This window comes from Glandiceps talaboti, chromosome 23, assembly GCF_964340395.1.
Source record: "Glandiceps talaboti chromosome 23, keGlaTala1.1, whole genome shotgun sequence".
In the NCBI taxonomy this organism is placed as follows: Eukaryota; Metazoa; Hemichordata; class Enteropneusta; family Spengelidae; genus Glandiceps; species Glandiceps talaboti.
This window is the reverse complement of record NC_135571.1, coordinates 321,666-393,754: the sequence shown is the minus strand read 5'-3', so window position 1 is coordinate 393,754 and position 72,089 is coordinate 321,666. Positions and strand designations below refer to the sequence as shown.

The 72,089-nt window shown below is 35.5% G+C and overlaps 4 protein-coding genes across 4 annotated transcripts in view; 2 read left to right on the top strand and 2 right to left on the bottom strand.

Annotated features, from left to right (window-relative positions):
- Positions 1-1,579, top strand: part of LOC144452634 (nuclear pore complex protein Nup205-like) — a 38,196-nt gene extending 36,617 nt beyond the window's left edge. Inside the window, exon 37 of the mRNA XM_078143759.1 lies at positions 484-1,579. Within this exon, the coding sequence (XP_077999885.1) occupies positions 484-639 (156 nt within the window). The 3' untranslated portion in view covers positions 640-1,579. The remainder of the gene's footprint in view (positions 1-483) is intronic.
- Positions 1,580-4,192: 2,613 nt separating this feature from the next.
- Positions 4,193-7,056, top strand: LOC144453100 (uncharacterized). The gene is made up of 3 exons (XM_078144377.1): positions 4,193-4,442; positions 4,733-4,839; positions 6,806-7,056. The coding sequence occupies exons 1-3, from the start codon at positions 4,193-4,195 to the stop codon at positions 6,845-6,847; spliced, it is 399 nt and encodes a 132-aa protein (XP_078000503.1). The 3' UTR covers positions 6,848-7,056.
- A 19,820-nt stretch (positions 7,057-26,876) lies between these two features.
- LOC144453099 (receptor-type tyrosine-protein phosphatase beta-like) lies at positions 26,877-55,556 on the bottom strand. Its single transcript, XM_078144376.1, has 23 exons — positions 55,544-55,556; positions 54,272-54,541; positions 53,139-53,408; positions 51,970-52,239; positions 49,951-50,226; positions 48,867-49,133; positions 47,381-47,653; positions 46,420-46,713; positions 44,813-44,965; positions 43,101-43,241; positions 41,847-41,967; positions 41,174-41,241; positions 40,291-40,408; positions 39,850-39,951; positions 38,579-38,660; positions 37,711-37,801; positions 37,112-37,194; positions 36,671-36,805; positions 36,036-36,158; positions 35,119-35,267; positions 34,261-34,396; positions 33,635-33,806; positions 26,877-28,273 (listed from the first exon to the last, which is right to left on the bottom strand). Exons 1-23 carry the CDS (start codon positions 55,554-55,556, stop codon positions 28,242-28,244), a joined length of 3,639 nt encoding a protein of 1,212 aa, XP_078000502.1. The 3' UTR covers positions 26,877-28,241.
- Positions 55,557-65,273: 9,717 nt separating this feature from the next.
- Positions 65,274-72,089, bottom strand: part of LOC144453098 (tenascin-N-like) — a 10,290-nt gene continuing 3,474 nt past the window's right edge. The window contains exons 3-5 of the mRNA XM_078144375.1: positions 70,720-70,989; positions 66,785-67,060; positions 65,274-65,290 (exon numbers count right to left, since the gene is read on the bottom strand). Coding sequence (XP_078000501.1) covers positions 65,274-65,290; positions 66,785-67,060; positions 70,720-70,989 — 563 coding nt within the window. The remainder of the gene's footprint in view (positions 65,291-66,784; positions 67,061-70,719; positions 70,990-72,089) is intronic.

Here is a 72,089-nt window from a genome sequence, read left to right as displayed (position 1 = left end):
CTTTATTTCCTGGAATGACATTTCCCTGCATACTTCTGAGAGAACCACTGTAAATTTGAAGAGAATAGCTTTGTTGTGATCATACAACCAGTGACAGGCAAGTATTGACGAGCAGAACTTGTTACAAATAGAGAAAGTAAAGAACAGAATTGGATTAATAACACTTAGCACAGAGACATGTATCCTTTATTAAGATCAGTGTTATGGCCTCTGAGTCTTTACATGTTACACATACATGAAAAAACCAACTTCGTATGTGAATGTGAGCTATTTTGTAAAGAGGCCACAAAACTGTCAAATGATGGAATGTACATTGCAGTAATACAAGTCTCTGTACGTACAACATGTTGTGCCAAGTGTTATTAATACAATACATTGTTATTTTCCCTGGGTGTAACAAGTTGCACTTGTAAATGCTTTCCTGTCACTGGTTCTAATTCCTTCTTGTATTTATATTAACATTTATTTGTTTCTTTTTTTTAGCTAAAACTTGATGCTGTTGCCTGTTTGAATGAAGCTCTGTTTGAAAAACTCCAGAAGGTTGATTCATGTTATGGAAAATCTCGTACTCTGTATGGATTTGTTCCGGCAGTTGTGAGAAGACTTCAGCGACTTCTGAAACTACACACTGGAACATAGTGATATAGATGAAGACTTCAATTACTTCTGAAACTACACACTAGAACATAGTAATATAGATATAAATAAACCCACATAATTATGGAATTTATGATATTTTGAGAGACTTGACATCTGTGTGAAACATTCTTGTCTATTGTGAACTGCAATGATCTATTGAGTGGACTCTCTGACTATAATTACCCGTAACGTAGCAATATGTATATTTGTATCTCATGTGATTGCATCTGGCCAATGAAAATAATCGATATAGTCACTACCCCTGTCCAGAGTGACCAGCAGTACTGCTCATACTATCGAAGTGATCATGACCTCTGACCTAGCTTCAAGTTTTGGGTCAACTCACACGCAGTCAAATAATAAATCTTACTATTAGACATGTCTGCTTATATTGTTTTACACTTTCAAGTGTGGTGGTCGAAAGTAAATAATAATGTGAGTGAACTTTTGTGGTTAAATGGGTTGAAAAAATGATTACATTATTAGTACTACACTCAAAGTTGTATTCACCAATGAAATGACTTTATGCAAACATGACAGCCATATTGCTTTTCATACAGCGAGTCATATCCCAAATATGCACGCCACCATTAGCTTATGTTATTCTAAATACGGGAACCGTTAGCAGTTCAAGAAGAAATGTTACCTAACAGATTGCTAACGGGATGTATCTTGAATGTGACTTAACAGATTGCTAACGGGATGTATCTTGAATGTGACTTAACAGATTGCTAACGGGATGTATCTTGAATGTGACTTACATCAAGATCATACAAAACCAGGATTCCCACTCAAACTGTTATTAGAGAAGATTATCGTAACTTTTTTATCAACTTTAAAGTTTAATCATGGACTTCACTTCACTTTTTTTGTCTTTTTGTATTCAATACAAATATACTATTCTGAAAATATTTTGCCATGTTTTGCAGTTGCCATGGAAACAATGAGTTTATACATCAGAAAATATAATAAAAAGAATTTATGAAATGTTGATGTACATTGATGAGAATAACATGTTATGTATTGACTATCCTTGTCTTAGGTTTAGTATCATGGCTGTTTAATCCTAGTCTTAGGTTTAGTATCATGGCTGTTTAATCCTAGTCTTAGGTTTAGTATCATGGCTGTTTAATCCTAGTCTTAGGTTTAGTATCATGGCTGTTTAATCCTAGTCTTAGGTTTAGTATCATGGCTGTTTAATCCTAGTCTTAGGTTTAGTATCATGGCTGTTTAATCCTAGTCTTAGGTTTAGTATCATGGCTGTTTAATCCTAGTCTTAGGTTTAGTATCATGGCTGTTTAATCCTAGTCTTAGGTTTAGTATCATGGCTGTTTAATCCTAGTCTTAGGTTTAGTATCATGGCTGTTTAATCCTAGTCTTAGGTTTAGTATCATGGCTGTTTAATCCTAGTCTTAGGTTTAGTATCATGGCTGTTTAATCCTAGTCTTAGGTTTAGTATCATGGCTGTTTAATCCTAGTCTTAGGTTTAGTATTATGGCTGTTTAATCCTAGTCTTAGGTTTAGTATTATGGCTGTTTAATCCTAGTCTTAGGTTTAGTATCATGGCTGTTTAATCCTAGTCTTAGGTTTAGTATCATGGCTGTTTAATCCTAGTCTTAGGTTTAGTATTATGGCTGTTTAATCCTAGTCTTAGGTTTAGTATCATGGCTGTTTAATCCTAGTCTTAGGTTTAGTATCATGGCTGTTTAATCCTAGTCTTAGGTTTAGTATCATGGTTGTTTAATCCTAGTCTTAGGTTTAGTATCATGGCTGTTTAATCCTAGTCTTAGGTTTAGTATCATGGCTGTTTAATCCTAGTCTTAGGTTTAGTATCATGGTTGTTTAATCCTAGTCTTAGGTTTAGTATCATGGCTGTTTAATCCTAGTCTTAGGTTTAGTATTATGGCTGTTTAATCCTAGTCTTAGGTTTAGTATCATGGCTGTTTAATCCTAGTCTTAGGTTTAGTATCATGGCTGTTTAATCCTAGTCTTAGGTTTAGTATCATGGTTGTTTAATCCTAGTCTTAGGTTTAGTATCATGGCTGTTTAATCCTAGTCTTAGGTTTAGTATCATGGCTGTTTAATCCTAGTCTTAGGTTTAGTATCATGGTTGTTTAATCCTAGTCTTAGGTTTAGTATCATGGCTGTTTAATCCTAGTCTTAGGTTTAGTATTATGGCTGTTTAATCCTAGTCTTAGGTTTAGTATCATGGCTGTTTAATCCTAGTCTTAGGTTTAGTATCATGGCTGTTTAATCCTAGTCTTAGGTTTAGTATCATGGCTGTTTAATCCTAGTCTTAGGTTTAGTATCATGGCTGTTTAATCCTAGTCTTAGGTTTAGTATCATGGCTGTTAAAGCATGACAAACTGTGTACAGTGTCATCCTATTTCAAATACAATTATATCATGGATATAAATATATGCTGTATCTTCTTTGTCGACCACTTCTTTAATAAATAAACCGTAGTGTTTTGGACTTAGGTGGAAAACACCACATTACCCAATTCTAGCCGTTATCCTATTCTTCAGGATCACACAAGAGAAAGCATTGCAGCCTTGAAAGTTGAACTCTTTTGTCTTTGAGCAAGATTATTATGGTCAATTTTCTCATGAAATTGGGAGCAAAATACTCCCACAATTTAAAACTGAAGAGCAAAGTAACATAATACATGTCAAATATTCACTGTAACAAGTACCATGTTTGTCTGTTGAATACAAATAATTGCAAATGTTGTCATGAAAATAGTCAATATGCAAGTGGGCTTCAAAATGTGTCTGTCAAATGCAGCTAAAGTTAAAATGTCACTGAATGCAGGTATTTACAGAAATTCACCACAACTTCCTAGGCTATATTGTAGCTGTGTGAACTGCGTTGCTTTGCATTGTGTGTGACTTGACATACGTCAAGTATTGTTGCCAGGAACGTCCGTACTTCAGGTAAATATATGTATTTTATTGTTCTTGCAGAGCACCTAGCACCTCTATTAAGCAGGGTTCATGCAGTTTACCCAGGGTTCCAATTTACTGGCATTCTATTTTAACCAGGGTTCTATTTTAATCAGTATTCTAGTTTAGCAAGGGTTCTATTTTAGACAGGGTTCCGATTTAACCAGGATTCTAGTTTGACCAGGGTTCCAGTTTAAATCTTCACCTTGAACTCTGGAAAAAGCTTGCTTTTAAGTTTTATAAATAGTTTCTGGTCTAGATAGAATTATTCCCATGTTAACACAGATGTGAATCTATTATTACCAAGAGGCTTGCTATGCGATTAGTAATATCGTACGAAGTTATTCATTTATTTCCCTTAGTTCTTGTCAGACTTTTTTTGTCAAAAATTATATAGCAAGTGGTATTTAATCAAGAGTAGTGGAAGTAAAATTATGAATAGTCTAAGAAAATAATCAACTACAAAGAATTACCAACACAAACTAAAGATTGCAAGACTTCACACCTTTCCTGATCAATTGAATTATCTTTTTGAAATGAATTACGTTTTGCTAACTAAGAAAATCTCTCGTTTTATATTTTCAAAATGCAAAGAAGAAGAAGCCGAGATGGAAAGAGCAGCACAACAGAGGAGCGATGAACAACAGCGATGGGAGGAACAGGCACATCAACAACAACAACATCAACAACAGTGGGAGAATGATCAACAACAACAACAACAGTGGGAGAATGATCAACAACAACAACAACAGCAGCAACAAATGGAACAGCAGTGGCAAGAAGCACAGCAACGGCAAGCAGTGGAAGACAGAAACCAAGAAGAGGAGGATGAAGATGAAGATCAAGGTCAAGCACAGGGTATGTTAGCTTTGTATTTTCATTGTGTGTGTGTGTGTGTATGTATCATGTATATGTGTATATGTATATGTGTGTGTGTGTGTGTGGATGGATGGATGGATGGATGGATGGATTGAAGTGCGTATAAAAAAAAAACCCTGTAAATTTTACTGTGTTAGATTTCACTTTACTCTAACAGGATTCTTAATTGTTAGATTTAATGACCCAAAGCTAGTAGTGAATGAATCATTTAATATCTACACATAATTAAACTTTTGAGAACTTTTTTTTTTCGGGTATGATCATTCAAGATGAATTAGAGAGGAGGCAGAAAATGATGCAGCAAGATGCAGAGAGAAGAGAACAAGAAGCTAGAGATGAGGTCCTACGTCAACAACAACAACATCAACTATGGCAGGTAGGTGAAACTAGGCTTACAATCATTCAACTTTGGAGTTCTGTTGTCAGTGCATTGCAAGTATGATTATGAGTAAAGTCCAATTTCTGAAATTCTAGCAACCGTGATAATCTGTTTCATACACAAGTTTTCTTCTTCCACTTTTGATTGAGAAACAGACATGTTTTTAGCACAACTGAACTGAGGTTCAGTAGTGCTATAGGGATCGCCCGGTGTCTCTGTCTGTGTGTGTGGATGTGTGTGTGTGTGTGTGTGTGTGTGTGTGTGTAAACAACTTAAAGTCAAAAACTGCTGAACCGATTGCCATGATATTTGGTGGGTCCATTACCTTGGGTGTCTAGTTGGGAAATTGTTCAAATCAAAATGATTGCATCACAGGTGTGTGATTTGGGTCAAAAAACTTTAACTCAGAATTACTGGGCAGATTGGTGTGAAATTTGGTGGGAACATTCTTAAGGGGGTTTAAAGTAAGATTTGTTCATGACATGATGATTCCAACAGTAATATGCAAATTAGGGCTAAAATGTGTCTTTTTGGTCAAAAATCTACAATTCCAAAACTACTGAGCAGATTGGGCTGAAATGTAATGGGAATGCATCTAGGGATGTATGGACGAAGAAATATTAAGCATACAATGATTCCATGAGTGATATGCAAATTAGGTGTAAGAATGTTCATTTTTGGTCAAAAACTTATATCTCAAAAAGTACTTGGTCAATGAGTCTGAAACTTGGTGAGATGTTTCTGAAAGTGTTATTCTGCAGATTTTCTTCAAAACATTTTGACAAAATTGTCCCTAGCAACCATGACCACACCCTTAGCAACAACCAAATGGCAGTATATTTTGGTCAAATAGGCAAGTGAGTAAACATTCAAAAAATTTATGCAAATACCCTAGCAACCATGACCACACCCATAGCAACAGCCAAACGGTCGTGTATTTCACAGATAACAGGGATTAACAGACAATTGAATAAACATTTCAAAAATTTATGTAAATTTGCCTAGCAACAAGTCCACACCCATAACAACAGCCAAATAATCACGTATATTGCAAAGATAACAGGAATAGAAAGACAAATGAATAAACATTCAAAAAATGTATGCAAATGTGCCTAGCAACAAGACCACGCCCATAGCAGCAGCCAAATGATCACATATATTGCGAAGATAACAACGGGGATTAATAGACAATTGAATAAACATTCAAAAAATGTATGTAAATATGCCTAGCAACAAGACCACGCCCATAGCAACAGCCAAATGATAGCATATATCATAAAGATAGCAACATGGTTGGGTAGGCAACTAGTCATTCAGCAAATGAACACCTATTGCTAGCATGGACTAGCATATGGATAAAGATTTTATAAACTGTACAGTTGTGCTACAACGCCATTGGCGGCATTTTTATCAAATCACTTGTCTATAAACTAGATCTGACAGAATGATCCAAATAATAAAATTGATAATCTGGATTGCAACTAAAGAATCCAAGAAAGACCAAGGTTTACTGTTTACACTGCTGCACCAGTAAAATAAAAAAATATTTGTAGTAAATTTTTGGCTATATAAAAATATATAATTTGATTATTGAATTCAAATCAAACGTCTTTAATAATCTCCCAGTAATGTCAAACTAGTCAAAAGATTCATGTTGATTTTGTATTCAGTGTCTGCATATTATACCTTGCACAAGCCAAGTTGAAGACATTCAAACAAAAAATGTGGAATTTATACCGTGGTCTTCCTTACATCGTGGCAGTTCTTCATTGCTCAAAATCAAATGTTCAAAGTCGCCACTATTTTGTTTTGATTTTTCATAAATTATGCTTTCCTCAGCTGGAAATTTTGAAAATACTTTATAGAATTTGGACAATGGTGTTTCACTATTCATCTTTCGGCTTGAAAAAAATTCATTTAGTGCAAAATACTAAACCTTTCATTTGTTTATTATTTTGTACAGGGTGAAGACGATGCTGACATTGATAAAAAGGATCCAGACTGACATTGGCTTCCCAGGGATCATCAGCTAAAGGAACTGGAGCCAATCTGAAATTGGACTTGGAAAGTACTTTATTGTATATAAAATGAGATTGGGTCAATAATATTGGTCATTAGCCTACACACAAGCCAAATACGCCATATTCCAGATACCAGGTAAGCACCACAAGAGGGCGCCCCAGATTTGGCAAAGTGAAAGCTACAATTCTTCATCATGGCCGTTGATCGTTTGGCTGTGCATGAAACTCGGAACAAATTTTTCAGAAGTTCTTAAATGAGCAATACAATATATGAATATCAGGTGAGAACTAGACGTCACATGGAGACATGATTCAGTTAGTCTTAAGAAGCTTGCAACAAATAAGCAACAGGATGTACTTCAGTCATAGTTATGTTACCATGCCAATTGCAATAATGTTGTCAAACTTAGCATTCTAAAAATGCTATGAAATGGTTATGTAGGATGAATAACATTTATTTATCTATTGTCAAAGATATTTTGATCAAAAGTGTTATCTTCCGAAATATGATATACAGTGAACTTTTGAAGTGCGCCCTCGACGGTGATTACATTGTGTTCTTTTGTTTACTAGTAACAGTGAGAGGTGTAACTTTACAAGGACACTATGCCTTTGTATGTAAATTTTAGCTCTCCCTGCATCTCCTTACAGCATCCTCACTTAGTCTCCAGGGACCAGGGTAAAATAGGAATTAAGTATAGCTTCTTCACAGTACACAATGGTGTTCTCATCCTTATCAAATTGCAAAGCAGTGACATCTCATACAAGCCATTCATAGGTGAAACTGGGATATCACTGTAGGTTCCAAAACGGTGACCAATTTAATTCTACATCTCATCATAACAACTTAATGCAGTCAGGGATATTTCTACCTTTAGTACAGTTGTATCCATTACTGTTAAGATTTTAGGTGATAAAATATCCCCTTAGTAATTTACTGAACAGATTGGAAGAACACTTTTATATTTACCACTTAAAATGTCATTCTATGAACAGTCCTAACAGAACGTATATGTCTTCAAAGAAGACACAGCTTTTCAATGAATAATTTCTGAAAATTGATAGTACATTGACCAATAGGATACACTTAATGGTATTATTATTATTTTGATGAAATTACAAAATGTACTCTTTTAGAAAATTGGGTTGACATTTATATTTTTATTTGGAATGTATTCTTAACAACCTTAGAGTTGGTTACAACAATGCTTTTCGCATTTTGATTGGTTACTCGCGTGATTGCAGCGCCAGTCAAATGTTTGTACAGCACACAATCCCCACGTAAACTGATGTACAACTTTTTTGAACGTCTTGGAAACAGTCATAATAGTTTAATTGCAACAGTGCTCAATTCCGATACAATCCTCTATTCGGGGATTTTTAATTTGTATAGAGATTTGTTGTTTATTTCTCAGTTTGTCTTTTTAAAGTCTTACTTGTTTTAAAATGCTGTTTTTTATGTATAGTTTTTATCTATGGGATGTTTATGAGTGTTTTTGCATTCTTTTCTCTCCCAAAATAAAGTTTAATAATAATAAAGTCTTGTAAGAATTATAGTAGTCTTTATTTGGTGTGGTACATTCTGATTTGTTAACACTATCAAAGTTAAGTTGTGTCATTTATTTTGAAATTAAGTCAATAAAAATTTTTTAACAAAAAATACTACTCCTACTCCTACTTTTTATTCATACTCATACTCATACTCATACTCATACTCATACTCATACTCATACTCATACTCATAGATTTATAATGTATATGTGTATATATATATACCATGCAATTTTATTCAGCTACTGCAATTGCTTGCTCTGGGAATTGAACTCGCGCCTGAGCCTTGCCAGTCCACTTACTTACCCACTACTCCACATGGGAGTCACTACATGGCCATCTAATGTTTGTAGCTTATATATTTTCAAATAGTGAAAAAAATTGTTTATAGTATTAATATACATTACTATAAACAATTTTTTTCACTATTTGAAAATATATAAGCTACAAACATTAGATGGCCATGTAGTGACTCCCATGTGGAGTAGTGGGTAAGTAAGTGGACTGGCAAGGCTCAGGCGCGAGTTCAATTCCCAGAGCAAGCAATTGCAGTAGCTGAATAAAATTGCATGGTATATATATACACATATACATTATAAATCTATGAGTATGAGTATGAGTATGAGTATGAGTATGAGTATGAATAAAAAGTAGGAGTAGGAGTAGTATTTTTTGTTAAAAAAATTTTTTTATTGACTTAGAATTTTGAAACAATTTCAAAATAAATTCGAGTCTGGATCCTTTATCAATGTCAGCATCGTCTTCACCCTGTACAAAATAATAAACAAATGAAAAGGTTTAGTATTTTGCACTAAATGAATTTTTTTTCAAGCCAAAAGATGAAAAGTGAAACACCATTGCCCTATTCTCTAAAGTATTTTCAAAATTTCCGGCTGAGGAAAGCATAATAATCAACATGAATCTTTTGACTAGTTTGACATTACTGGGAGATTATTAAAGACGTTTGATTTGAATTCAATAATCAAATTATATATTTTTATATAGCCAAAAATTTACTAAAAATATTTTTTTATTTTATCACTGGTGCAGCGGTGTTAAAGCCCATTATACCATGCACATGCCATTTAGAACAAAAAATATGAAATATGCACTATGGTCGTTCTACGTAACAACAATGCATGTCTAGCTACATCACTGGTTTTGCTGTGTTCGAAATAAGAGTCAAAACGTTTAAAATTGCCATTACTTTCCCCAATATTTTTTGGACATGGTGTGATCAAAATCTGCAGATAGCTCAGGTGTGAATGTTTACATTTGGCCCCCATAAGTAGGAGATACACAACAACACCTTTACATACATGTACATGTATACCAGATGTCTATTGGCAACAGAAGGTGAGATTCTTTTGATTTGATTTCCACCACACTATCCTAATGTGCACATACAGTTTTAAGGGAAGAGATGATAAGGTAGCTCTCATAGATGTAGTTTACACAATTTTTCTAAGGTTTTTGAGGTTGGGCATTATGTAACATAAATCAGCACCATATTTACATATATACCAGACGGCTCATAGCAACAGCAGGTGATTCACTTGATTTGATTGCCACTGCACCATCCTACAGTATGCCTGCAGTTGTAAGGGGAAATATGATAAGGACACCCCAGCAACCTATTTGACAGTCTAGATGTGGACTAAATCTGATATAGTGTACACTTCGCAATTTCTTTTTGGCTGTTACTTTTACTGTCGTTTGATTAAAAGATTTGATGTGCACTATGACTTACCAATTTGTTGAAATTCATTCCACCTTCAGGAGCTTTAGGACTTGTTTCTAGGTTGTTCACTTTTAGCAGGCCAGGTAGGGAAATCAGATTCATTTATTGGTAGATGTGATTCTTTGAAATATTCATGTTCTAATGCTGTCTGCAGTGATACGTCTTGTAGGGTTGTATGTTAAAAACCTAGAAAAAAAATGTTTTTAAATTTAGTTTTGAATATTGATGGGTTTTGCTTTTCACTCTGTGTATCTTGGTTCTCCCTTGAAGAAACGTAATCAATTTTTACGGAGGAAGTATACCCCTCTTTGCCTGAGATGATTGGTTACATCAAATCATTGGCAAAACATGAAAATCAACGACAGATTATGGTGGCCATCTTGGATTTTCAAATGTCCAATCAGAACCATTAAAAAACATCCATCAGGAATATTCAGGCCATGTTTTATGCTCATATCACACCTGTGGTGACACCATAATTTTAACACAAAATACTGTAATGGGATTTTGAACATCAGTCACTTTATAACCAGACATGAAAACAAAAGATAAACACACATGGATATGTGGGGGCACTGTTCAATTTATTTTGACCTTAGCAATGGTAATAGTCACCAGTCATTTTTGATTCTTACTGTTTACAAAGTCCAAGTTGTCCACGTTGACAGTATTATATGTAGTTATAAGCAGCTTTTTCATCTATAAATGTGACCAAAAATTAAGTTAATACTTACTTGTTCATAAATTCAAAACCTATATATATCAGTAAGGTAGGCGCCAAAGTGATTTCTAAGATTATTGTAGGGATATTCAGCAAACGTAACTTTCTTGACAGCTAGTAGTTCACCATATCCAGGCCAGATTTTCTCACTGGGTTTTCCCAATTCCTATATTGTGTAATGTATAGAAAACATCAGTTACAACAATGGAAAATTAACTATTGGAAAGCTAACAAAGACAAACTAAAACTGTCTATGCAATATGTTGGTATAAGTTGTCAAATGGATGTTGATATAGTTTTATTCAGAGTAGAGCAACACATATCCACCAAAGCCTACAATGTGATATAGTTGGATTCAGAGTAGAGCAACACATATCCACCAAAGCCTACAATGTGATATAGTTTTATTCAGAGTAGAGCAACACATATCCACCAAAGCCTACAATGTGATATAGTTTTATTCAGAGTAGAGCAACACATATCTACCAAAGCCTACAATGTGATATAGTTTTATTCAGAGTAGAGCAACACATATCTACCAAAGCCTACAATGTGATATAGTTTTATTCAGAGTAGAGCAACACATATCTACCAAAGCCTACAATGTGATATAGTTTTATTCAGAGTAGAGCAACACATATCCACCAAAGCCTACAATGTGCACGTGCTTTAGCAGTACTACTGAACAGAACTTTTCTGTGGCGATTGGCACTATACAAATTTGATTGATTGATCAATCTTTGATAGCGAGGATTTCGAACTTTTATCTTCTAGTGCACATTTACGTGAACTTCAAGTATTTACACTATCTTTGTATCCTAGGTGATGATATCTACATAAGTCAGTTTTTACATTGTGAATCGAATCAATGCCTCACCCATACATATTGCTAGCTATGAATCCATAGCAAAGGTATAAGTTTAACTATCTACGTCACTGGAGCATATGCTACAGTTAGCTTGTCAGTATCCTACTAGCATTCGTACTTGTGGCAGTTATTGCTAAATCACAACGCCAAATACATAATATCATGTGTGAAAATTGTTATACCCAATCAAAATATGAGGAGAGGTCATATCTGGAAGGTTAAAGGTCAAAGATCATCACATCCTCTGAGTACTCTGAACTCTTACCTTGAAAATTCTGTTGAGTTGATCTATTTCAGATCTACCTGGGAATAGCGCCTTCATTGTCAGCAAATATACACTCTACAGACCACAAGTCTATTGGACAAGAATATTCCTAGATACAGAAAGGAAAACAAAACATTTCTCAATAAAGTTTTATGATTATTGATGAGAAATGAGAAATCCTGTCTCAGTGAACCGTTACAATGACAAGAAAACATACAACCTTTTCGTATGAAATCTTACAACTATACATAATACAACCTGTTTCAATGAACTATTACATCTATAGTCTTGTAGTAAGACCTCAGATCTGTGCTTTGAAGGTTACTAAACAAAAGCGAAGAATGGATAATTATATGCGTTTCAAAGATTAGCATATAATTACTATCTATTCGTTACGTAAGTGAATTCCTGTCATTGGTTGGTTGTTGTGATTCACAGGTGTTGTGTTGGGGTATATATGTGTTTAGAAGTCCTTTGTTCGTCAGTCTCGGTTGTCTCTGCACGATGGCAACAACAGCAATTTTTTCCTTTATGTAATATCTTATAAAGTTTGATGTCAACTGTAAATCCTTCACCTTCAAGTATTAATATCAGATTTTTCATGGATGCTGTATTTCAGTTTATAATTCAATTGTAATTTATTTGTAACTGCTTCTGTAAGGGGGGAATCATGAAATAAAAGTGGTGGATGATTTCGGGGGTACATAGTGTACATCGTGGGGTGTTCGACAACCACCGCATACTACCGCATATATTCTGTCTTGTCTTTATTTATTAGTATGATACAGTTTAGTATAGATTGACAGTACCTCTGTTCACAGTTCCTATTGGCAAGCCCTCAGGTATGCGATTTATGTGTACCTCAAAAAAATACAACCTTTTCCTATGAACTCTTATAACTATGCAGAATTCTATATGTTTCAAAGAACTGCTACATCTACAGTAATCATTGTAGTAAGAACTCAGATCTGTGCTTTGAAGGTTATTGAATGAAAGGCAAAGAATGACAGTACTTATGTTCACAGTCAATATGAGCAAGCCGTCAGATATGCAAAGAATGGTTACTTAAAAAAAAACCACACTTTCCTATGAAATCTCCTAATTCAATGAAATGTTAAGTCTGTTGTAGTAAGAACTAAGATCTGTACTCTGATGGCTACCAAACAAAAGGTAAAGGATGACATTCCGGAAGCCACAACATTATGGAATACCTTACCACAAAGTACTGTTGACATTCAATCTTGAGAGACATTCAAAACCCACATAAGAAACCAGCACCCCACAAGGTCCATCTAAACGCCCACCACCACTTGTCTGAACCTTCCAGTTATAATCCCTGGTGGACCAATTTTGGAAGTGAACACTACAAAGGTACAAGGGTACCACTGTTCACAGTCCGTGTTGGCAAGCCCTCAGATATGCAACCTATGGCCACTTTAAAAAATACAACCTTTTCCTATGAACTCTCATAAGTACACTGTTTCAATGAACTGTTACATCTAAAGAAGAACTCAGGTCTGCACTCTGAATGTTACCCAACACAATCAGAGAGTCCATCCATACTGGCAAGCCTTCAGGTATGTAACCGTCACTGACTTATGTAATTTACCACATGTACCTTTGTATCAACAATAGTTTTAGATTGATCATGTATTTGAATTTGCCTATACCTTGATTTCCACACTAGAATGTAGAATGAATCTCCTTCTTACCTTTGCTCCTAGCAGTAGTTCAGGAGCTCTATACCATAGAGTCACTACTATAGGCGTGTACTGTTTGAGAGGGGAACCATACTCCCCAGCTAGTCCAAAATCACCCACTTTGAGAACACCTTTATGACTTAACAACAGGTAAGAGGTCTTGAGATCACGATGAAGAATCCAGTTATCATGGAGATGACATACAGCCTGTAGTAACAGACGTAGAAGACATTTCACTTCACCTACATGGATATAATAGATAATATCAATATATGCATGAACACTCATTTCATAAGACAGTACTGCTAAAAATTTAGTTTCTGAAACAAAGTTGAACAAAAGAAGTGACAGGAAAAGGACAATGTGATTTAAACTGTAAATATTTTTGCTGAAAAATGATATTTGACCGCCTACTTGAATGCAAAGATCAAAATGTTTTGATTTTTACCGGTGCACTTTTTACCGGCGCCAGCAGACCAGAAGGAGTGTGCTCTATGGCTTACGATATTTTTCAGAAATTACAAGCTCCATAATAAGGTCTTTGACGAAACACGCACACACACGAATCATACATATATGTAAGACTGTAATAAAGAAGAATAAATAAACACCTACACGCACACATATATATTTTTATATAATTATATCCTTTAAATGTGTATGGTTTAAAGTAATTGAATCTGAACCTGAAACTGTATAGGTTAAGGGTTTGAAGGCGAAAATTAACCCACTGTGCCACATGGGTCTTGTGATAATATACATTACTTTAAACGCTTTATATATATTTACAATCATTACCAATTAGTGAAAACAAATTTATTACTTTAAACCATACATTTTAGCTCTTTCTACATGTACATCCTTACCTGTTCATCATTGACATCGCTATCCTGATGCATTTGATCTACAGAAAGACACAAAATTTGGTCCATTAAGAGATAAATAACAGCAAAACTATCATGAAGCATCTGTTATGAACAACACACCATTGTCTCCTTATCAGAAAAACAAAAGATTGAACAGTTTGGCCACTAAGAGTGCTGTTGGGAATCTGAGGTTGCGCGATCTCTCACTATGTAGTGACTCACACGAAAACCTTGTTTTATCATTTTTCCCACCAACAACAGAAAATGTTGTCTTTCGATAGAGGACACACTGGTTTGCAGTATAAACAAGTCACAAAATGACACAGTGCGTTTGCTTGCTTGGTCATCACAATCAGGAATGAGACAAGTTTCATGCAAAGACACGCAATGCAATTAGTGTTAGTAACTTATCAAAGTATAAACACCACAGGACCCTGGATTCCATAACCTTGTTTACTGATTAGAATGCTACATGTTATAACAATTGAGTGTGATTGTTAGTGTTAGTAACTTATCAAAGTATAAACACCACAGGACCCTGAATCCATAACCTTATTTACTGATTAGAATGCTACATGTTATAACAATTGAGTGTGATTGTTAGTGTTAGTAACTTATCAAAGTATAAACACCACATGACCCTGAATCCATAACCTTATTTACTGATTAGAATGCTACATGTTATAACAATTGAGTGTGATTGTTACTGTTAGTAACTTATCAAAGTATAAACACCACAGGACCCTGAATCCCATAACCTAGTTTACTGATTAGAATGCTACATGTTATAACAATTGAGTGTGATTGTTACTGTTAGTAACTTATCAAAGTATAAACACCACAGGACCCTGAATCCCATAACCTAGTTTACTGATTAGAATGCTACATGTTATAACAATTGAGTGTGATTGTTACTGTTAACTTTATTAACTGAAAGGTTGTGTCACTGCCAGAAGACAAGAATTAAGGGAAATAAATGAATAACTTTGTACGATATTACTAATCGCATAGCAAGCCTCTTGGTAATAATAGATTCACATCTGTGTTAACATGGGAATAATTCTATCTAGACCAGAAACTATAAAACTTAAAAGCAAGCTTTTTTCCAGAGTTCAAGGTGAAGATTTAAACTGGAACCCTGGTTAAACTAGAACCCTGGTTAAATCGGGGCCCTGCCTAAAATAGAACCCTTGCTAAACTAGAACCCTGATTAAAATAGACGCCTGATTAAAATAGAATGCCGGTAAATTGGAACCCTGGGTAAACTGCATGAACCCTGCTTAAAATAGAAAACTAGCTTAGTTGGAACCCACACTGGTACCCTGGTTAATTACCCACTCATACTTACACTGCATCATACGGATCTGGGTTGCCCATGGTTTGATCTTCAAAACCATAATAATCTCACATCATGTTGACATCAGGGAGTGGCATATAGTCTTGTTTCTTGTCACAGCCATATGGTTCAAAGGTTTTCAGTCTGGAGAATAATACTGATACAGCCATGTTCTTGGATCCGTATGACAATACTCTGTTCTCGTATCCTTAAATGGCAAAACATTAAAAAAAAGTTTGGGGAAATAAGTTTGGGTTAAAAGTTTATGACAAAATATAAATTCTACAAAAAAAAGAGATGATGAAGATGTCCATTGATAGGTATGTAAAATTCACACACACACACACACACACACACACACACACACATACATACATATATTAAATGGTATTATAAAGTACATGTCAGTTGAATTTTGAGTTTCAAATAATTTGAGTTTAGTAAAATACTATGAAACAAGATTCAATTACAATTCATATTGACCATATGGAAGAAACAGACAATCTCCTGGTGGTGTGATATTAGCATACTGCCATGGTACATCATAAACCTAGTATTAATAGGAATGTAGAAATACTGACTTTTCTGTTTGATGAACAATACAAGTAAACTTTGGGTAAATAAATATGGAAATGATGATTTATCCCAACAACTTTGGCTAATGAAGACACCCTATTGGGTTATACTTCCATGATCTATGATACTCACGTGGACTGCCAAATACCAGCATTCAGGAGTTCCAACCATCAAAACACATACGAACACACCATGAAATCCCTTGTGAATTACACACGTTTATTCCGGAACACTTGTTTTCCTAATACTAGCACCTGCTGTCACCATGCCTCTCAATAAACCCCGTAAAAACTGGTAAATACGCCGAGCTGCTCACGACGGCAAGTTCAAAATCAGCGCCATGTTGTCCTTGGTAAACTAAAAATAACTTTCTGACTATAACCGCGAGGGGGCGCTATAACAATTAAATCAATGCTTACTTTGAAATCGGGCGTCTCTACATACGCAATAAGTAGTTTTTGCAGTCGAATGTACCCCAATTTCGCCTTTTTTGACCTTTGTGAAGAAATCGCACTTTTGGGCTGTATACTGCAATCTACAGGTGACCTTATGTTTATCTTCGTTTTGCTAGAGTTGGATTCAGCTCGAGAGCCAATTATAAATGTTCAGACAACAAAATTATCCTTTTTTTATTTATTCTTGAAATTATAATCTCACACAGAACTCATACAGGTGGCCAACTTACAAATGATAGGTGGATAACGTAATAAGAATGCAAAAATTAATAGAAACAAAGGCAGAAAATAAACACACGGTGAGGGCGCCCTATAGATTAAATTCAAAACATTGATAACCAAATGTTTTGGATCTTGTTTGTCAAGAAAATTATTCCACTGCATCCATGGGCCAGCTCAGTCCATGGTGTTTGTTGAGGGTACCAGTAATGTGTCACTTACCTGACTCAACAATAACATAATACATATAGATATACAGATATATAGATAAGACAGAGATAGATAGATAGATAGATAGATAGATAGATAGATAGATAGATAGATAGATAGATAGATAGATAGATAGATAGATAGATAGATAGATAGATAGATAGATAGATAGATAGATAGATAGATAGATAGATAGATAGATAGATAGATAGATAGATAGATAGATAGATAGATAGATAGATAGATAGATAGATAGATAGATAGATAGATAGATAGATAGATAGATAGATAGATAGATAGATAGATAGATAGATAGATAGATAGATAGATAGATAGATAGATAGATAGATAGATAGATAGATAGATAGATAGATAGATAGATAGATAGATAGATAGATAGATAGATAGATAGATAGATAGATAGATAGATAGATAGATAGATAGATAGATAGATAGATAGATAGATAGATAGATAGATAGATAGATAGATAGATAGATAGATAGATAGATAGATAGATAGATAGATAGATAGATTAATATGAATAAAAAATCCAAAATAAATACCCGATTCTCATCCATATGACATTGACCACTTTAAAACCACAAAAGCTATATCTGGAACATTTTTTTGAGAATTGTTTTATTCCATAATTATAATGACTGTACCTCCATATATGTGTGTGTGTGGGGGGGGGGGGGCAAGACTACAAATTTATACTCTGGAAAGGACTTTTATCATTCAGTTACCAATTATGTGTGTGACATGTGTTAACACTCCAAATACACAAATTACAGTGGATTTTTATTAAACCTGTCACCGAACATGTGTGTGTCTGGTTTATTCCCGCAAGCCAGCTAGAGCCCATTTTTCTGCCAACACAACGAAAAATGTACAGGGTGTCTGTCAAGTTAGTACTGCTGTTAAGACAATTGTGGTTTGGTGTGGCTTAGACTCCTAATAAATACACTTTACAAAGGCGTTTTAATAAATCTGTTACCAAATATATGTTTGTGTGGTTAGACTCCAAATTTCTATACTTTCTGGAAGACCTTGATAAAACCTGGTGTGTGTGGTTAATAAGACCCACATTAATAAACTTTACAGGGTATTTTCATTAAACCTGTTACCAAATATATGTGGTGTGACTAGACTCCAAATCTAAATACTTTACAGAAAGTAACACTTCACAAGAGGATTTTATAACCTGTTACCAAATATGTGTGTGTGTGTGGCTAAGACCCACAATTATATACTTTACAGAGGATTTTCTTTAAACCTTTACCAAATATTTGATGGCTAGACTCTAAATTAATACACCACAGACAAATGTCCTCCTACTCTCACATGTTGAAAACAAGTTATTAATTTTCATAAATTATGAGGGATGACATTGTTGTCATAATCTTGCACACTACCATTGTGAGTGACGTACCTCAGCAGTATATATTCATTAAAAGGTTATGTTACTAATGGCCCTTGATCACATACATCCATAACATGTCAAACTATATATTATTTTGGTCTGGAGGCTATTGGTGGATTTCATTTTCCTTCCATGTCACACTAAATGGATGGATCTACAACCACATTCAATTCTGTTATAAAATTTGAATTAGTAAGAGTACTTTTCTATATATATCAAACATCACACAAATCATGACATTATTAAAACTGTTTATTGCTTTCCAATATATATCATATGACTTAAGTACATAGCACATAAGAAAGTAAATAAACATGTAGTACTTGACTAAATTTTACAAATAGTGAAATGAAAGATAAAGAAATTATTGACATTTCATATCAGATTTTGTGAGCACTGTTCCATTCATTGTAGACATAATTACAATACATGGTAGAAATACATGCAAAGAGATAGGTTGTTGGTAAATGACAAGTATAAAGTGTAGGATGTATTTTGTTCAGGGTTCTTAGGAGAGAGTGTATTTAGGACTGAGATGTAAGCATTTTAATACTTGACTATACAGTAGTTTATCTTTAAATTCAACAAATGTCTGACAGGTGTTTATGGTCAAAGAGACACTTTCAAGAGTCTACTGATTGCAAAATATTAGACAAGCATAATTATTAAGAATGATGGAAAGCAATGTCACGTTTGATATATTCAGGATGACCCTATGAAAGGTTCCAAATTATATCCAGACTCAAATTATTGCTACATATTTCAATTATGTACAATGCCCTCTCCCACATACAAGAGAGAGAGAGAGAGAGAGAGAGAGAGAGAGAGAGAGAGAGAGAGAGAGAGAGAGAGAGAGAGAGAGAGAGAGAGAGAGAGAGAGTACATGTACTGTTTAGCTTAAAACCTTTCATGTATATTAATCAATGTCTTCTACTGTACAACCGTATTACAAGAGAAAAGAGATTTGTTGAGATTCCATCAGTTAGAAAACTCCATCACAATATTGTCATGTTCAGCATTATAAGTGTTATTATCTATGAAGTAATACAATGTCAATTTGATTGACAGTCAGCTTTGATCTTAAATGTATTATGTTGCATTCAGAGTTCTCACAAACACTTCCTGTTTTAGCTGTATAGAGTATTTCTAATCATCAAGACAATTTATTTGGCAGTATAACTGTTATATTACTGTGAACCTTTAGACACCTTACACTCATTAGAGATTGAATTATTAAGAATAATTATAGATGACAATTAATAGAATAACCTTTTGTCTTGAAAGGAATGTCATACTGAAACAGTGAATATTCACGACTGTCAAAGTTAGCACTTGTATAAAATGTATAATAGCGCCACTATAGTAGTAATTAAGTACAGAGCATCTTAAATGGTAAAAAAGTTTGCCAGACTCAAAAAAAAATCTGGAAACAGTTCAAATAAGTAGCACAACAGTACAGTAACTGTAATTAGTTATACTGATAAATGTATGCTCATCTGAGCAGGTATTGACACAGACAATTACACTTTTTGAGACACTACACACAATGGATATTTAGAAAAAGCAAAACTTATTCAGAAACTTGGACTTGTTCACAAGTCTGATGTTCCAGTTTGGCTACCTGACTCATCTATCACTTGATTCATGTGACAAAAGAATGGAAAATACCATAGTAGTAGGAAATCTAATCCTGATCTGAAACGAGACAAGGGGTCGTTTTCAAATTTCAAACATCTGGGATTCCATTTTTTTGTCACATGATTTCAGTGATGAGTCATGTGACCAACCCAGGACATTAGACTGGTGAACAAGTCCACAGGTGTGGATAAAGGCTTCAGTTTTTTCTTTCACTAAATATCAATTGTGTGAAGAGTCTCATAAGTTTTAAAAGTCTATTTTAATTATTAATACTTGTGTCACAACTAAGATTTCTAATTACTTACGTAGCAGTAGAGCCAGTAAACAAGAATTTGATAAAGCCTGCCGACCTGAGCAGGTGAAACGTTATTCATAAGTAATTACAACCTTTTGATCATGATACAAGAATTGGTATGTTTTAACAATACCGATATGTAGCACATTAGAATAAAACCACCACCATATCATATATACACACTTGAGTTATTTATTACAAATATTTTAAGTGCACAAACATTGAGTTACTTGATTACAAAAAACATTAAATATATATAAAAAAAAACATACACCAGTTTATAAAAAAATTACACCCAATATTAGAACAACCATTGAAAGAAATCAATACCAAAATATACTCTCTGCTTAATATCAAAAATGGTAATATTTCCAAAAATACTGTCAAAATTTATTTTCTTCAAATACATTTATAAATATTGCATGGTTTGTTGGAAGTTTTCAATAGCAATTTCACGGCATATTGACTGTGTTTGTTGGCAAATCTATCACTTCACTCCATACATGTATAGTGAGTTTTATTTGATTTGATTGAGAAATAAAAGCCTGACTATCTTATCAAATGTGTTCACAGAACAAATGGTATTGCCTTGGTGTTTCACTCTTAGTGACATGACATTTTTGACACTCTCAGACAACTTCAAATTCAAATAAACTCTTGTAGAGGTGTTGTCCAGAGTTGGGATGTAGTACAATAAACATGTTGATTATCAGTTGGAAGTAAACAATTGAAGCCATTCAAATCATCAAGTAATGAGTAATGTTTTCAGAATTAACGTTTTTTCTACTACATTGTACAAGAATAACAATGCTTCTCACTTTTCAATGTGATTGGGTAAAAGGATCCTAGTGTGTGTGGTCTCTCTGTTATTGTTAGTTTGGAGTTGAAATTTGTATCAAAATCCTGATGTCTCACGAGTCAAACACCGACTCGGAGGCAACACCGTTTGTACTGTAGTACTAACAAATCAAAATTTGTCCACTGTTGACAGGTTCTAAAACACCTTTCATAAAACAGGAATAATACATTCATTACTAAAACCCAACAACCTGATTGGTCTTTAAGTGTGATAACATAAAATGGTAATACCATACCATACACTAGATTAAATAATTAACATATGATTATTCTGTTTACAAGATACTTTGATGTTGTATATGTTAGGACATCATTTGAACATAATATGGACTTCACATAACTTTTATTTTAAGCAAGTTTGTCGGTCACATTTAAGAATACATACATATACTAGGTTTGTTTTAGTGAATCACTTAATATCAGAACATAGGTTAAGTAACATTTAGTCTGCCAGCTAAAATCACTGAAATATAAATGTTCCTTTGACATACAAATTGTATTTTAGGTTAAGTAACATTTAGTCTGCCAGCTAAAATCACTGAAATATAAATGTTCCTTTGACATACAAATTGTATTTTAGCTTAAGTAACATTTAGTCTACCTGCTAAAATCACTGAAATATAAATGTTCCTTTGACATACAAATTGTATTTTAGCTTAAGTAACATTTAGTCTGCCAGCTAAAATCACTGAAATATAAATGTTCCTTTGACATACAAATTGTATTTTAGGTTAAGTAGCATTTAGTCTGCCAGCTAAAATCACTGAAATATAAATGTTCCTGAGTATGTATATAAATGACAGTATTATATAAAAGAATGGGATAAAAGACAGAAAATCCAAAATTGTTATTACAACATGTATCTGTAGATTAGGATAGTTGTAAAGTAGAAAGGTTAAATGTATTGATTATGCCTTTAAAATACGGAAAACGATTTTGGTGAAATTATAGTTTGACATATCCTTCATATTAATCATTATATACAATTTTTAGACTTCTAAGAAGTATTAATCTAATAATTCAATATTTTGACTGAAATCCATCTAATATTTGAATACATTTCTCCAGTATCTATCTTATAAGGGACTATCGGCTATTAGAAATGGTAGACAGTGATAACAATGAGGGCTTGTGACACTAAGAATCCATATGTTGTATGACTTTATCTATTGTGAGAACAAAGTATTTGCCAAACTGAATACTACTGTATTCACAAAGATTGAGAAAGTCTTACCTACATTTCAGAGATGTGGCTGTCAGCTGCAGATCACTTTTAGGTGTTATTTTCTTGCAACTTCATACTACAATGACTGTTTCCATGGAAATTAGAGAGTAGAGACACATTTAGCTGAAATGTGATCTTTACAAAATAACTGTTTTATACTACAATGTAAGTCAGTAAAAGTAATTTGCCAATTGCTAACCAGTCAACAATATATTTTAAAATATCATGCTAAAGAATGAAATAACAAGGATGACCTTGATTTTGATTTTAAAGTACTGTTCTTTCACCACATAACCCCCCCCCCCACTTTTACCCTATCTTATACAAATCAAATCTCAGTTTCATACAAAATAAACAGTACTTTTCAGTTAGTTACTGATATTACTAGAAGCTTAAAATTCATATAGACAACTAGTCTCAGTTACCCAGACTCTTGCAGCTGGGGGGCTCTGCCTACGAGACAACTGGTTTCAGTTACCCAGACTCTTGCAGCTGGGGGCTCTGCCTACAAGACAACTAGTCTCAGTTACCCAGACTCTTGCAGCTGGGGGCTCTGCTTATGAGACCACTAGTCTCAGTTACCCAGACTCTTGCAGCTGGGGGCTCTGCCTACAAGACAACTAGTCTCAGGTACCCAGACTCTTGCAGCTGGGGGCTCTGCCTACGAGACCTCGATCCCCAAACCAGAGTCTGGGTAACCAAGACTAAGAGACAACACACATAAGTTCATACTGCTTAAATATCATTTTACTTTTAAATTACATCTTCACATCGTAAATATTGTTAGTCAGACCAGAATGTCTTGAAGTAAATTGTGGAATATAAATTATATAAATTCATATTTCTATGATATTACTATTATTTTATCATACAGTACAAAATCTAAAAAACTTTTAATGACATTTATCACTGACTTTGTCTCTTCATTATGGTAGGAATTCTTTCTCTAATTAAGAATTTTATGTTTTTCTGCTCATTGAGAACAAGTTTATATTACATTTTCTTCATCAGTATTTTTGGTCCTATTGATTGAGGACACAGAAAGTCTGAATAAGAATTAGATCTATTCAGAAGAGGAAATATGTTGATATTACAATTCTGGGTACTTACAGTAGGATTTTACCTAATGCTAGAGGATCAAAATAGAACAAGAAAGTCGACTTATTCTCACACGCACCTTAATATAATAATGCATGTGAAGCGCATGGAGTGGAAGTTGTAGTATCGACTAAGAAATCGAATGTTCATTATTTTTATGATGCACCTAGGGAGTAATATTCTATTTCAAGTACATGTACCTAGAATTATTACTCCTGATATAGTTGACAATTAGAATTATTACTCCTGATAGTGTTGACAATTAGAATTCTAAATACAGCTGTAAGTTGGACAGTAGATTCCATATTTAATATGAAATATTCACACAATACGTAATGGTCAACTTTAATAACCAATCTGTGAGTAGTACATCAGATGCCATATTTGAATACTTTCACATCAAATTATAAGCATATTGTTCAACTCTTGTGTTCCTAATTGCCAAAATACTTCATTCTAGCCAGGATACTGAATATATTTAAAATTTTCACTCTAACTAAGTAGTCTTTTCTTGTAACTATGGGAACACAAGGATGTAAATCTCCATCGTCATAGAGGTCATGGAAATGTCAACCAAGATATTTTATATTTCCTCAAAAATCTAAAAATATACTTGCTATGTGCAAGAGATCATGAAGTTTATTGTAAGTATCAGACATATTTTCTTAACATCTACGTTTGTAGTCTGAATATCTATTTTTCGTAATCTACCTGTATGAGTTCTACTCTTACCCCTAATGGCCAGTATAACTCTGGGGATAATATGGTTGAGGTTTTCTTTACCTCTGATTGTGAACACAATTTATTTTGCTTTTCAAAAAACAGTACTGATTTTGACTTTTGTCTGTGTATGTATTGTATGGAATACAATTATATTAACACACTAAAACTATTTGAAGGATTACAAATGATGTAAAAATTAACAATCTGATTTTAAAAATAATATTTACTATGCATAATTTACAATATACTGAAATTGAGTTATGCTATCAACAACTAAATATGGTAGTATACCCTAAGGGTTCACTACTGAATGGATTTCAGTTTGTCTACACTACATTGGCTTAGATATACATGTAGTGTTTACTTGCCTATAACCAACTTTTAGCAATATAGCCTTACTTGGCTCAGAGAGTATGGCTGTAATACAGTACTTGGCTCAGAGAGTATGGCTGTAATACAGTACTTGGCTCAGAGAGTATGGCTGTAATACAGTACATGGCTCAGAGAGTATGGCTGTAATACAGTACATGGCTCAGAGAGTATGGCTATAATACAGTACTTGGCTCAGAGAGTATGGCTGTAATACAGTACTTGGCTCAGCGAGTATGGCTATAATACAGTACATGGCTCAGAGAGTATGGCTGTAATACAGTACTTGGCTCAGAGAGTATGGCTGTAATACAGTACTTGGCTCAGATAGTATGGCTGTAATACAGTACTTGGCTCAGAGAGTATGGCTGTAATACAGTACATGGCTCAGAGAGTATGGCTGTAATACAGTACTTGGCTCAGAGAGTATGGCTGTAATACAGTACTTGGCTCAGATAGTATGGCTGTAATACAGTACTTGGCTCAGAGAGTATGGCTCTAATACAGTACATGGCTCAGAGAGTATGGCTGTAATACAGTACTTGGCTCAGAGAGTATGGCTATAATACAGTACATGGCTCAGAGAGTATGGCTGTAATACAGTACATGGCTCAGAGAGTATGGCTGCAATACAGTACTTGGCTCAGAGAGTATGGCTATAATACAGTACATGGCTCAGAGAGTATGGCTATAATACAGTACATGGCTCAGATAGTATGGCTGTAATACAGTACTTGGCTCAGAGAGTATGGCTGTAATACAGTACATGGCTCAGATAGTATGGCTGTAATACAGTACATGGCTCAGAGAGTATGGCTGTAATACAGTACTTGGCTCAGAGAGTATGGCTGTAATACAGTACTTGGCTCAGAGAGTATGGCTGTAATACAGTACTTGGCTCAGATAGTATGGCTGTAATACAGTACTTGGCTCAGAGAGTATGGCTGTAATACAGTACTTGGCTCAGAGAGTATGGCTGTAATACAGTACATGGCTCAGAGAGTATGGCTGTAATACAGTACTTGGCTCAGAGAGTATGGCTGTAATACAGTACTTGGCTCAGAGAGTATGGCTGTAATACAGTACATGGCTCAGAGAGTATGGCTGTAATACAGTACTTGGCTCAGAGAGTATGGCTGTAATACAGTACTTGGCTCAGAGAGTATGGCTGTAATACAGTACTTGGCTCAGAGAGTATGGCTATAATACAGTACTTGGCTCAGAGAGTATGGCTGTAATACAGTACATGGCTCAGAGAGTATGGCTGTAATACAGTACTTGGCTCAGAGAGTATGGCTGTAATACAGTACTTGGCTCAGAGAGTATGGCTATAATACAGTACTTGGCTCAGAGAGTATGGCTGTAATACAGTACATGGCTCAGAGAGTATGGCTGTAATACAGTACATGGCTCAGAGAGTATGGCTGTAATACAGTACTTGGCTCAGAGAGTATGGCTGTAATACAGTACTTGGCTCAGAGAGTATGGCTGTAATACAGTACTTGGCTCAGAGAGTATGGCTGTAATACAGTACTTGGCTCAGATAGTATGGCTGTAATACAGTACTTGGCTCAGAGAGTATGGCTGTAATACAGTACTTGGCTCAGTGAGTATGGCTGTAATACAGTACTTGGCTCAGAGAGTATGGCTGTAATACAGTACTTGGCTCAGAGAGTATGGCTGTAATACAGTACATGGCTCAGAGAGTATGGCTGTAATACAGTACATGGCTCAGAGAGTATGGCTGTAATACAGTACTTGGCTCAGAGAGTATGGCTGTAATACAGTACTTGGCTCAGAGAGTATGGCTGTAATACAGTACTTGGCTCAGAGAGTATGGCTGTAATACAGTACTTGGCTCAGAGAGTATGGCTGTAATACAGTACTTGGCTCAGAGAGTATGGCTGTAATACAGTACTTGGCTCAGAGAGTATGGCTGTAATACAGTACTTGGCTCAGAGAGTATGGCTGTAATACAGTACTTGGCTCAGAGAGTATGGCTATAATACAGTACATGGCTCAGAGAGTATGGCTGTAATACAGTACTTGGCATTTTAAGGGTAACTTAGTCTCTGCACATTTTATGATTGGTATCAATTTAAAAAAATAGGCAAATTTCTGATAAAATATCTTTATATTACATATTATATATATATATATACATTTGCTTTCTAAATTTATTAGAATTTGCATCTAAAAATGATTTCATATCTTCCTAATTCTTTCTTGGCGACTGGTTAAACTTTAGTAAATGAAGTCAAAACTATAAAATGACCCCACAATTTTTTTCTGGGATAATGTTGAGTTAGAAAATGAAGTCGACTTCACAAAATTACGTGAATAAATAATTGAAAAACTAATTATTTTGGAATAAACACACATACACATACAATCCTGTATGTTCCAATACAGCATATTCTAATATCCTACTTTAATAGTAGTAATTTTTATGTCAGGACATCTAATTTATTAATTTCATCTGTGGGTAAATGTATACTATTTATGTACAAGTACACATATAAAATAGTAACAGTAAATCCAATCAAATTGATTTTTAAGTCTACACCCTAAATTCAGTGCCCCAATGTGATCATAATTTCAAACTGTTACTGTACCACTTGTATAAAGTAAACCTCTAATGAAGAGATGTACAATGTCCAATTATCGGTACTTTTAACAATTTTCGGTGTATAGATTTGTTTGTCTGCTCCATACAATGGTGCAAGTTTACACAAAATGACTGAAGGTAAGGTTTTACTCCTTGGTGGTGACTACATGATAAGTAGAGTCAAAAATGCAAAACTTACAAATGTCGCTATGACATTAAAAATTGGCCATGAAATATTGAGGACAGGATGACTTTTCAAGTCTACTACTGTAACAGTACTGGACAATTCTGGCCGATACTACCTACCAAAAATCTCTGTTTGAAAAGTGCCCCCTAGTGGCCAAACATTGAAACAATACTTTATAATTGTATCTTTCAGATTACTAGAATATGATGTATTGGAAACTACATGTATCTAAGTTTCATGCTAAATAACAAGACAATGGTAAGTTTGTCCATTTTATCAGCACGGTCTTGAGTACAAATGTAGTATGTGTCCTCCCGCTCACATCTCCAAATATAGCATTTCTTCTGTCTTAATTAAACAAAACTTTTCAGATCTTCTTTAGATGAGATTGTCCATAATTCATTAAAACTTCATTTTATTGAGGTTACATATCATCTTGACTTCTCTACACTTTATGATCAGCACTAGTGGCTGAATCTGTTCGGGTAAAAAAGAAGAAATTAAATAAGTTTATTAAATACATTTAAAGTACTCAGACTTTTTTTCAACTTCCAAAATGAAGTTTGAAAAATCTCTAACTAGTATCATGCATCATAGTGTGGAGTATTACTAGTACACCTTGGTTAATTACAGTTACAAATATACCAATGTAGGTACTACGAAATAATATTATCTTTCAGTAGCTCCATCAGTTACTGTATTACTAGTACACCTTGGTTAATCACAGTTATGTAGGTACTACGGAATAATATTATCTTTCAGTAGCTCCATCAGTTACAGTACATCAATTCACCATGTTTTTGTAGTCAGCAAAGCATAATATATTTCAATGTTAAACACATATAAGGACCAGAACCAGGAAATTGCAAACTGTGCCCTTCAACAAATTTACTACTGGTAAAAGATTTCATTTTGTTTTGAAACCAGCTTTCAAAGGATATTAACTCTAGACATGCACAGTACTATACAATGTGTTAGTTTTCACTATCAGAGTACTGCAAAAGTATAACCCATATGGAAGTACACCATATCACTCCTTTCATGGCTAATGCATCATCAAATTGAATGTCAAGTGCAAAGTTATTAATTTCATATATCAAGTGCAAAGTTATTAATTTCATAGCTACAAAACTACTCTACTTTAATCAAATATTACTTGGTCTACGATATTACAGAATATCCAGAAACAAAAAGTTATTTTGTATTTCAAAAGTTTTAATGTACTTAAAAGTTGCAGCTTTCTGTGGTACTAAAAGAGTCATTGACATATTCTAAACGTGTACATCTTAAAACCACAATCACATCACATGGAAATAAAGGACTTATAAAATCCAAATTTTTCGATTTCTGAACTAAAGATGTATTTTATTTCTACAGATAAAAGGATACATCTTGAACATTATTTTTAAGAAATTACACCCTATGAAAGCATTTTTAATATTACTTTGTTCTGATGTTCTACCAGTGTTAACATACATCAATGCCTGGCTTTGTAGTACCACAGTGTGCCACAACTTGAACATGACACTGCATACCAGTGTTTTATCAAATGTATCTTATGAAAGAACTTTTTATAAATTTCATTTTAAAGTTTATCATAATCATGCAAACATGCCTTCATAAATTAAAATTAGAGTTCTGTACTTTATCTTTTTATTATCAATCTACAGTGCAATTATGGTGTCACATTTTCAATAACAAATTCAAGACAAGCAATAACTTTAAAATATATCATTCAAAACAGCTAAGGCCCCCCCCAAAAAAATATCTGGTTCTGGTCAGGGTAAACTTTCTAAAGTGGTGTGACGACGCAAAAATTTTTTTCCTTTTTTTTTTTTTTTTTTGCAAATTAGTAAATACACATTTTTTTGACACTTTACATACTCTGTTCTATCATATTCATCTCTTGAAAAACTTCCTTTTTCTTCGAAGCAGTTTAGGCTTTGTATTTAAGCAGTCTTGGCATGTAGGGTAGATTTCAGCTGCTTGTTCTCCTGATATCAGGAATAAATAAGGAACAGGAAAGCAAAAATTATCGGGAAAAAAAGGATCGACACGAGGGTATTCAGGGCACGCGCGCTGACCAGAACCATATATCTTTTTTTTTGGCCTAATGTCCATTCCTACTAAAAAACTAAAACAGTATCAAATTTTTTTTTAGAACCATTTATTAGAAACTTGGGCTAGGACTACCCTAAAGACATTTTCAATAATAATTTTTTGAATTAGGGATTAAAATTTCAACACTATTTTTTGAAAAGAAAATGTTGTCAATGAATGATAACGGCAGAATATATAGAGTTGTTAGATGTAGACAAACTAAAGATAATTGTTAATTAAAGTAAGAGAACAAGTGCTGTGTGTAAAGTGTATTGATAGCATAAAGTCTGAGTAGTAATGAGGTGCTTTAATGGTATGAAATTTGTCTTTTTCTTTTTCATCAGTGTAAACCACCATATAACATACCATCCAGTGTACTAGTACTTCAACAATGAACAACATTCTGTTATGGTGAAGATTTGCAAGGTATGTGATACAGGCTGCTTTTTTTGCATAGTTAACTGCTGGGAATGTTAGCATGAAAGTAAAAGTGCAAATGACATACACATACTAAGTGTGTGTTTCTAGTATGACAGTGATGTGTTAAAACAAACGTGCACACATTATATAACATTAGTGCAGATGCTTGCAATCATCCAATGACATAATCAGTGGTGTGTTTCTAGTATGACAGTGATGTGTTTCTAGTATAACAGTGGTCTGTTTCTAGTATAACAGTGATGTGTTTCTAGTATAACAGTGATGTGTTTCTAGTATAACAGTGGTGTGTTTCTAGTATAACAGTGATGTGTTTCTAGTATAACAGTGGTCTGTTTCTAGTATAACAGTGGTGTGTTAAAACAAATGTGTACACACTTCAGTTGCATAATATACATGCAGATAGAATTTCATAACAGTGCGATAGTTGGATGAAATCAAATATACTGCAAGAGATGCTGTGCAAAGACATTATGGTATTAAAATGAGTGATCATCTCAATGAAAAAGGTTTGTAACTTTAACTTTAGACGTGCACAATAATACAAGATAAATATCATTATCAGTGTGACGCTCCATCAGAATTTGTCAACATTTGTCCAACAGAATTTGTCAAAAGTAAAACATTCTGCATATTTTAGTTTGCTTAGAAAGCCTACAGTACCAAAATAAAACTAGACATGGGGTATAAAATAGTGTAGTAGTGATAGTGGTTCAAGTCTACAGATAGGCTATAGTTAGGATAATGGAATAGTGTAGTAGTGATAGTGGTTCAAGTCTACACATAGGCTACAGTTAGGATAGCGGAATAGTGTAGTAGTGATAGTGGTTCAAGTCTACAGATAGGCTATAGTTAGGATAATGGAATAGTGTAGTAGTGATAGTGGTTCAAGTCTACACATAGGCTACAGTTAGGATAGCGGAATAGTGTAGTAGTGATAGTGGTTCAAGTCTACAGATAGGCTATAGTTAGGATAGTGGAATAGTGTAGGAGTGATAGTGGTTCAAGTCTACAGATAGGCTAGCACAGAAATCACACTGATTTTGATAACAAGGGCTTAAGTATCAGCCAAGTCAGTCTTATATATATTTTTTCTATTCAGGTGGCCATTACTTTGTTTGGATATTCGGATTAATTAAATGCACCATGTTCTTCTACTTGTGGAACAATATTAGAGCAAGTCCGCTTTTGTAACTCAATGAATTGAAAATAATTTTTAAAAACTATGTAAAAAGTTTGTTATTCTATGTCTGTGTGTGTACATACATGCATGCATAGTACTACATATCTGTATGTGTACGGAAGGCAGGATTTGTAACCGAAAAATTGGGTTTGAGGTTTTTGAATCAAAGCAACAAACAGTAAAATTACAAGACTTAAAATTTGTGAGGTACATACTATATATGTTAAGGATTATAAGTCTGACCTTTAACCCCAAGCTATATGCGAGCACTACAGTTATGGGTATGGAAATGTACTTACAAAAAGCGTTAATGACTAAACCTGGCTGTCACAATCAATACAGTTGTTTGCAATGCCTATGATGGTATAAAAGAATGATAGGATTCAGAATAAAGCAAAACCACTCACCATACCAAAAGATGAAAAACAAATGTGATTGAGCTTGCTAAGTCTTATACATTTTTACCCATCAGGCAATAGCATGTCAAAGGTCAAATCACTTTGAATTTTCCATTTCCTAATTTGAATATTTATAAGGAAAGCCAAAATTTTGATGTTGTTTTGTACAAATGTGTGACTAAATAGAAACAGATATGTTGAGCTTTGGAATATTTAATTTCCAGATAAAATCATATGGAAAGTCACGATTTTCATCTTGTTTAACCAAATGTGTGATATTTGTGACAGGGCGCCCTCACACAACGGTCAATCCAGAATAGAGCAGGTCAGTAAGTAGTGTTGCTGCTAGACGTTCGGGCTTTCTTTCGATACTATTAGTGAACGAAGTTCGCAGTAAGGGCTTGCCTGAACACTTCATCGATAGTGATGTTTGGTCGTGTGTCATATTGTATCGTAAGAACATCTGAGGTCTAGCAGATAGACTAGTCAGTAAGAGGGAGTGACACATATCTCAGCAATCTGAATAAAATAAGATGTGGTGAAAGTGGCTAAATGCTTTATTTACAGGTTGGAAGGCGGTGATCACTCTGAACAAAAATAAATGACACAAAACAATGGAAATTGAGGTAAATAAAGCATTTAGCCACATTCACCACATCAGATTTTATTCAGATTAATATCTCAGTTACAATCTACATGTATAGTAGATATATTGAACTTTAAAACATTCAATTTGTTTATAAATCATGTATAAGGAAAGCCAAGATGTTTCTGTTATTTTATACCAAATCTAAGACTAATTAAACAGAAACAAAACCATGGCTACTTAACCTTTGACCTACTGTTGCATTGTGGGTAACATGTATAGAGAATCTACAACTTGTAAAACAGAGTGTGTGGTCTGTAAGCGCTACATGAATGGATGGGTAAAATGAAACATGTACCTGTAATGCTTTTTTTTTCTGAGAAGTTTTAACGTTTAGCTGCATGCGCTCCTCCTTTAAAAACATGAAAATGAATAGATTGCTGTGAGACATAAAATGATTCATGAAATGACAGATGATTAACAAATTCAAACAGAAGTTCAACATTCACATGTTTGTCTGCCACCAAAGCTGCATTGATAAGTGTTATACAGTAGAAAGTACTACATTTAGACGGTCTACACGGCGAGGCTGAAGAACACTATAGGCTTAAATGTATGGATTATGTGATATTTAATGAGTAATGGTAAAGTATATTGAGGACAGTCAAATCTAACATGCTGTCTTGTGTTCCATCAATATTCACATTGATGAAATTGACCACTAATTAAAAGTCTGTTTTTATAAGTTGATTGCATTCTCTCACAGCCATTAAAAGCTATGTCCAATCTAAATAATGATAAATTATGGCAGCAATTATAGAAAGACAACATACAAACAAGTATTCAACAAAACATGAGGACAGTGGCAATTTTAGAGGTAATATTTTAAGATTTTTTAGTATGATTTTGATCTCTGAAATTGAAAATTGATGTAAAAGAACAAACATGTATATGCAGTGTGGGACTTTAAACCATTTGATAACCTTTGAACTCTGCATTTGGCTGCTTGATTTTGAAAATAGTCAACATTAATGAATAAATTCAATAATAATGGGTGTGAACACTAAATTGTGATGTTTATTTTTTATACAAGATATAAGTTCACATTAACCATGTTTCAATGAATCACATACCTAGATTAGCAGTAACATCTGGTCCATTGCCAATTGGTCTATTAGTGACTGGATCCACGTTGCCATAGATATGGTCATCAGGTGGTGGGGGGAGTGGTTCTACCTCCTCATCATCTTCACCCTCTTGGTGCAGTAAATCATACACACATTGGTGGATGAAGACATACTGAGCCTAATTACATAAAACAAAAAAAATAAATTTTAACATTTTTCCCTTTTTTACTATGAATTACATACTGATAAAAAGTAACACATTTTATGGATTACCATAGTAAGAATGAACAAATATGCTCTTAGAATATAATTTCAGGGTCTGCCTGGCGAGGGCGCTGTCTGCAATGAACACAATACTTGCCTTTTCTACCCCATCAGTAAAGTATTCTGTTTACAAATGTACATGGGGTTCTTTGTAAAATGAATAAGGCATTTTTTACATGGACTCTTGGTTCATACAATAGTAATGAAAATTTCAATTCATAAACTTCTTGGAAGCAAATCCCAAATATTGGATTCACTTCCAAGAAATATTTTGACTATGCAAGTAGAACATTTTTATTACTAAGAATTTTTTACATGTTTTTCATAAATATTACTAAATAATGAATTTATAAAAACTTTGGACATACCTCAGTTTGGATCATGTAAACTCTGTTCATTCTCATTTCACAGGCTATCCCATAGATATCAACATAGTCATATTCCTTCATATGCTGCATAAGTCGATCCAAGGAAATGAAGGTACCTGTTCTACCTACACCGGCACTGTAAAGTAACACAGTTAAAGGTAAAAAAACCTACATAAGACCATATTAGTATACACATTACTATGGCAGTAAGAGCACCATGTAATACCAGATGTAAACTGAATGTCTTCTGTAAGGGCAAAGAGATTGTCGTTTCTACAGACAATTGTTGGAATACAACAGAACATATGTAATAAGTTATTTTTTCTCATTGATTGCTATTTGCTCATTACTGTTAGTGATCTCCTGGCCAACCACAACATGTACTGTGACATTTGTTGAGAATGTTAAAAAAAAAATAAGTGCATCGTCCTACCACTTTATACAACATTTCCTGACGAGAAACTATTTTTTCCTTTTTAGTGGCCTACAAAAATATGCCAATAATTTATTAAAACTAAAAGCTACATCAATAATATTTTCAGGACAAGTGCGCTTTGGTATCGCAAATGCATGTATCAAATTATATTGAATTTGAAGTGTGCATTCTTGAGATATAGCCTAATTACCGAAAACCATTAATTATGTAAATTTCGTGATAATATTCTTGGGATGTTTACCGAAACCTAATCAGATCTTGTGCCACTTTAAGTCATCAAATCAAAATCCTTTGTACCTATGCATAGCATTTTGTGTCAATACACAAAATTAGTGTTTTCGGTAAAGTACCTTGTAGTGAAAAGCTAATCAAAACATTCCTGGCTATATTGTTATTAAAAGTGACAGTGTATTAATCCTTACCTGCAGTGTACAACTGTTGGTGTGCTATCATTGCCCACATGTTTCCGCACATTTTTGACAAATTTTAAAAGAACATTAGAATCATCTGGTACTCCATGATCAGGCCATGAGATGTAGTTGTAGTGACGTACACGTTTGACATTTTTCTCCTGTGAAAAATATACAGAACACTAATATTTATCTCATGTGAAAAATATACACAACACTAATATTTATCTCCTGTGAAAAATATACACAACACTAATATTTATCTCCTGTGAAAAATATACAGAACACTAATATTTATCTCCTGTGAAAATATACACAACACTAATATTTATCTCTATATTTCAAATTATTCTTGCACTAGGTTATGAAGTGTTGGAAGCTGTGTGAGTTTAACCACATGCAGTCTTGAAACGTCCCAGTATTGTCTACACGCAGTCTTGAAATGTCCCAGTATTGTCTACACATAGTCTTCAACCTTCCCAGTGTCTACATGCAGCCCATGTTTAGTTTGACATAAGTTTGCAAGGGATATTCTGTCCTCTTACTTTATAATACTAGTGTGCATCGCATCATGGCAATGATACTCAATTTCTGAATTTGTCTTTGGACTCTTTATAGATATCACCATTATAATAAAATATTATATCAATTTCAATATACAAGTGGCTAGACTGTTTTACTTAGCTTGGAAAGACAATTAATTAGGACAAGTTTTTCTACGCTAAATCTTACCAATGCCTAATTCAGCAACTATTTCATTTATCTATAGGCAAACCTTTTACGTGTTATAAAATCTTGGCTTTGAAAGTTTCATAACCCACTGAAGCTAACCAATAATGTCTCAAGTTTAGGTTATTAATTGTTGTCATGACAACTATTCGTAAAATCACATTAACATCACTGAACTCTAATAAAAAAAAAATACTTACACTTTCTAAGACCAAGTCCCTAATCACCCAGTCTGGGTATGCCTGTTCATTTTCAACATATACCATAATGTCTCCGTAGTACACAGGTTCATTGTCAAATGGCCAATAATGGTCACATTTCACCTACAAGAAATATCAAACTCATGTCATGATCATTGTACACTATTGAATGACAAAGAAAACCATAAAATTGAAGGTGAACGAGCTGAGTGTATGTATTTTTGACATATTTTACTGCGTACATAAAAGGTACTCACAGTATTATCCTTATTGAAGCACACAAGCTGAGTGTACATGTACCAGTATTTTGACATATTTTACTGCACACAAGGTACTCACAGTATTGTACTTACTGAAGCACACTTAATAACCACTTTAATTGACTGAACTCAAACCTGGTATTGAGATATAACTAATAAGTAATCCAAAAACCATAATTTATCAATTGTATCAACAATGCTCAGGAAATCCTGATGGCAATCAAATGTGTCAAAATAAAATTGTAATGTCATGCATTGACATTGACATTGACAGTATACTGAAAGGTGGTTTTATTAAATATTTTCATTTAAAGTAAAAAAATATAAAACTCAGCTTGTGCCACTGTAAAATGAATGTTAAAAGTTCCAACTCACTCTTCCTCTCTCCTGACACTGAGTTACCATGACAATGGTTTTAACATTGTTTTCCCAAACCAATAGCCAGAAATCATCCTTTGTTCCAGGTAAGGGACCTTGAGTGGCAATAAACTCTCTGGGTGACTTGTAACCCTGGAAAAAAAACATACATAATAATGACCCAATGTTTTCAATTTAGTTTGCATTTCAACTATGTATTAGCAAAATGTAAATACTTGGTACCCATTCCCTTAACTGGAAGATGGGCTATTGGGGGGTGCTCTTTACATCCCTTAACTGGAAGATGGAATATTGGGGTGCTCCCTGCCCACACTGAGTCGACATATAACATATCAAATCACAAGACCCCATATGGCACAGTAGGGGGATTTCTAAATCATCTATGCATAAAGCTGAGATAAAATGAGTTAAAACCCTGCAATGGTGAGATCAACTTACTGGCATCCAGTTAGCATTGATGTAGTCACTTGTACCATCACCTTCTTCATCTACTTTGTTGATCTTAACACGGGTTCGGTCATCTGTAAATATAATCATTGTGTTAGCGCATACAATAATAGTAACTGTACATATAATAATACAGTAAGCACATAATAAATTTATAATCATTTATATTATCAATGATGTGATCGTTTTTGAGTTTTAATTCATTTTTGTAATGACCCATTTTCTTAATAGCCTAGTGTGTATGATACATGACTGAATTTAATGACATTTTATAGGTGTTACAGTCACACATTTAGAGAATTTACCCTGGGTCCCAGGTACCTTCAGTGACCTCTGGGCAACAACAATTGCACACTGTCACACAAGTTCAATAAATAAATTGTGTTCATGGTAAGGGGTGGGGTCTGGCATCAATGTGATTGCTGAACTTCATTTTTGCACGTCTAACAAAATTTTAAAACTTTCTTGCCTTCAATGATAACAGGTTATGTATTTACTACTGAAATGTTCATAAGTTGATTGAAATTTACTTCTAATGTGATATACAGTGCTGGGTTTCTGGTAGTATTTAAATGTTATCTACTACTTACAGGGTAAGATGTTAGTGTATCTGTTCTTGCTTCTATTGTCTGGTAATTCAGCTCCATCCCAACTTTGATCTCGGCCAACATTACGTAGTTCCTATAGATGCAAGTTATCAACACACTTCATTCATTCAATGCAAAAGACTTTGAGTGTCAATTTATAAATTATCAAAGGAGGTTTCAACAAATAATATATATCCTTGGTTCATTGTGGACAGAGGATAAATGTAAAGTGTATATATTTGAAGAGTTTCAAATTGATGAAGTTAAAGACAAAACATCAAAAAATTTATTCTCAGATTGACACAAACAGACTTGCGTTAGCTAGTAATGTTACATTACACATGTTATATTGCAACATTATTTTATAGACACATTTTTTTGAGAAACATGAGGGTTGTGTACATCCAAGTCACTTCTATGATGTGTTAATTTACTGATACATAAATTAAACGTGTTTAGGCTATTGTCCTGCCTATTTTGGAAAATATGGCTGCTTTGTTTTTATTTATCATGTTCTATTGATTGCTGTTTCTTCCTACATCATGATAACCATGTGGACAAAATTAATAAAATATTCACTTATTCCTTGGATACTTCAATAGTGGAATCTTTCATCTACATCCAATCTATCATCACTGATCTCATAGATCATGCCCACCTGAATACTGGTAAAGTACCTCTGTGTGATGATATCCTGTAATGAGTGAGAGTGTGTGTGTGTGTGTGTGTGTGTGTGTGTGTGTGTGTGTGTGTGTGTGTGTGTGTGTGTGTGTGTGTGTGTGTGTGTGTGTTGTGTCTGCCTGCCTGTCTGTCTGTCTGTCTGTCTGTCTGTCTGTATCTGTGTGTGACAGAGAGATAACATAGTTCTAACCTCATATTCTTCAGAGAATCTAAACTCCATGTCTGCACTCATTGTTTTGAAATACTCATCATATCTTGCCAGCTTCACAGGTCTGTTGGCAAAACAAATCTAACAGTTTTACTCTCAGTTTGTAAAGTGTTTGAAGCTTATCCATCCAAACTTACCCATCCATCCTTGAATGGCATTTTCTACAGAGAAAACATCATAATTTATTGTGCAATTGGCTATTTGACCTGGAGCATGCTGGTTAAGGTCAAAGATCATGGTATAATAAGAAAGCTTACTTTTGATATTATGGGTGTAAACACTTGAATGAAGTCTCTGTATTTAACTTCCAGAATTGGGGTAGAAGCCACAATTTCAGCTATTTAATCTTGAAACTGTTGGTCAAGGTTAAAGTCTTATAGAAAGCTTCCATTAATAATGCAGGGATAGACAATTAAATGGTGTCTGTATGAATCAAACTTCAGGAGATATCAGGCAAAATGTGCGTTTTATAACAAATAAGATTATTTTGCCATATGGTCAAGGACGCATAATTAATTGATGCGCATATATGCCTGGATAGTGTTCTACCTTTGTACCAAGTTTGGTCGATAGGTGGATGCTTGTCTAAGAAATGAGTGTGCATTTAAGCAATAAACCACCCCTGGGGATGGTATACCAAGAGGTTTTGACCAGTGAATGAAATATATGCACGAGCGATAGCGAGTACATGTAATGAGTTCACTGGTCAAAACCGAGTGGTATACCATTCCCAGGGGGTGGTTTATCGCTATTATATTATACCAGTATATTGAAAATATCGGAAACAAGATAAGGCGCAATGTTTTCTGGTTTCATTTGTGCCCCCATCCCTGCACGGACTGCAATGTTCGTAGACGAACAGTGAACATCGAAATTTGGATGCGTGCCAACTGTGCATTATCGCTCATTTTAGACACGCTAGTTCGATGTCTAGACCAATCAGATCTCTCGATTTGCGCCATCAATATACTGGTATAATATAATGGTGGATAAACAGATGGACAGAACCCAATGTAATAGCCCCACCACGTCACCTGCTAATAAACATGTCAGAGAAGCATATTATAACAGTAACAGTACTTAGTGAGAATGACTCTTAAATACCCACCTGAAATTAATGACAGTAGCGATATAATTTCTCATGGAAATCTGTCCCTGAGAAGTGTTGCTTGAAAGGGACCTAGTCGAGGCTATCAAGGTGATGAGAACACATTATTTGAAGGATGGAGGCAGCAAGAAGTTATGCTACTTACTTTGAGTGCTTGATTTGCTTCTTCTTAGTTGATGGGCGTTCTGGCATAATTGTGGTGTCAAATGCAGGATTTGCTGTGCCACCTGATGTACCATTTTCTTTGCTGGTAAAAAAATACACACACAAATTTACATTAGAAAATGTAGTAGACAAATTTTCATTACAAATTGTATTTACTTTATTTGTGTTGTTGTACATAATGTATATATTAATAGTGACTGAGGTTTGACATAAGTATGTACATGTACATGTATGTATATTATAGTCGTGCGTGCGTGCGTGCGTGCGTGCATGCATGCATGTGTGTGTGTGTGTGCGTGTGTGTGTGTGTGTGTGCAGATACATCCTTATTTTCTATCACATTTACAGAGACAGCTATTCATGTTAATTTAATGAAAGCAGTACATTGTAAGTGTTTGATAACAATTGACTGATAACAAACCTCTTTTTCTGATCCTTTTTTCGGTAGTACCAGATTCCTCCAACAATAGCTGCACCAAGCACAAGACCACCCAGCACCCCAAGGAGGATCCACAGCCACAAAAGACTTTGTGGAGTATCTAGATATCATCGTTATATAGTAAAATTGTGTCAGTTCTGTCTTCATTCTTATTTTCAATAACAAACTTAGTAATGGGAGTTTTTACTCAAAGAGTCAAAACATTTCTTGGAAATGAATCCCTCTTCTAACTCATGAGTAGAAACTTACATTACTAAGTATGAACTCTGAGTGAATATTCATTCTTGCAACTAAATAACTAACACACAGTAATTCTAAAATACAAATTAATTATACATTTTTTGTATTCCAAGTGGTGTAGTTCTTTTACACATTATTGTATTTAAATGTAATGTAAATGACCTTCACTTCACAAAGTAAACAACATTTACATAATTTGGCTAACATATTTTTTTTTGTGAAGGGCAGTATTAAAGTCACTAAGTGTTCCCCAGTATTATTACTTGTTTTCAGGACTCAAAGACCTGATAATGTGGGTCACATACAGAACAGCCAGAGTATATATATTCTACATTTTTTGTTCAACTTGGCTCATGCATGATAATGAACATTACTATATAAATCTCACAACTTAAAATGTATTGCTGTAGTATATATACTACATTTGTACATAAAGGTATTTGAAATTTAAGTGTCTTTGTGTTGTTCATTGTAACCTGGGTCAACATACACTCTACACAGTTTAGCTGGCTTCATTGTTATAAAACTGTACTGACCGGTGATGTTTGCTGAATTTAAGACAATTGTTACAGTTTTCAGTAACAAATAATTGGTCATTAAATATAACACAAAATCTAACACTTACTTGTCCTGATAGGTTCTGATAAAGGTGTATCAGCATAACCACCTTCTGTATAACACCTGAATTGATATCTACATGGTACAAAAGTACAAAAAAAAAAAATAATATTACAACATAACTGCCCTAATATGGGCATTAGCCCAATGTGTTGGCAGGTAACCTTTTCATGGTGAATGGAGATAAGGGTTAGCTCATTAAATATAGAAAAGATGTTACAATACAATGAGTGTAATTCAGTCATCTCTTGGGATAGTCCTACATCTCACGACACCAGAGATATATAACATGTACAAATGGAGTTAAAAGACATACTCATTTTCACTTTGAGCACAATACAATATTTCATTACGATTTGCAACAAATTACCCTCGACTTGTCTTATGTAGGATATTTACATCAATTAGTTATGTAAGATTTTAAACAAATACATCACTCCTGAACTACTTTTCCTATTATTCTCACAATATATTAATATTCCCAATGGAAAGATTACAATTAATATTACACATTATGGCCTGGATATCAGTTTTGTGGACTGAGATTGATTGGTGAAAGGGCCAGACTTTAGTAAGATGTACAAATGTAGTCCACAAAACCCATATTCAGCCCTTTATGTTGCATCAAATAGGCACAAGAACATCGCACTGTACAATATCTTACCCACAACTTGTCTTACCTGTATGATTTTGAATGTCCCAAGGGACCATTGCAATAGTTTTCTTCATCTGATACTTCACAGGAACTATTTTCACCAATTGTTCTGAACACTGGTGCTTCAGCTCGTTTACGTCTTGACCCTTTGGGCGTAATATTCAGAACAATATGTATTTGTAAGAATATTAATATGGCACTAATAAGCTGAAAATAAATATTGTGTTATTAATTATGAAAAAATGAGCAATGTTGAGTGATGATGAGTTTACTCCATTGTGTACAATATTGCATAGTATCCAACAGTGTCTTTCCGCTCATTCCAGTTTCCTTTTCACTGATCATTTTCAACATTGTGTATGGCCAGTCACGATAGAGCAAAACATCTGGTTCCCAAAGCAGTACTTGACTGGCTACCTCATTGTGTCTCATTATATGCCCAGTCAGGCGAAGACAATGTAGTCTGATAACTTATTGTACTATGTACTAACAACTCCGACCAACATGCCATTCAAACAATAGTTGTTTTGGACATCCTTTTTTACCTATAGGCCTACTCACAGTCCTTCCACCGTGGCCTACTACATAAAATTTGTGTATCAAATGTGTGACTTAGAAGTATCACCTACCTCAAAATTATCAAAATTGAATTTATCTTACATACTATTTTATCATACCATAATGGTAGATAGGCAATTCTTCAAATTTACTTCTTGTAACCATGTACATGTATACGGCACACTTTTGCAGAAAGAGTTCATTTAGAATAACTGTATGCTGGGTTGTGATTTTCAGCTAATTGTGTTTATTTAGGAGATAATGTAAGTGTCATTAGGATTAGAACATTAGTGTGCACATGTACTACATGTTGATTGACAAATGTATAACATTATCAATGGCAAAGTTGGTGTAGCTTTTCTGACAGAAAGTAATTTCAAGAAATGTACCTTGAATTTCCATTCTTATTGAAAACGAATGTGGTAATTACATACATCATATATTCATTATGACTTGGTCACAGTACAGTAGATGTCAATGGTAGCAACATGGAAAACTGCAGTTTAGCAGGAGTGTACCACTAGGTTGTTACCCCTACACTATTATTTAGCAAAATGACCACACAGGACCTTCGCCGTTTAAATAGGGGAGGCGGGCCTTTTAACACCTCCTCATCTGTCATTGTTATGTGTCACCTTCAATACATGAACAACACAAAGGAAGAAAGGAAGTCAAGGAATATGAATACTATCAGAATAGTCAATGTTTTACATGTACTTACCTTCCTCATGTGGCCATGGGTAGGTGTATCTGTCTTCTATTTGGTATCTCAATCCTCCCTGAGTAGTTTGAGCTTGAGACCATGTTGGCATCTCTGGGTTAGGGTTTCGACCACTTTCTGGTTTATAATCTTCAAATTCATCTATGTACAAATAAAAGATGTGCATGATTAACAAAAAATAACAGCAGTTTATTCACTTGGCCTTATGAGCTATGTTATCTTTGCAACATACACCATCATTTGGCTGTGCTATGGGTGTGGTTTTGTTGCTAGGCATAATGCATAGCGAACACTTGCAAGGTACACTACAGTATGCTCACCACTGCTTGGCAAGAACAAGACAAAAGCCTTGAACATGTGCTCGCTAGTGTCATAAACAAGAGCCTAGATGAGGAAAACATGCACAAATGGTAATCTGAAACTAACACTTATTAGATGGAGCGGGACACAAAGTTCTATTCTACTGTATAGCTTACATATAAATTCTGTTTCCTGTGCTTAACTACAATACCTTCTATGTAATCCAGCACCTCCCTAAACTGGACAATACCTTCTGTGTAATCCTGCACCTCCCTAAACTGGACAATACCTTCTATGTAATCCAGCACCTCCCTAAACTGGACAATACCTTCTATGTAATCCAGCACCTCCCTAAACTGGACAATACTTTCTGTGTAATCCAGCACCTCCCTAAACTGGACAATACCTTCTATGTAATCCAGCACCTCCCTAAACTGGACAATACTTTCTGTGTAATCCAGCACCTCCCTAAACTGGACAATACCTTCTGTGTAATCCTGTAACTCCCTAAACTGGACAATACCTTTTGTGTAATCCTGTACCTCCCTAAACTGGACAATACCTTCTGTGTAATCCTGTAACTCCCTAAACTGGACAGTACCTTCTATGTAATCCTGTAACTCCCTAAACTGGACAATACCTTCTGTGTAATCCTGTACCTCCCTAAACTGGACAATACCTTCTATGTAATCCTGTAACTCCCTAAACTGGACAATACCTTCTATGTAATCCTGTAACTCCCTAAACTGGACAATACCTTCTATGTAATCCTGTAACTCCCTAAACTGGACAATACCTTTTGTGTAATCCTGTACCTCCCTAAACTGGACAATACCTTCTGTGTAATCCTGTACCTCCCTAAACTGGACAATACCTTCTGTGTAATCCTGTAACTCCCTAAACTGGACAATACCTTCTTTGTAATCCTGTAACTCCCTAAACTGGACAATACCTTCTGTGTAATCCTGTACCTCCCTAAACTGGACAATACCTTCTGTGTAATCCCGTACCTCCCTAAACTGAAGGTATTCAATACAAGTGCATGTCATCATCTGTATAAATGACTTCCAAAGACTCATAATCAAAACATAAATAGGAACAAATTCAGGCTTGAGCAATAAGTAATGTATACGTTATTATTATACAAATTATTAATATGTAGTGAGAAGGTGCCCTCGGTTACTTGTATTTTCCTGGCTGAAGGAAGAAAAATACTGGTGACAGTCTTTTTGTTAAAGGGTGGTAATCAGGTAAAATATACCTATGTTCCCCAGTCACTTAACTGGGATTCCTAAACAAAATTATAGTAGAGTGTATGGGAAGCTCTGCAACTTTTACCCAATTCCTCCCTTCTATTACCAAGGTGCCCCAACCTTAGCAAAACATGATGGAGATAATATGCAAATACGCACCGTCATCTTCAGTTACAATAACACTGTAGTACAATATTGGTCCATCTTCATGTGAGAATAAATCATCAGTAAACATGACTGTTATAGTTGTTTCACTTATTTTTATACTTTCACTGTCAGTGGGTGGAGTGCTGTTAGTCATTTGCCGAGGAGCTGAATATAAACAATATCAATAAGCAAAACATGATGAATACAGATTATGATGTCATTTCAGTAAAATGTAAAACAAGAAACAATGTGAATCATGATCTATCAAAACTTAAGATGAGTTACATAAAGAACAAGCCTTCAATTGACGATATACATGTACTCTCTAATTTGTGCTTTTTGTCAAAGTTACTGTGCACATTTAAATGGTGTCTCTAGATACAAAACTTCATAATTTATTGACCAATTTACTATTTGACCTTGAATATGGAGGTCAAAGGCAAAGTCAAAGGTCACGGCATAAAGAAAAGCTTACCTTTGGGTAGACATTCAAATGGAGTGTTTGTGTATTCAACTTCTTTTTTTGGTCAATTTTTTGGTCATTTCACCTTGAAAATGTTGGTCAAGCTCAAAGGTCATGGTATTATTAGAAAGCTCATCCTTGATAATGTGAGGGTAGACACTTCAATGGTGTCCGTATGTATCAAACTTTTGGAGATAACAGGCAAAGTATGCTTTCTATCAAAAGTATGGTATATAGGTCAAGGTCATGAAATTAAATAACTTTTATATGCCCCAGAGTCAAACCAAAGTCATGATTAAAATGTTGTCACTTGAACTGTTCGATTCAGAAAGGTACGAAGACAACCTAAATTTGGCTCTTTGACCTTGAAGACTTTCAAGGTCAAATGGTCAAGGTCTTAAAAGAAAGCTCATCATTGATAATATTGGTTTAGGCTCTTGAATGGAGTCACTATGTATTACATTAACAAATGCCCACACTCAAACCAAAGTCATGATTAAAATATTGTCACTTGAACTGTTTGATTCAGAAAGGTCAAGGTCAAAATCCAAAGTTATGATGCATATTGTGAAATTTATCAACAAATATTTCCACCACTCAACCAAACTTGATTCATTCACAAAACAATGGGGTGTGCATATGTCTCACATAGCATATAACCTTTGTGCCAGGTTTAGTTGAATTCAGTTGGTACATGCCACAGATATGACGGTGAACACACAGATGGACAGACACTCACTGACGGAACCCAATGTAACAGCCCCCCCCCCCCCCAAATCAGGTGGTGCCCACTGGGGGCTAAAAATACTTTACATTCAAACCAAACAGGATATCATCATTATTACACTGATGATATCTGAGTGTTTCAGATGAAAACTTTAAATCTTGCTAATCAGATAAACTTCCCAAAAACTAACTAACATTGCATTATGATCTTTCTGTAGCCGATGTGGGTAGTACAACTGGTGCTACATGTACTACTATTTGACAGTACATCTTATTTTACTTGTCACTATGTCCAATGTCTTTCTATATAATAACATACAGAATGTTATTATTATTATATATCTTTTTGATTTCATAACACATGAATTCCTTTGAAGGAATGTACACTCGGAACAATGAAAAAATTACGCTAAAATATGAATTTACTTACGAGCAGAAGCAGTAACGTTTGTCAATGTGGCAAGTTCACTCCTTGTTTGACTTTGCTCAGCACTAATGGTGAGCAGTGTCACATCATATTCAGTGAATGCTTTAAGACCTGTGATATTTGATTTGGGGTTCTCATCTTTTGAGTCAGGAAGTTCAAATTTAACATTGTCTGTGTTTTTCTTAGACTCAACTGTCATTTCATATTCTTCAAATATGCCCTCTGGATAGTCCCATGATACAACCAAGTAATATGCGCCAATACTTGTTACCTGGAAGTTTTCTGGTTTTGCTGTCACTGAAACAATAAATTATCAAAATTAAATCTTTTTGTTTCATAAATATACATGACAAGTAATGTTTCTATAAATTAATCTGCTTTCTACCAGGATATTTGTTTGAACACAAAAGTTACAAGTTGCAAAACAGTGGATTACCGCTACATTTTGGTTGTAAAAATAATACCCGGTAGTAATAATAAATGTTCTTATGGCTATAAATTGGTACATGTACATAAAAAGAAAAGTGGGACAATATTGCTGACCAATCATATTTCACATCCAACCATGCAGAAATGTCAAATCAAGAATTCCTCTTCTCTTCAATAGTGGCACAAGCGTAAGGAGGCTCAGTATTAATTATTTAACAACACAACAGGATCTTCAAAATTTGCACAGATGTAATCAAAGATTTGAATAAATAAATTAATCACTTTCACAATGAAAAAGGTGTCAATACTACGTCTTTACACTACTGCCAATATTACTCTTGAAAGATGTCATGAAATAGAAGTAAAGATCTTGGGGAACGAATGACATCAAATGTTACATTTACTAAACATAGTGTTATCATATATAGTAAATTGCTACAAATGTTTGGCCTCATAGAGAAGTGTTGAAACACCAAAATATATGTTACTAGAATGAGCTATAAGTAAAGTTAGCATACATAAATTGAATACTCACAAGTCCTGTCTATTGTATATTCTGGGTCACTCAATGTGTTACTACTGTTTGCTAGTACAGAGACATTATACAGTACTCCTGGTACCAAGTTTTCCAGATTAGCATTGTAAGCATCATCATCTTGACTGGTAATCTCTCCATCTGGAGGATCCCATCTCAAAACAAAGCCATCATAGTGACAATCCGATGTTTTATTGCAAGGTTCTTCCCACTGTATTTCAAACATGGTATCTGTCTTAAAATAGACTTTCACCTCACCAGGTGCAAGTGGTGCTGTTGATCAAAATATAAAGATCAAATGGCTATCAATATCTCTGAAAACAAACAACTTTCAGTTACAATACATGTAGATTCTGAATTTTGGGTTTTTGTGAAAACATAAACAAAGATGACACAAAGTGATCTAAGACTATACATACACATGTATATGGGGGCTAAAACATGGGTTTCAACTGAGATAGACATGTAAAACAAATCTCAAAAGATGTTGATGAGAGTAATTCAATTTTAATATGACACACTGTAAACCAGAGTGAAAAGGTGAGTTGTCAACTTGTTTTTGAAAGTGTGAATTGATGTGCATTGTTGAAAGTAAATGGAAGAGCATGTAGTGCGGTTACCGAAAGTTATAGCTCTGACTGTCATCTTCTGGGAAATATAGATATTTAGTAGATGTATGTAATGGTATAAGTGGAGCCCCAAAACCTCCAGGCCATATAAAATGTTTGGCTGTATGCGAATGCTAAGTGAAGCCCCAAAACCTCCAGGCCATGTGAAATGTTTGGTTGTTACTTGTGAATGGTAAGTGGAGCCCCAAAACCTCCAGGCCATATGAAATGTTTGGTTGTTACTTGTGAATGGTAAGTGGAGCCCCAAAACCTCCAGGCCATATGAAATGTTTGGCTGTATGTGAATGCTAAGTGAAGCCCCAAAACCTCCAGGCCATATGAAATGTTTGGCTGTATGTGAATGCTAAGTGAAACCCCAAAACCTCCAGACCATATGAAATGTTTGGTTGTTACTTGTATGAAAGTTTTGTACAGGACCAGAATATGTTTTGGTACTGAATGTCTCAATCGAAATAAGATATCAACATTTTTTTCTAGTTTCAGAATTAACCATATTAGCATGATTTGACCAATTATGATGTCTGTGCAGGGTGACTCCCATAATCGATGTAACTTCAACTTCATCAATAACCAGTTATTTATGTGACAGGTAACACTGAGGAATATTTCCATTCTCTGTTTTCTAAAGATGATATAGTTTGTTTAGAGGTGATTAATTGTAAGTTTGTTTACTCTGCACCAGGTAACTACAGTTTGTAAGTGTGTATCTACAGTCTAGGTCTATATTACAACAATTATCTGGGAAAGTTAAAAAAAACTGTATCATCAGCAAATAATATACACATGATTTTTACAATGTATTTTCCCTTTTAATTAACATAATAATATAGAATATAACACATGGTGATTTTACTTACAAGTAGTTTCTCTGATGGAATCGCTATCATCACTTCTTTGGTCAACTTTAATGGTGACAATATAGATTGTATATGTATCACCTGCTCGAAGTCTTTCAAGTTGGATTGATGTGGATGTGCTGGTTTTACTCTTAGGCTCTCCTTCCTTATCACCAAGATAATGCACTACAAACATCTCCCATAAACAATCGTCATCAATATCCCATGTTAAATCCATTGTGTAAGAGTCAGCCTTTTCCTTTGCTATGTTTGTTGCTGCAGTGGGTCCTAAAAATAGGACAAAAATAACATTCATATCACTGCATAATTGACATATCTCATTCATTAATATCATTAAGTGTTGAAGTAAACCAAGGATATTTAAGTTGAGCTTGGCCAGGACTCAAACTCAGGACCTCTCAAACACTAATGACTACCACAAAAGGTTCTACCCTGGCCAATATCTCCAATCAATAGCACTCTTTTACCATGGTACTCTTTTACCATCATGTGCATGTTCTGTGATGAAACATATACATCAAATCATTTATCAACTGTTATTGTTTATCTCATAAATTCCAAGCAAGAGCAGTGATTGAATGAGATTTTTTATCAATCTGTATAAACACTTTTAGAGGGTCCTGGGAAGACTAGATTTAGCTAACCAGGTTATCTATGATTTTTAAGCCTCTTTAAAGAAAGTTTCAATAGATAAAATAAACAAATATAAATTAATCAATAAGACACTGCATCACATTCCAACAAATGATGTTTCCAGTTAGCTTCAGCTGTACACAGCTGCAGTAACATAGGAAATGTATACTTACATGTAGGCAAGTCGAATGGTGTTATACATACTAATGTGATGCTACACGTACATGTATGATGCAAGCCTAATATCTATGCAAACCACTTGTACAGTACATTATTACTGACCCTTGAAATTGAAGCTATAGTTTGTTTCAACATCAATTCACAGCTAATGATTCTGAGACTTGAATGAAATCGTCTGTATCACATATTTCTACATTGTGTATCACTATTCTATCATTAGGTCATCATTGTTATTTTATATACACATGCATATCTACAGACAATAACTTACTTGTTCTCTGTGTGACTGTGTTGCTAGCAGTACTAACTTCATTCCCACTGAAAGTTTTCATATCGATATCATAAGACTCTCCAGGTGTTAGATCAATCAACTGATACTCAGTTAACTCTTCATCATCAACATACACTGTGTTACTGTAACTAGTTTCACTTCCATGATAAGTGATCTCAAATTTGTCATATACTGTGTCTGTGGAAATGTTCCATGTTACTGTGATGGTGGTTGTGTCATACATGGTAATATCATTCACTTTAGGAGCCACAGGCTCTGTAAAGTAATAATAATGAAGGTGGTTACAATTACATACTCTTGGGAGAACTCAATCATGTTCTATATCAGTGCAATCTACACTAAGTGATTGATAAAACATCACGGTATGTAAGTTAGATCCTATTTTGACTAAAGTCAGATTTCAAAATGCAATACAACACATTAAATACAATCTACTATTTAGGAATTAATAAATCAAATCAATCAATCAATCAATCAAAAGAATTCTATGGCGCCAAAATCCAACATGACATAATGTTCTATGGTGTTGAAAAGGTGGAACAATAATAGATCAATGTAAAAAATACCGCCAATGGTGTTGTAGCACAACTGTACAGTTTTTAAAAATGTTTATCCATATGCTAGTCCATGCTAACAATAGGTGTTCATTTGCTGAATGAGTATCCAGTTCCCTATCCAACCATGTTGCTATCTTTACGATATATGCTATCATTTGGCTGTTGCTATGGGCGTGGTCATGTTGTTCGATATATTTGCATACATTTGTGTATGTTTTTGTTCACTTGTGTATGAATTCCTGATATTATCTTTGCATATACGTGATTATTTGACTGTTGCTATGAGCGTGGTCTTGTTGCTAGGCAAATTTGAATACATTTTTGGAATGCTTAATATTCAATTGTCTATTAAACCCTGTTGTTAACTTTGTGAAATACACAACCGTTTGGCTGTTGCTATGGGCGTGGTCATGGTTGCTAGGGTATTTGCAAACATTTTTTGAATGTTGTTATTTGACCAAAAAATACTGCCATTTTGGTTGTTTATAAGGGCGTGGTCATGGTTGCTAGGGCCAATTTTGTCAAAATGTTTTGAAGAAAATCTGCAGAATAACACTTTCAGAAACATCTCACCAAGTTTCAGACTCACTGACCAAGTGCTTTTTGAGATATAAGTTTTTGATCAAAAATGAACATTCTTATGCCTAATTTGCATATCACTCACTTGAATCATTGTATGCTTAATTTTTCTTCGTCCATACATACCTAGATGCATTCCCATTAAATTTCAGCCCAATCTGCTCAGTAGTTTTGGAATTATAGATTTTTAATCAAAAAGACACATTTTTAGCCCTAATTTGCATATTACTGATGGGATCATCATGTCATGAACAAATCTTACTTTACACCCCCTTAAGAATGTTCCCACCAAATTTCGCACCAATCTGCCCACACACACACGCACGCACACACGCACGCACGCACGCACGCACGCACGCACGCACGCACGCACGCACGCACGCACGCACGCACACACACACACACACACACACACACACACACACACACACACAGACGCCGGGCGATCCCTATAGCACTACTGAACCTCAGTTCAGTTGTGCTAAAAATTAGAAAGATCTTGCAAAGAGACATGTCTTGAAATCCTTCTTAAATTTATCAACAGTTGGTAAAGAACGAAGTTCAAGTGATATAATGTTCCATAATATGGGAGCTACTTACGACAATAAACCACATTACTGAGTCAGGTTAATCTACATAGTGTACAACTTTTACAATAAATGTGTGTTTCTATTTCACAATGACAATGTAGTAATCAGTTGTTTATGAAATCACACCAGTCTACACACTATCTTTTGTACCATCTTCACTTTCACTTAATATTTTAATGGTATATGTATCGCCAGGTACCAATCCTGTCAAAGGCACAGTACGTAGTGTGTGGGGCTCATTCATTAACAAAAGTTCTGGCAACAATACTTACTTGTGGTTTGAGTTATAGGACCAGTGTACACACTGTCTTCAGTACCATCTCCACTTTGACTTAATATTGTAATAGTATATGTATCACCAGGTTTTAAATCTGATAATACTGTACTAGTTGTAGTAGAAGTTGTATTCTGTGATGGATCATCAGTTCCTGTGTATGTGATGACATACCGACTGATGACATTATTCCCTGGTGCTGCCCAACTGAGTGCAATAGTTTCAGTGGCGTAATTAGTTACAGTGACATCTGTTGGAGGCTCAGGAACTGTATAGCAAAATTAATACCATCAGTTATTGTGGTGCAATATTACAGACTATTAAGGTAATTAAAATGTCTTGGATAATTCACATCCTTATTACAAGTGTGTGGTCATTACCAAAAATAGTGTGTGGTCATTACCAATCTGCCCAGTAGTTTCTGAGTTTAAGTTTTTTGACCAAAAATCACATTTTTTGACTCAAATCACACACCTGTGATGCGATCATTTTGATTTGAACAATTTACCAACTAGACAACAAAGGTAATGGACCCACCAAATATCATGGCAATCGGTTTAGAGGTTTTTGACTTTAAGTTGTTTACACACACACACACACACACACACACACACACACACACACACACACACACACACACACACACACACACACACACACACACACACACACACACACACACACACACACACACACACACACACACACACACACACACACACACACACACAGACAGACAGACGCCGGGCGATCCCTATAGCACTACTGAACCTCAGTTCAGTTGTGCTAAAAATTAGAAAGATCTTGCAAAGAGACATGTCTTGAAATCCTTCTTAAATTTATCAACAGTTGGTAAAGAACGAAGTTCAAGTGATATAATGTTCCATAATATGGGAGCTACTTACGACAATAAACCACATTACTGAGTCAGGTTAATCTACATAGTGTACAACTTTTACAATAAATGTGTGTTTCTATTTCACAATGACAATGTAGTAATCAGTTGTTTATGAAATCACACCAGTCTACACACTATCTTTTGTACCATCTTCACTTTCACTTAATATTTTAATGGTATATGCATCGCCTGGTACCAATCCTGTCAAAGGCACAGTACGTAGTATGTGGGGCTCATTCATTAACAAAAGTTCTGGCAACAATACTTACTTGTGGTTTGAGTTATAGGACCAGTGTACACACTGTCTTCAGTACCATCTCCACTTTGACTTAATATTGTAATAGTATATGTATCACCAGGTTTTAAATTTGATAATACTGTACTAGTTGTAGTAGAAGTTGTATTCTGTGATGGATCATCAGTTCCTGTGTATGTGATGACATACCGACTGATGACATTATTCCCTGGTGCTGCCCAACTGAGTGCAATAGTTTCAGTGGCGTAATTAGTTACAGTGACATCTGTTGGAGGCTCAGGAACTGTATAGCAAAATTAATACCATCAGTTATTGTGGTGCAATATTACAGACTATTAAGGTAATTAAAATGTCTTGGATAATTCACATCCTTATTACAAGTGTGTGGTCATTACCAAAAATAGTGTGTGGTCATTACCAATCTGCCCAGTAGTTTCTGAGTTTAAGTTTTTTGACCAAAAATCACATTTTTTGACTCAAATCACACACCTGTGATGCGATCATTTTGATTTGAACAATTTACCAACTAGACAACAAAGGTAATGGACCCACCAAATATCATGGCAATCGGTTTAGAGGTTTTTGACTTTAAGTTGTTTACACACACACACACACACACACACACACACACACACACACACACACACACACACACACACACACACACACACACACACACACACACACACACACACACACACACACACACAGACAGACAGACGCCGGGCGATCCCTATAGCACTACTGAACCTCAGTTCAGTTGTGCTAAAAATTAGAAAGATCTTGCAAAGAGACATGTCTTGAAATCCTTCTTAAATTTATCAACAGTTGGTAAAGAACGAAGTTCAAGTGATATATTGTTCCATAATATGGGAGCTACTTACGACAATAAACCACATTACTGAGTCAGGTTAATCTACATAGTGTACAACTTTTACAATAAATGTGTGTTTCTATTTCACAATGACAATGTAGTAATCAGTTGTTTATGAAATCACACCAGTCTACACACTATCTTTTGTACCATCTTCACTTTCACTTAATATTTTAATGGTATATGTATCGCCAGGTACCAATCCTGTCAAAGGCACAGTACGTAGTGTGTGGGGCTCATTCATTAACAAAAGTTCTGGCAACAATACTTACTTGTGGTTTGAGTTATAGGACCAGTGTACACACTGTCTTCAGTACCATCTCCACTTTGACTTAATATTGTAATAGTATATGTATCACCAGGTTTTAAATTTGATAATACTGTACTAGTTGTAGTAGAAGCTGTATTCTGTGATGGATCATCAGTTCCTGTGTATGTGATGACATACTGACTGATGACATTATTCCCTGGTGCTGCCCAACTGAGTGCAATAGTTTCAGTGGCGTAATTAGTTACAGTGACATCTGTTGGAGGCTCAGGAACTGTATAGCAAAATTAATACCATCAGTTATTGTGGTGCAATATTACAGACTATTAAGGTAATTAAAATGTCTTGGATAATTCACATCCTTATTACAAGTGTGTGGTCATTACCAAAAATAGTGTGTGGTCATTACCAATCTGCCCAGTAGTTTCTGAGTTTAAGTTTTTTGACCAAAAATCACATTTTTGACTCAAATCACACACCTGTGATGCGATCATTTTGATTTGAACAATTTACCAACTAGACAACAAAGGTAATGGACCCACCAAATATCATGGCAATCGGTTTAGAGGTTTTTGACTTTAAGTTGTTTACACACACACACACACACACACACACACACACACACACACACACACACACACACACACACACACACACACACACAGACAGACAGACGCCGGGCGATCCCTATAGCACTACTGAACCTCAGTTCAGTTGTGCTAAAAATTAGAAAGATCTTGCAAAGAGACATGTCTTGAAATCCTTCTTAAATTTATCAACAGTTGGTAAAGAACGAAGTTCAAGTGATATATTGTTCCATAATATGGGAGCTACTTACGACAATACACCACATTACTGAGTCAGGTTAAATTACATAGTGTACAACTTTTACAATAAATGTGTGTTTCTATTTCACAATGACAATGTAGTAATCAGTTGTTTATGAAATCACACCAGTCTACACACTATCTTTTGTACCATCTTCACTTTCACTTAATATTTTAATGGTATATGTATCGCCAGGTACCAATCCTGTCAAAGGCACAGTACGTAGTGTGTGGGGCTCATTCATTAACAAAAGTTCTGGCAACAATACTTACTTGTGGTTTGAGTTATAGGACCAGTGTACACACTGTCTTCAGTACCATCTCCACTTTGACTTAATATTGTAATAGTATATGTATCACCAGGTTTTAAATTTGATAATACTGTACTAGTTGTAGTAGAAGTTGTATTCTGTGATGGATCATCAGTTCCTGTGTATGTGATGACATACTGACTGATGACATTATTCCCTGGTGCTGCCCAACTGAGTGCAATAGTTTCAGTGGCGTAATTAGTTACAGTGACATCTGTTGGAGGCTCAGGAACTGTATAGCAAAATTAATACCATCAGTTATTGTGGTGCAATATTACAGACTATTAAGGTAATTAAAATGTCTTGGATAATTCACATCCTTATTACAAGTGTGTGGTCATTACCAAAAATAGTGTGTGGTCATTACCAATCTGCCCAGTAGTTTCTGAGTTTAAGTTTTTTGACCAAAAATCACATTTTTGACTCAAATCACACACCTGTGATGCGATCATTTTGATTTGAACAATTTACCAACTAGACAACAAAGGTAATGGACCCACCAAATATCATGGCAATCGGTTCAGAGGTTTTTGACTTTAAGTTGTTTACACACACACACACACACACACACACACACACACACACACACACACACACACACACACACACACACACACACACACACACACACACAGACACACACACACACACACACACACACACACACACACACACACACACACACACACACACACAGAGACAGACGCCGGGCAATCCCTATAGCACTACTGAACCTCAGTTCAGTTGTGCTAAAAATTAGAAAGATCTTGCAAAGAGACATGTCTTGAAATCCTTCTTAAATTTATCAACAGTTGGTAAAGAACGAAGTTCAAGTGATATAATGTTCCATAATATGGGAGCTACTTACGACAATAAACCACATTACTGAGTCAGGTTAATCTACATAGTGTACAACTTTTACTGTAACAATAAATGTGTGTTTCTATTTCACAATGACAATGTAGTAATCAGTTGTTTATGAAATCACACCAGTCTACACACTATCTTTTGTACCATCTTCACTTTCACTTAATATTTTAATGGTATATGTATCGCCAGGTACCAATCCTGTCAAAGGCACAGTACGTAGTGTGTGGGGCTCATTCATTAACAAAAGTTCTGGCAACAATACTTACTTGTGGTTTGAGTTATAGGACCAGTGTACACACTGTCTTCAGTACCATCTCCACTTTGACTTAATATTGTAATAGTATATGTATCACCAGGTTTTAAATTTGATAATACTGTACTAGTTGTAGTAGAAGTTGTATTCTGTGATGGATCATCAGTTCCTGTGTATGTGATGACATACTGACTGATGACATTATTCCCTGGTGCTGCCCAACTGAGTGCAATAGTTTCAGTGGCGTAATTAGTTACAGTGACATCTGTTGGAGGCTCAGGAACTGTATAGCAAAATTAATACCATCAGTTATTGTGGTGCAATATTACAGACTATTAAGGTAATTAAAATGTCTTGGATAATTCACATCCTTATTACAAGTGTGTGGTCATTACCAAAAATAGTGTGTGGTCATTACCAATCTGCCCAGTAGTTTCTGAGTTTAAGTTTTTTGACCAAAAATCACATTTTTGACTCAAATCACACACCTGTGATGCGATCATTTTGATTTGAACAATTTACCAACTAGACAACAAAGGTAATGGACCCACCAAATATCATGGCAATCGGTTCAGAGGTTTTTGACTTTAAGTTGTTTACACACACACACACACACACACACACACACACACACACACACACACACACACACACACACACACACACACACAGACACACACACACACACACACACACACACACACACACACACACACACACACACACACACACACACACACACACACACACACACACACACACACACACAGAGACAGACGCCGGGCAATCCCTATAGCACTACTGAACCTCAGTTCAGTTGTGCTAAAAATTAGAAAGATCTTGCAAAGAGACATGACTTGAAATCCTTCTTAAATTTATCAACAGTTGGTAAAGAACGAAGTTCAAGTGATATAATGTTCCATAATATGGGAGCTACTTACGACAATAAACCACATTACTGAGTCAGGTTAATCTACATAGTGTACAACTTTTACTGTAACAATAAATGTGTGTTTCTATTTCACAATGACAATGTAGTAATCAGTTGTTTATGAAATCACACCAGTCTACACACTATCTTTTGTACCATCTTCACTTTCACTTAATATTTTAATGGTATATGTATCGCCAGGTACCAATCCTGTCAAAGGCACAGTACGTAGTGTGTGGGGCTCATTCATTAACAAAAGTTCTGGCAACAATACTTACTTGTGGTTTGAGTTATAGGACCAGTGTACACACTGTCTTCAGTACCATCTCCACTTTGACTTAATATTGTAAAAGTATATGTATCACCAGGTTTTAAATTTGATAATACTGTACTAGTTGTAGTAGAAGTTGTATTCTGTGATGGATCATCAGTTCCTGTGTATGTGATGACATACCGACTGATGACATTATTCCCTGGTGCTGCCCAACTGAGTGCAATAGTTTCAGTGGCGTAATTAGTTACAGTGACATCTGTTGGAGGCTCAGGAACTGTATAGCAAAATTAATACCATCAGTTATTGTGGTACAATATTACAGACTATTAAGGTAATTAAAATGTCTTGGATAATTCACATCCTTATTACAAGTGTGTGGTCATTACCAAAAATAGTGTGTGGTCATTACCAATCTGCCCAGTAGTTTCTGAGTTTAAGTTTTTTGACCAAAAATCACATTTTTTGACTCAAATCACACACCTGTGATGCGATCATTTTGATTTGAACAATTTCCCAACTAGACAACAAAGGTAATGGCCCCACCAAATATTATGGCAATCGGTTCAGAGGTTTTTGACTTTAAGTTGTTTACACACACACACACACACACACACACACACACACACACACACACAGACACACACAGACACACACACACACACACACACACACACACACACACACACACACACACACACACACACACACACACACACACACACACACACACACACACACACACACACACACACACAGATAGACGCCGGGCGATCCGTATAGCACTACTGAACCTCAGTTCAGTTGTGCTAAAAATTAGAAAGATCTTGCAAAGAGACATGTCTTGAAATCCTTCTTAAATTTATCAACAGTTGGTAAAGAACGAAGTTCAAGTGATATATTGTTCCATAATATGGGAGCTACTTACGACAATAAACCACATTACTGAGTCAGGTTAATCTACATAGTGTACAACTTTTACTGTAACAATAAATGTGTGTTTCTATTTCACAATGACAATGTAGTAATCAGTTGTTTATGAAATCACACCAGTCTACACACTATCTTTTGTACCATCTTCACTTTCACTTAATATTTTAATGGTATATGTATCGCCAGGTACCAATCCTGTCAAAGGCACAGTACGTAGTGTGTGGGGCTCATTCATTAACAAAAGTTCTGGCATCAATACTTACTTGTGGTTTGAGTTATAGGACCAGTGTACACACTGTCTTCAGTACCATCTCCACTTTGACTTAATATTGTAATAGTATATGTATCACCAGGTTTTAAATTTGATAATACTGTACTAGTTGTAGTAGAAGTTGTATTCTGTGATGGATCAACAGTTCCTGTGTATGTGATGACATACCGACTGATGACATTATTCCCTGGTGCTGCCCAACTGAGTGCAATAGTTTCAGTGGCGTAATTAGTTACAGTGACATCTGTTGGAGGCTCAGGAACTGTATAGCAAAATTAATACCATCAGTTATTGTGGTGCAATATTACAGACTATTAAGGTAATTAAAATGTCTTGGATAATTCACATCCTTATTACAAGTGTGTGGTCATTACCAAAAATAGTGTGTGGTCATTACCAATCTGCCCAGTAGTTTCTGAGTTTAAGTTTTTTGACCAAAAATCACATTTTTTGACTCAAATCACACACCTGTGATGCGATCATTTTGATTTGAACAATTTCCCAACTAGACAACAAAGGTAATGGCCCCACCAAATATTATGGCAATCGGTTCAGAGGTTTTTGACTTTAAGTTGTTTACACACACACACACACACACACACACACACACACACACACTACCACACACACACACACACACACACACACACACACACACACACACACACACACACACACACACACACACACACACACACACACACACACACACACACAGATAGACGCCGGGCGATCCGTATAGCACTACTGAACCTCAGTTCAGTTGTGCTAAAAATTAGAAAGATCTTGCAAAGAGACATGTCTTGAAATCCTTCTTAAATTTATCAACAGTTGGTAAAGAACGAAGTTCAAGTGATATATTGTTCCATAATATGGGAGCTACTTACGACAATAAACCACATTACTGAGTCAGGTTAATCTACATAGTGTACAACTTTTACAATAAATGTGCGTTTCTATTTCACAATGACAATGTAGTAATCAGTTGTTTATGAAATCACACCAGTCTACACACTATCTTTTGTACCATCTTCACTTTCACTTAATATTTTAATGGTATATGTATCGCCAGGTACCAATCCTGTCAAAGGCACAGTACGTAGTGTGTGGGGCTCATTCATTAACAAAAGTTCTGGCAACAATACTTACTTGTGGTTTGAGTTATAGGACCAGTGTACACACTGTCTTCAGTACCATCTCCACTTTGACTTAATATTGTAATAGTATATGTATCACCAGGTTTTAAATTTGATAATACTGTACTAGTTGTAGTAGAAGTTGTATTCTGTGATGGATCAACAGTTCCTGTGTATGTGATGACATACCGACTGATGACATTATTCCCTGGTGCTGCCCAACTGAGTGCAATAGTTTCAGTGGCGTAATTAGTTACAGTGACATCTGTTGGAGGCTCAGGAACTGTATAGCAAAATTAATACCATCAGTTATTGTGGTGCAATATTACAGACTATTAAGGTAATTAAAATGTCTTGGATAATTCACATCCTTATTACAAGTGTGTGGTCATTACCAAAAATAGTGTGTGGTCATTACCAATCTGCCCAGTAGTTTCTGAGTTTAAGTTTTTTGACCAAAAATCACATTTTTTGACTCAAATCACACACCTGTGATGCGATCATTTTGATTTGAACAATTTCCCAACTAGACAACAAAGGTAATGGCCCCACCAAATATTATGGCAATCGGTTCAGAGGTTTTTGACTTTAAGTTGTTTACACACACACACACACACACACACACACACACACACACACACACACACACACACACACACACACACACACTACACACACACACACACACACACACACACACACACACACACACACACACACACACACACACACACACACACACACACACACACACACACACACACAGATAGACGCCGGGCGATCCGTATAGCACTACTGAACCTCAGTTCAGTTGTGCTAAAAATTAGAAAGATCTTGCAAAGAGACATGTCTTGAAATCCTTCTTAAATTTATCAACAGTTGGTAAAGAACGAAGTTCAAGTGATATATTGTTCCATAATATGGGAGCTACTTACGACAATAAACCACATTACTGAGTCAGGTTAATCTACATAGTGTACAACTTTTACTGTAACAATAAATGTGCGTTTCTATTTCACAATGACAATGTAGTAATCAGTTGTTTATGAAATCACACCAGTCTACACACTATCTTTTGTACCATCTTCACTTTCACTTAATATTTTAATGGTATATGTATCGCCAGGTACCAATCCTGTCAAAGGCACAGTACGTAGTGTGTGGGGCTCATTCATTAACAAAAGTTCTGGCAACAATACTTACTTGTGGTTTGAGTTATAGGACCAGTGTACACACTGTCTTCAGTACCATCTCCACTTTGACTTAATATTGTAATAGTATATGTATCACCAGGTTTTAAATCTGATAATACTGTACTAGTTGTAGTAGAAGTTGTATTCTGTGATGGATCAACAGTTCCTGTGTATGTGATGACATACCGACTGATGACATTATTCCCTGGTGCTGCCCAACTGAGTGCAATAGTTTCAGTGGCGTAATTAGTTACAGTGACATCTGTTGGAGGCTCAGGAACTGTATAGCAAAATTAATACCATCAGTTATTGTGGTGCAATATTACAGACTATTAAGGTAATTAAAATGTCTTGGATAATTCACATCCTTATTACAAGTGTGTGGTCATTACCAAAAATAGTGTAAAAAACATTGTAGCACAACTATACTTATTAACAGTAGCGCCAATGGCATTGTAGCACAACTGTACAGTTTTTAAAATATTGATTCACATGCTGATCCATGCTAGCTATATATGTTCATTTCCTGAATGATTATCCAGTTGCCTATCCAGTCCTATTATCTTTGCAATATAGGCGATCATTTGGATGTTACTATGGCCATGGTCTTGTTGCTAGGCATATTTGTGTACACTTTTTTAATGTTTGTTCACTTGTGTAAGAATCAATGCTGTTATCTTTGTGAAATACACCATTGTTTGGCTGTTGCTATGGGTGTGGTCATGGTTGCTAGGGCTGTCTGTATACATTTTTGAATGTTTACCCACTTGCCTACCAGATGATGTTAATTTCGCAAAATATACTGGCATTTGGTTGTTGCTAAGGGTGTGGTCATGGTTGCTAGGGCTAATTGTGTGAAACTCTTTTGAACAAGATCTGCAAAGAAAACACTTCTAGAAATATCTCACGAATTTCAGTCTCATTGACAAAGTACTTTTTGAGATGTACATTTTTGACCAAAATTCACTGATGAAATGATTATATGCATAACATTTCATCCATACACCCTAGATGCAACCCATTAAATTTCAGCCCAATCTGCTTGGTAGATTTGGAATTAAAGATTTTTGGCCACAAAGACATTAATTTGCATATTATTGATGGCATCATCAAATCATGAAGAGATCTTAATCTACAAACCCCTAAGAGCGTTCCCATCAAATTTCAGACCAATCTGCCCAGCAGTTTTTACCTCCCCTCCCATAAGGGGATGGCGATGTCTGTCTGTGTCTTTCTGTCTGTCTGTCGTGTGTGTGTGTGTGTGTCTGTCTGTGTCACCATTTTCTGAAACAATGAGATGATAAGGACTTTCTGCATGACAAGTGCACTCTACCTTGATGGACTTTGTTACCCCAGCAACACTGATAACCATTCACTTATTAAGTGATAAGACCGTCATTATCAAAACAATAAATGGCATAAGATAGATCCATAAGAATAGCGTATCCCTGTGTTCATCAAACTTACATAAAAGGGAAACAAGAGTTATGCTTATTACATCTTATTTTTACCTTTGATACATTCAAATTAATTACTTCTCGCAACACACATACCATTTTCAAACAAGCGACCTATCAGTCAGAATAGCTCCGCTGTTTTTTATTTTTTTTATTTTGGTGACATGTAGAAGTGGTTCAGTTCTTCACTATGCAGTTTTGTTTTAGCGATGTAATAAAGTGGTTAGTGGTTTCATATGATGTCTCACTATAAAACACATTTTACACAGAAGTTGGTAATGTATTGTACTTTTATACCATAGTCACCATTTTATAACAAAAATCTACTGTTATGAAAAATTGCACAAAATCTCAGAACAAGCGACCTATCGGTCAGAATAGCTCCGCTGTTTTTTTTTTGTTTTTTTTTTTATTTTGGTGACATGTAGAAGTGGTTCAGTTCTTCAGCTCTTTACTATGCAGTTTTGTTTTAGCGATGCAATAAAGTGGTTAGTGGTTTCATATGATGTCTCACTATAAAACACATTTTACACAGAAGTTGGTAATGTATTGTACTTTTATACCATAGTCACCATTTTATAACAAAAATCTACTGCTATGAAAAATTGCACAAAATCTCAGGGAAAAAATGACTGGGAAATGCACACAAGAAAAAGAAGAAAAAAAGAGGATTTTGAGGTTGGCTATAAATAATTCCAGTGTCTTACAGCTTTAACCCTGGAAAATTTTAATGATGAATGAAATAAACTAGGGATCTAAAATAATTTTGAGGCAATTTGAATTTCAATTTTCTAACAAATTTACCAAGTCAACAACATTCAACTTGTACTAGTTGTAGTAGATATATATATATAGGGAAGAAATGTATTAATCGCCATCTTAGTTTCCGTACGGCGACAATCCCCAAGTACCCGAAAGAGAGTCATTCTCAGCCAACAGGGTTAGACACTGGAGTAAAAGTCACTATCCCACAGGACTAGTAAAATTGATAACGTAGTAGTCCTGCAAAAAATTTGGTGGTCCTATCTTTAAGTGCTTTCGCTTGTTCACTTAGGCTCTTCATCTCTCTTAGTTTTTGCTCTACTTCTAATTCACTTTTCCAAACCCCATATTTATTTCAAACACTGTTGTAATTGAACTGTCTATTTCGTTGTAGTTGTTTGTGCATCATCAACTCCTTACTGTAATTTTATTCTCTTTTTTATGTTTTGGAGCTTCTTCTCTTTTTTTTGTTGCTTTCTGTGAGTAGTTTGTCTTAATTGGGGGGAGGGGGGAGGAGTAATAAGATGTTATGTGGTCTTATTTCTAGCTTAAATACTACATAACATTTCTGGTACACATTGATCTAACTATTGCATTTTTAAAAGACAAAAAATTACCTTCCCATAGAGCAAGTCTTTATAGTGTTGTCCTTAGTGCATATTAGAATGTATTTACAACATAAAAATAAATAAATTTGAAGGTTACCAGCAGTTACAGCAAAATTTTGTTACTAATTACATGTACAAGTCACTTCGTCTATTTTCGTGTCTATGTACTTCCGGGTTGACATAAACGTTAAACGTGATACAGTCGGCCCTATAATTACTAAGAAATGACAAAACCGTTCGCAAAATAAAGTTCAGGATTTTAATTTTTCAAACTGAATACCAAAACATGAACACGGAACACGGAACACGGAATCGTGTCAGTGCATGGATGTATTAGTGATGTATCACTAATACATCCATGGTCAGTGTTACTAAGTAAGTTAGCAGTTTCATTGTAGGCTGTAAGTTGTACCGGTAAAAAAAACGATCATCACATCATGTAGGAAGTACAAAAACATAGAACACGTTGTTTTCTTGCTGAATAAACTCACTGAAATAGCAACACGGTCAAATTGCGTCTTCGATTTTGACAGCCACCATTGTTATGATTGAGCTTCACTAGTTCCGTTGAACGTGGCCGGGCGAACGCCGACATCCAATTTGTACAGCGTTTTTACAAAGGGAGCTCGTCAATAACCTACCGAATAATTAACTCAGAAACGTAGTTTAAATATTAACTGATCTAAGAATTACTGTTCAGAAAGACTACGCATCCGTACATAAATACGAATTCATGCGACAAAGATTTCAACTTTACTATTTACTTGTTACAGTGTAGAGGACTTATTATACACATATCATCGTACAACTAATTTTATTGGCTATAATATTAGCTACATTTGAAAGGTCTCACTTGATTGGCTCATCGTTCGCTATTCCCGTTTTCAAGAGACACCCCGCCAGAATAAAGTGCCACGTAGTACAGCAATGGCGCGAGATCGTCTGTTGGGCGACTTTCCCACCGGGTGTGCTTTTCGAAAACTACACAACACATGCTTTTATGACACGGAATCATAGAAAATCTACCCCGTTTCCAAACTAATCGTAATTTTATCGCGAATAGACAACCGGAGTTGGTCAAAATAGCAAATTAAAAATCAAATGAATTTTACTATGACCGTGAATTCATCATATAGCCGGTGGTTTGAATTCTGAGCTCCCTGATATACCTATTGAAAAGTCACTATCCCGTCGGACTACCTGCAATGGGCATTTGGTACATGGTCCTTACAGAAAGTTACTAGACTCGCGGGATAGCGGACCAGCGTGTATGTCGAACCCCTGCCATACGTTACAGCATAGACCCTCCTGGTTACAGTGGTAACACTCGTTCATGTTCGATTACCTTTCATAAAGAAAACACAACGAAATGGTTGAAGTGATCTTTTTTTTTAATTTCTTTTCATCACAACAACAAAATCTGCGCGATCAAAAGTGTTGTAAACTAAACCAGAAAGAATTATTGGGCTGGCTAAACTTCCCGATGAACTGGAGTAAGGTCCAAGTCCAAGTAAGCCCCGATAGTACGTGAGAAAATCGTCTCAAACTAGCGATACAACTTGCAATGACATGTCTCATTTGTTAGAGTTATACAATTCAAGATGGGGTTTCACTCGAAAACAACAATTCTGTGAATAATGACACTGAACGCAGCGATTTCTCGGACGATGTTACCACTGCACTGTAACGTATGGCTGACAACGACTTGCTTCTGGGTTAGTCCCTCGTGCATCCGGGTACTTGGGATTGTCGTCCATTACCACATCGGCAATTTTGACGCTGTAATTTTGCCACCAATATTGATCGTACAAAAACAAAACTCCATAAATGAACCACAAAGTACTTTCCCTTTCAAAATGTGGTAATTTTAGAAAGAGTATTATCGTTTTTATTGACGACTGACTCTGTCAAAAACACTTCAGTTCAGGCATCGAAGACTTCTCACAATGATCATGAGCTATGAGGTGCATATACTGGAATGAACCATTCTGTAGGAGGGGTGGTGTGTGAATTAGATTTGAAGTTTACAAACCTTTTTCGAACAAATATTTGTCATTTGGGCGCACAATGCGCAGAATTAAGACTATAGTCATTATGCTCATTAACATATTCATTTTTTTTTCAAATTACAAAAAAAAAAATCATAAAAAATAGAAGAGAAGACTTGAAATTAACAAAGCTAAGTGAGCTACCCCCTGCGCATCAACACACCAGATATCAAAGCAATCTGACTTAAGGTTTATGAGGAGTTGATGAAAATGTCATTTTTGGAAAAAAAATAATAAAAAATTGAAAATGGCACAGATCAACTTGGCATGAACAAATCCGAATAGCCTCCCCCCAGGGAACATGCACACCAAATATCAAAGAATTCTGACTGTCACTTTCGGAGTAGATAATGGAAATATAAAAGTTTGACGGACACCTATGATTCACTCTACTCTCTATACTCTATACAACCTATACCTAAAAGCTACGCTTTCAGCTTTCGCTGACAGCGGAGCTAAAAAGTAAGAAATCCTTACATAAATCATAGAGGTCTGACATTGCACATTGGTCTTGACTGTCTTCAGTCACAAATTCCTGAAAACATTTTACCAGTGACAAAGTTCACCATTGTGAAGTACACACGACATGGGTATGGAGCTCATACTTTTTTAAGTGAACTTAGCTGGTATACTTTAAAGTACTTACTTGTAGTCTGTGAGACTTCGTCACTCTCCTCACTGTTTTCAGTACCATCTTTACTTTTACTCTCTATTTTGATAGTGTATGTATCACCCGGTGTCAAATTAATAAGCTGTTCACTGTTTGCAGGAGCATTGACAGTAACATTCAAGACTGCCTTGCTTCTGTCTTTATAAATGATGATGTACTCTTTGATAACATTATCAGCTGGTTCTATCCAGCTTACATCAATAGTGTTAGTGGAATAATCTGTAACTGTTACATTCATCGGTGACTCTGGAACTAAGATTTAAAACGAGAAATGAACATCAATGTACAATTCCATACATGTATTACAGGCTTTACAAATTATTATATACATACCCCCCCCCCCATATTCCAAGGCATTTCATATTACTGTACTTTTGAAGTCAAAAGTACATTGTATAGTAATATGTTTGATATGAATTATTTCTAACAATCAATCTATATGGTTACAATGTTAATGCATAAATCAAAATTTTAAAGTTAATAACATTTGGTTATGCAAATAATAAGATACATTTGAAAAATGTGGTTTCTGTTTTAATTGTTTTAATAGTATTCATGGTTTGTCAAATACTTGTATTGGACATCAACATCAAAGTAAACAACAAGTATTCATAGAAGAAGATACTCTCAACTTGTGTGTTTAACTTTTAAGTTATTTTCCAAATTTAAATGGTGTCAATACAAAACTTCATGATTTATTGACCAATTTGTTATTTGAACTTGAATATGAAGGTCAAAGTCAAAGGTCAAGGTATAAAAAGAATGCTTACCATATATTACCTAAAATCAACTCCCTATGTATTGCTATGGAGTTATACCCAATGAGGATAGTGTATTTATTTGATTTATTTAACAATTTAATGATTAAAATCAATGTGAAACAACATTGAAAAAGTCTGACTTTGTAACTCAATGCTTTGCAAAAAGCAAAAAATGTGCAAAAGGTCTGTTATTGTAAGTACAACTGTGAGCTAAAATTACAATCTATCAATGTCCCTCTGAGTGGTGCCCACTGTGAGCTAAAAATTACAATCTATCAATGTCCCTCTGAGTGGTGCCCACTGTGAGCCAAAAATTACAATCTATCAATGCCCCTCTGAGTGGTGCCCACTGGGAGCTAAAATTACAATCTATCAATGTCCCTCTGAGTGGTCCCCACTAGAAGCTAAAAATCACAATCTATCAATGTCCCTCTGAGTGGTGCCCACTGGGAGCTAAAATTACAATCTATCAATGTCCCTCTGAGTGGTGCCCACTGGGAGCTAAAAATTACAATCTATCAATGCCCCTCTGAGTGGTGCCCACTGGGAGCTAAAAATTACAATCTATCAATGTCCCTCTGAGTGGTGCTCACTGGGAGCTAAAAATTACAATCTATCAATGCCCCTCCGAGTGTTGCCCACTGGGAGCTAAAAATTACAATCTATCAATGCCCCTCTGAGTGGTGCTCACTGGGAGCTAAAATTACAATCTATCAATGTCCCTCTGAGTGGTCCCCACTGTGAGCTAAATATTACAATCTATCAATGTCCCTCTGAGTGGTTCCCACTGGGAGCTAAAATTACAATCTATCAATGCCCCTCTGAGTGGTTCCCACTGGGAGCTAAAATTACAATCTATCAATGCCCCTCTGAGTGGTGCCCACTGGGAGCTAAAATTACAATCTATCAATGTCCCTCTGAGTGGTCCCCACTAGAAGCTAAAAATTACAATCTATCAATGTCCCTCTGAGTGGTGCCCACTGGGAGCTAAAATTACAATCTATCAATGCCCCTCTGAGTGGTGCTCACTGTCAGCTAAAAATTACAATCTATCAAAGCCCCTCCAAGTGGTGCCCACTGGGAGCTAAAAATTACAATCTATCAATGCCCCTCTGAGTGGAGCCCACTGGGAGCTAAAATTACAATCTATCAATGCCCCTCTGAGTGGTGCCCACTGGGAGCTAAAATTACAATCTATCAATGCCCCTCTGAGTGGTGCTCACTGTCAGCTAAAAATTACAATCTATCAAAGCCCCTCCAAGTGGTGCCCACTGGGAGCTAAAAATTACAATCTATCAATGCCCCTCTGAGTGGAGCCCACTGGGAGCTAAAATTACAATCTATCAATGCCCCTCTGAGTGGTGCCCACTGGGAGCTAAAATTACAATCTATCAATGCCCCTCTGAGTGGTGCCCACTGGGAGCTAAAAATTACAATCTATCAATGCCCCTCTGAGTGGTGCCCACTGTGAGCTAACAATTACAATCTATCAATGTCCCTCTGAGTGGTGCCCACTGGGAGCTAACAATTACAATCTATCAATGCCCCTCTGAGTGGTGCCCACTGGGAGCTAAAAATTACAATCTATCAATGCCCCTCTGAGTGGTGCCCACTGTGAGCTAACAATTACAATCTATCAATGCCCCTCTGAGTGGTGCCCACTGTGAGCTAACAATTACAATCTATCAATGCCCCTCTGAGTGGTGCTCACTGGGAGCTAAATATTACAATCTATCAATGTCCCTCTGAGTGGTTCCCACTGGGAGCTAAAATTACAATCTATCAATGCCCCTCTGAGTGGTTCCCACTGGGAGCTAAAATTACAATCTATCAATGCCCCTCTGAGTGGTGCCCACTGGGAGCTAAAATTACAATCTATCAATGTCCCTCTGAGTGGTCCCCACTAGAAGCTAAAAATTACAATCTATCAATGTCCCTCTGAGTGGTGCCCACTGGGAGCTAAAATTACAATCTATCAATGCCCCTCTGAGTGGTGCTCACTGTCAGCTAAAAATTACTATCTATCAAAGCCCCTCCAAGTGGTGCCCACTGGGAGCTAAAAATTACAATCTATCAATGCCCCTCTGAGTGGTGCCCACTGGGAGCTAAAATTACAATCTATCAATGCCCCTCTGAGTGGTGCCCACTGGGAGCTAAAATTACAATCTATCAATGCCCCTCTGAGTGGTGCCCACTGGGAGCTAAAAATTACAATCTATCAATGCCCCTCTGAGTGGTGCCCACTGGGAGCTAAAAATTACAATCTATCAATGTCCCTCTGAGTGGTGCTCACTGGGAGCTAAAAATTACAATCTATCAAAGCCCCTCCAAGTGGTGCCCACTGGGAGCTAAAAATTACAATCTATCAATGCCCCTCTGAGTGGTGCCCACTGGGAGCTAAAATTACAATCTATCAATGCCCCTCTGAGTGGTGCCCACTGGGAGCTAAAAATTACAATCTATCAATGCCCCTCTGAGTGGTGCTCACTGGGAGCTAAAAATTACAATCTATCAATGCCCCTCTGAGTGGTGCCCACCAGAAGCTAAAAATTACAATCTATCAATGTCCCTCTGAGTGGTGCCCACTAGAAGATAAAAATTACAATCTATCAATGTCCCTCTGAGTGGTGTCCACTGGGAGCTAAAATTACAATCTATCAATGCCCCTCTGAGTGGTGCCCACTGTGAGCTAAAATTACAATCTATCAATGTCCCTCTGAGTGGTGCCCACTGTGAGCTAACAATTACAATCTATCAATGCCCCTCTGAGTGGTGTCCACTGTGAGCTAAAAATTACAATCTATCAATGTCCCTCTGAGTGGTGCCCACTGTGAGCTAAAATTACAATCTATCAATGCCCCTCTGAGTGGTGCCCACTGTGAGCTAACAATTACAATCTATCAATGCCCCTCTGAGTGGTGCCCACTGTGAGCTAAAATTACAATCTATCAATGCCCCTCTGAGTGGTGCCCACTGTGAGCTAAAATTACAATCTATCAAAGCAGGCATATTGGAAGACGTTGCCAAGTATCACATTTGAAATGTTGTGTAGAATACTGTTTTGGTTAAATGCCTAGTATGTTTATTGAGAATCAGATTTAGAAAAGATCACTAAATAATTTATGTTTTGTCAACCATACGTGTACTTACTTGTGGATTGAGTTATAGGATCAGTGTAGACACTGTCTTCAGTACCATCTCCACTTTGACTTAATATTGTAATAGTATATGTATCACCAGGTTTTAAATCTGATAATACTGTACTAGTTGTAGTAGAAGTTGTATTCTGTGATGGATCAACAGTTCCTGTGTATGTGATGACATACTGACTGATGACATTATCGTCTGGTTCTTCCCAACTGAGCTCAACAGCAGTGGTGTTATAATCATCTACATCTATTTTTGTTGGAGGCTCAGGAACTACAGATCATAAAGATTAATTAACAAATTAATTATTAGAATTGACATTCATAGAAGCATGTCATGGAGCACAATTTGATCATTGCCATCTGACTAAATATTATGGATCAATATAAAACACAGTTTATGGTATATTTGAGAATGATGATGAGACACTTTAATAACTTCAATCCAAAATAAGACTTCTGCTTTAATTTTAGACTTACTTGTAGTTTGTGTTATAGCTATAGAATACACTGTCTTCACTACGATCTCTACTTTGACTTGGTAATTTTGATGTAATATGCATCACCAAGTACTACTGTACTGTAGTTGTAGTACTAGAAGTTGTATTCCGTGATGCACCATCAGTTCCTGTGTATGTCATGACATACTGACTGATAACACTTCTCTGGTGCTGCCCAATTGAGGTCAAGGGTGACCCTATTTTTTTGTTTCTCAAAGATTTTACATATTTATAAATGTTTTGCAATGTATTGAGTTACAAACGAGGACTTGGCATTTGTTGTTTCACATTGATATTTCAAGTGGGGAGCCCTGATATACTTGTTTCAACAGTTAAAATTCCTAAATAAATACCCCAATCCTCATCCATATGGCCACTTTAAGGTCAAAGGACAATGTCTCATTAGAATACTTCCCATTGATAATATGGGAGTAGACACTTGAATGGTGTCTGTATGTACCAAAATTTTGGAGATAGGCAAAATGTGCTTTTTTATCACAAATATGGCCACCATTTTGCTAAACAGGCCAAGATTGACAAATTAGCAATGTGCATATGCCTCACATAGTCAAACCTAAGACATAATTAAAATATGATCATCACTTGAAATGTTTGACTCAGAAAGCTAGAGATAACCCAGACCTGTCTATTTGACCTTGAAAAAGCCTTTTAAGGTCAAAGGTCTTAAAGGTGATTCAAAATGCTCACATTCATTATTGCTATTTTGCTAGATGACATGTTTGTGAAATGTATACTGGTTTTAAAACTTTAAAAAAGTGTCTACAAACACCATATAATGACCTTTTTTCAGTCAGTTCCCTTTGGATTTACTTCGAGAGTTTTCGGGTATTTTCAGTCACACCTAGACCACAGG

Excerpts from the sequence above, each read along its gene's own strand:
- LOC144453099 (XM_078144376.1), bottom strand. Across the intron at positions 46,714-47,380 it reads ATATACAATAGACAGGACTT|TGACAGCAAAACCAGAAAAC; the intron begins GTGAGTATTCAA and ends TTATTGTTTCAG. Across the intron at positions 33,807-34,260 it reads TTTACATGATCCAAACTGAG|GCTCAGTATGTCTTCATCCA; the intron begins GTATGTCCAAAG and ends TTATGTAATTAG.
- LOC144453100 (XM_078144377.1), top strand. The coding sequence starts at position 4,193 with ATGGAAAGAGCAGCACAACAGAGGAGCGATGAACAACAGCGATGGGAG. Across the intron at positions 4,443-4,732 it reads AGATCAAGGTCAAGCACAGG|ATGAATTAGAGAGGAGGCAG; the intron begins GTATGTTAGCTT and ends TGATCATTCAAG. Across the intron at positions 4,840-6,805 it reads AACAACATCAACTATGGCAG|GGTGAAGACGATGCTGACAT; the intron begins GTAGGTGAAACT and ends TATTTTGTACAG.